Genomic DNA, 72,089 nt, shown 5'->3' with positions numbered 1-72,089 from the left:
CACTAAAGACAACAATCACTAAAGACCAACTTCAAGAACCACTTCCAAGTGTCTTTTGTCTCATGGTCTATCACTGCCCAAGCTATTGGATACATTTGTGAATTTCCATCGTTTGCTATTGCAGACAGGAGCTGCCCTTTACACACACCCTTTAAAAAACAACCATCCATTCCTATGAGCTTTCTGCAACCTGCTTTGAATCCCTCTTTCATTGCCTTGAAACAAATGTAAATTCCTCTAAAAATCTACTTAGGAGGTAAATCTTTGGTGTCATAGTGGATGACACAGGTTGAACCAGGATTGGACCTTAGGATTTCATCCTTGTAATCATGTAGCCTTCACAATTTCCTGTAATCTCCACAATCTTATGTTTGGTGTGTCCTGTATTATCCCTTTGAAATGTTGAGCAATGAACTTAGAATCACATAATCTGTTCCTGTTAGTCTTCTCGCAGTGATGTGTAGGTATGTAAGTCTTCACAATGAAATTGTTACTTTTACGATCCAAGCTAGCCAAAATCTGCCATTTACACCTTACTCCACGACATCTAGCCCTAACTCTATCCCAATCATTAGGTTTCTTCTTCAGTTTTGCACCCCGATTCACTGCATATTTCTGCAAAGCTTCTCTAAATTGGTATACACTTTTGAATACCATGCCAAGTTGAAACATTGGTACTTCAGTATCTGGGTCATAGTGAACTCTTTTGCATCTCCTCCTATGGGGTCCATCTTCATCTTCAGTGTCAGAGACAAAACTGTCTACATCTGAGGAGCCAATGTACTCCTCATCACCACCGAGTAGTCCATCCCTAGGTTGTTGTTCTACTTCAGATTCTAGCCCTTTATCTGTGCCTAAAGCTCCAAGTTGAACTTCAAAAGGTGGCGCTGGCCTTTTCCTATTGGATCTATCTCTCTGTTGACTTACACGACTCTGCCTCACTTCAACTAGTTCTTCTGCACACTGACTTCCTTCAGATTCATAGTTGATGGCCTCAACATCAACTTCGCCTACATATGAATCAGGCTCTGACTCAGTCTCTGATTCCACTTCCCCATCTGCATATTCTTCGTCTGAAGATTCACCACTGTCTTCAACTTCTTCCCCTTCAGGTTGCACATTAACTCCCGCAACTTCTTCTCCCTCATTCACTTCTTGTTCTTCATTCACTTTTTGCCCTTCTTCCCCTTCTTGTACTTCATTCACTTCTTCAACTTCTTCTCTTTCTAGATCTGGTTGACCATTAACTCCTACAACTTCATCTCCTTCATTCACTTCTTTTCCTTCATTCACTTCTTCCCCTTCTTGTACTTCATTCACTTCTTCGGCTTCTTCTCTTTCTAGATCTGGTTGCACATTAACTCCTTCTTTTTGTATATCTGTTTGCACATCCTCCCCATTTAAAGGCTCCATATGTGTAGGGACATTGTTACTACTCATCCCAGCTATTACTTCCACTTTCACATTAGGATCCAGGGTCCCACAAGGCTGTGCATCTTCAGTTTTGTCCACATAAACTTCAGTAATATTCGTATTGCCCTTGTAGGTAAACATTTCCATTAGGGCCCTATCATTACCAAGTATCTTTAACTCACCACTCCTACCATATTTGTAGTACAAAGACCCACATCTCTTGTATCCTAAATCCCACACAAACCAGAACAGATCAAGCACTGCTAACCTATCCATGTCAACCTAATTATATTCTTCAACAACACCACCCACATATTTGAAACCACTCTCACATAGCACTGTCCTACCACCATGATGTAAAAATACACTTACATCCCCCATTTTGATAGCTGACAAATACAAAAAAAAAAGCAAAACTATAAGATTCTTTGACATAAACAGACAAATCAATTGATAAAAAAGTACCCATCACAGCAAAAGCAACTAAAAGTAGCCATATCAGTTGACAACTGAACTCACATGCATATATTCTTTTCTCCCTTTATCATTTGCCCTCAGAGTTCAGAAAATATCACAAAAAAAACCTACTGATAAAAGCTAATATCATCCAAAATATCATCCAAGCAAAGTAATATGAATATGATAAGGTAAAGTTCAACACTAACCTGTATGAAGGATTTAAGCTTCGTATCTGAATCCAATAAACCCTAACTCACAAATGACATCAGTCCACGATCAATACCAGTTCACGATGAAAACCAGTCCGCGTTCAAAACCAGTATACGCTATAGCCCAGAAACCCTAACTCACGATCGGAAATAATGGAGCTTTAGAAGCATGGAGAAAGAAAGTGAAATGAAGAGAGGAATCGATGGACATTTGCTTCCATTGTGTCTGATCGATAATGAAAATGGCTCCAATGGAGAACTGAAGCGTCTACTCTTTCAGTGGAAGAAGGAAAAAAACGTCATTTCAGAAACATTGCTGACATGGCAATTGTATTTTAAGTCGAGAATGCCACGTGGATCAAAGTCAAGCGCGTGTAATTTACGGGACATAATATTTCACGGTCAAATGTGATGAGGGGATAAATTGGGTGGCTTTTGGGGAGTTTAGGTGGTCAATAGGTTGTCCCTTGAGTTTAGGGGGTAAAATGAAAAAAATTGTCAAGTACAGGGGGCTCCGTATGTATTAAGCCTTTTATTTTATTGAATTTGATAAGGGTGCAATTATTTTGAACAATTTTGTGATTAAGAAAGATAAGAAATAATTTGAGCATTCATAGATACTATAGGAATCAGAAATCAACAGAATATAATTACATAGGTAAAAAGCATATGAGGCCCCAATCTTTTCGAATTTGGTGGATTGAGTCTCTAATTTTTTATTTCTAAATTGAGGGCGAGCCTTGGCGCAACGGTAAAACGTTGTTGCCGTGTGACCTGAGGTCACGGGTTCGAGTCTTAGGAGCGGACTCTTGCTAATTAAATTGGCAAGGGAAGGCTTGCTCCCAATACACCCTTGTGGTGGGACCCCTCCCCGGACCCTCGCTCAGCGGGGACGCGTAATGCGACCGGGCCGCCCTTTTTTTTTTTTAATCTGTTATAAGTATCTTTTACAAACTTCTACAAATTATAAGTAATTGATCACGAAAATCCATGAAGATACTTTCTATGCAATTCAATTTTTATAATATGTGATTTGAATTGATTCTCATTCTGCTTCTTCGTGTTTGCCATCCTACAGCTTGCTGGAGAACTTTCAAAGGTGGAGGAGAAACTTGAATCTCTGTCATGGCTGCCTGAAGAGCATATCGGCAGAACAACTTTGCAATTAGTAAGCTTTCTCTCTCTATCTCGTTCTGCCAGTTCTGTTTATGTGCTTTTAGGGAGCGGGAATTGTAAACGTGTCTTCGTTCTTCATTCCTCTCTTTTATGAAATGTTATGAAATGTTATCTAATTGAAATACTTAGTATTTTATGAAATGTTATCTAATTGAAATAAACCTTGATGGAATATAAATTTGTACACTCCATTTGAACATAATATGAATGATGAGTGGTAGAAAACACATAAATAAAATTGAGAAAGATGAAAGTTGCATATGTAGCATCAGATCTAGTTTTCTTGCTTGCTTCATAGGTTTTGGTCTCTAGTCAATGATTTGACCATTTTCATGCAATTTTATGTTAGTTTGCTGTGGATTCTGTCAAATTTCTAAGGTCTATTAATGCATTTTTCTCCTTGTGGTTTATAGATTGAGAAGAGCTTGGAGATATATATGACTGTGGGCCCTTGTTTTCCCTCAAGGTTTGCCTATATGCCTAAATTTGCTTCTTTTTGTGATTGATTTAGCCAATCTTAATTTATTCTATATGCTTTTTTTTTTATCAGGCCAAGTACTTTTAATAGCCTTACATTTCAAATTTTGCATGGTGCTCTTCCATAGCCTTACTTCTTATTCTTATTTGGTTGATTTTGTTTTGTAGATCTAAAGGCATATTCAAGACTACTCAAGACACCGCCACACTAGTGAATCAATTCCAGATAATAGGAAAATAGTTATCAGTAGGATTTCACTGAGCCAAACATGATCTATCCTATTACCATTTGCACCTCAACATTAACTTTCATAACCCTTTTGTAATTACCTTTGCTTTTGTAGTTGCTTTGGGATGTAGAGAGGTTGTTGAGTTAGAGAATCCTTTAGGCCGTGGTATGTATTTAATCGAATTTTGATATTATTGTTGTACTATACACGTATTTGTATGAGTAGAATTTTTTGAATCTGATAAATAGGAAGCACAATTTATATTTGGACACTAAATTTAAATTTGTATCAGATGTATGGTATTACTGATCAGAAACCATTTTGTCAGTACAATTTAAATTTGGACACTAAAATGTTAGCGACGGATTACCAATCAAATTATTGTCGTAATTTTTTTTTATGAAAATCGATTCTAGGGGCGGTTTAAACCGCCATTAGAAGGTGTCGCTAATAGAAAACCTTACCCCAACGCTGTAGTAAAACCGTCGCTAAATGTAGCAACAGCCGCAATGACAACACTTTTTCGACGGGTTTTCAAACCGCTGCTAACATATATAGCGACGGTACTGTAGCAAAAAACCGTCGGTAAAAGTGTTTTTTTTGTAGTATTGGAGGAGGTTATCTATACTATATATAATAGCGGAAGCAGAGAGAAATAAGGAGAAGTGTTTTAGAAGTATTTTTTTATGAGTTGTCAACGTAGTATAAAATCAAAATAAAAAAGATTTAATTAATTAAAAATAACAAATTTATATTTATAATATATTGAACAATTATTACCTTATTAATTAAAATAATAAAAGACAGGAAGAGTTACATAAAGATAAAAAAAAAACACATAGCAAAAGAAATCTAAAAGTCACAAATAAACTTCTATATAAAGCATGATAGATAGTATTCCATCATTATATTCATTGGCCATGACAGACAGTATTATATTTCTGAAGGTAATTATTCGATTTTTTTCATATGTTGTAGTTATTTTGTTCTCAATTGTGTTGTTGTTTTATTTTTTATCAAACAATAATTGTTATAGTTTCATCTTTCAGATCCATTTATGTCGTTACCCAGGTTCTATACCTCTCGCTACCTTATCCATATTTTCTTTTTTATTTGTTTTTTTTTCCAAACCAATATCTATAATTGAAAAAATCCGATAGAAATAGAAGATGCATGGACAACTAAAATCGGAAAACACAAAGGTGTCAAAAATTACAAGAAATTATTATTTTTCTCAAGGTAATTATTCGATTTTTTTCATATGTTGTAATTATTTTTGTTCTCAATTGTGTTGTTTAATTTTTATTAAACAATAGATGTTATAGTTTCATCTTTTAGAGATGAAATTCCATTTCTGTCGCTATCCAGGTTCCATACCTCTCGCTACCTTATCCATGTTTTCTTTTTTATTTGTCTTTTTTTTTCAAAATGACTAAAATAAAGATTTTATATATTTGCATTCTTTTTTAGTATATGTTTCTAGGTGTTATCGTTTCGATTGTTAACTCTAACTAAAATTTAGATTTTCGGCTTTATATGAACTCAATTGTTAGTTTTAATTGAAGTTAGATTAATTTTTTTAATTCGGAACCTGTTGAAATCCACTCATTTTTTTTAGTTTGAGTTTATCTAACTGATATGGATTATATTTTTTTTATTTTTTTATGCATTTTGGTACAAATAGATATAAAGTTTCACACAACAGTTATTCATTGAAGTTAGAGACATATTGAAGAAAATATTAAAGAGGAATTGAAATGCTATACTTATAATGAAGTTTATTTCAATTATAATTTTTTTGGTAGAAACAGGAAAAGAAAATGACAAAACCAAACCAAAAAAAAACCTAACCTGGGATAAGCCAAGGGAAGCTAACCCTAATCTTATCTTCTAAAAGAAGAGAAGAGAGAAAAATAGGAGGATCAAAAAGGGTTGTCACGCCCAACATCCCCTCATGACCAGCCACTGTCAAGCGATCTGCAACCCGGTTCTTCTCTCTGAAGATATGGTTGAACTCTATAAACTCAAAGGAAGAATATAGTCTTTTAATAGCTTTGATAAGGTTTCGACTATTTAAACAAATAGCATGATTATCAGAAATCATTTTAATGGCCTCCAGGTTGTCAGATTCAACAGATAACATCTTCAAACCCAGACTCTTGGCAAGCTTTATGCCAGAGAGAATCCCCCAAAGCTCTGCTGAAAAGGAAGAACCCAACCCCAGGTTCTGGGTGAACCCAGACAGCTAGGCGTCCCCAGCATCTCTAAGAACACCACCAGCAACAATCTTCCCATCATTGAGGCAAGAGCCATCCGTATTTAACTTCACCACCTCTTCTCTCGGCTTGCTCCAACCAAGGAGGTGGACAACTTTCTTCTGGGTAGACATAGCAAGGGAGTCCCCTTTGAAACTCTCAGTAATATTTGAAAGTTTTTCCGAGAAGAACTCAACTAAGTTAGAAATATAAACAGTTTTATCTCCAAAAATCTCCTCGTTCCTCCACTTCCAAATCTGGTGACAAATGATAGCAAAGAAAATATCACAATGCTCCAGGTTAGCCAGTAACTTCCCACTAACTCCATCAAAAAACCAGTCAAGCTCAGAGTGGGCCAGGAAAGAAGAAAGAAGGTGGTGGGGAAGAGTTTTCCTCCACACCTCTCTACTCTTAGGGCAGTCCCTAAGAGCATGGCACAAAGTTTCAACATAGCCTCTGCATCTACTGCAAGCTCCAGACTCCATCAGATGCCGTCTATGCCTATCCGAATTAGTAAGCAGTCTATCCTTAACCCCCAGCCACAGGAAACTCCTAATGCGGTAAGGGGTTTTTAAGGCCCAAATTATTTTCCAAGTTTCAGAGAGAGGAGCGGACCTATTATGGTTAAAAGCTTCAAAGGCAGATTTACAGGAATATGCTCCATTATTAGTCAGGGCCCAGCGTTGACTATCTATATCTTCATCCTTATTGCTTATCTTCACTTCTCTAATTCTAAGGAGGGTATCCAGGCTAAAAAAAGTGTCAAACTTAGACCAAATCCAGTCCCCCTCAGAGTCAACCACATTGGCGATCCTCCAATTAAGGATATTACTAGGCGGAGGGGAACTACACACTTCTAATAACGGGTTGTCTCCAATCTAGATATCATTCCAGAAGTTGATGGATTTGCCATTACCCACCTCCAAGCCAACCCCCGAACAGAACTCTGCAAACGCAGTGCTAAGCCCTTTCCAAAGAAAAGAACAATTGACAACTCTCTCCCTGGGGCCCCCAAAAATTTTGTCTTTACGATACTTCCCACAAAGAAGACAAACCCAAAGAGAGGAAGGGCATTGCCACATTCTTCACAAAAGCTTCATTAATAAGACTTTGTTATTATCCTTAGCTTGTCTTAATTATACTATTATTAACAAGAAGGTATCTATACTATATATAATAGCTGAAGCAGAGAGAATTTACAAGACGTGTTTTAGAGCCTTTTTGGCTTAGTTGGCATCATTGGATCAAAAAGAATAAATGAGTTTTTTTTGAAAAATAAATAAACGAGTTAATGAACTTTTATTATCTCTATATCATAAATATTATATTAACACATTTTTTATTGTCAATTATTATTAGTACATTAATTAAAGGAATAAAACAAAGTATGAGTTACAAGAAGATGAAAAACACTAAGTAAAGAAATCCAAAAGTCACAAATAAACCTATATATAAAGCATGATCTATAGTATTTCATCATTTTTTTTGCATGAAAGATTGGGACACGATTAAGTGGCTAGACATCCCAACTAGGTTGGCACCCCTAACACACCAAATCAACCCGAGATATTATTAATAAAAAAAGAAAGAAAAATTACAAAGAGAGAGAAAGAAAAAGGAAAAGGTTCAAAACAACGAAATTAAGGAGACCGAACATGAGCAACATTACAAAGGTCGTCAAAAATAGTTGAAAAAAATGAGGAGCCGAATGCCACCACGTAATAGCCGAAGCTGATTTGCTAAAACGAGAAAGCTGATCCGCCACCTGATTACTCTCTCGATAGATATGAGAGATTCTGCAATTCATATTCAAGATCCTAGATAGACACTGAAGCCAGTCCTGTCTAATTTTTTAGGGAGCCATAGAAATCTTTCCGTTTAGCATATCCACCGCATATGCGGAGTCCGATTCAATCCAAAGATTGTGCCACCCCCATTCCCAGGCAGATTCTACTGCGAAAGTAATGGCAGATAACTCAGCAATATGTGCATAGGAACTAGAGAGGTTAATAGCATAGCAGCCAATAACAAACCCACGAGAGTTTCTGAAAATCCCACCAGCCCCGGCGATACCCAGTGCACCGTCCGCAGCACCATCGGTATTAACTTTTATCCAATTCGACGGTGGCGGGCACCAACGAACAATGATCGGGCCTAGCACGGCTCGACAAATTGACAATTCATTTAGGTTACTGAATGTAAAAATGAAGGCGATTTTGGAGGAATTGGATTGAAGGGAGATCCTTTTCAAAAATAGCCATATTTCTGATGTACCAAATGTACCAAACAACAGTTATAGCAGCCAAATTCCACCATTTTCTCATAGAGATATGTAAACGAACAGTTCTAATATCCCAGAAAAGACTCCCAAAGGTCAGAATACTACTACGGTGAATGCCGAAAACAGAGAAGACAACATTCCATAGGCTATTCGACACTGGGCATGTGACGAAAAGATGATCAATTGATTCAATATGACATTTACACAGCTCACATCTCGAAGCAAGTAAAAAACCACATACTTGTAAATTGGTTTGTACTACAATTTTCTTATGAATCACTAACCAGCAGGTGACAGACCGTCTAGGCGGCACAAAGGCATTCTAGAGGAATTTGCTCCACTCAATCGGAGTGCTGTTGCAGAATGAGCTATAAAACTCTTTGGCAGTATACATACCTGACATAGTCGGCTTCCACACACAAGTATCTTTTTCGTCCCGGTTGCCAAAAACTCTCTGGATGTTCAATTGGACAGGACCAGGAAGGCGATGTATATTAGTCCAGGAATCATCAGCGCGAAAGAAGTGAAGTGGATCATAAAGCTTGCGCTGTATATTTGCCGAGATGCCAAGCTGATTTGCAGCCGTCGGGGCAATCCAAGAGTCCGTCCAGAAATTCAAATCAGAATTGTCTCCAAACCACCAACTCACCTCCAAATTAATCTGCTCATAAATTGGTCGAACAGAAACCAAAACTGAAGAGTTTGAAATATAGCGCTTGGGCATACCGGAGTGATAAAGGAAACGATTTCACAACAAAGAAGGGATAAAACCATTTGTTTTAATCAAATCCCAGTTGAACTTGCCAAGAAGAGAGTTGTTGAATAAACCGATATCCTTGATACCAAGCCCCCCGAATTCATACGATTCACAGCACTTCTTCCATTTAACAGTGAAAAGCTTTCTCTGATCCTTGTCCCCAGTCCAAAGAAAGTTTCTGAGTGTTTTAGCAATCTTAGTGATGAGAGAGGAAGGCCACTTGTAAATCATAAGTGAGTGAATAAGAGCACTCGTTAATGCAGATTTTATCAGAGTTAGCCTTCCCGCTAACGAGAGCGACCGCCCCTTCCAGAGACTAAATTTAGCAAGGAAACGATCCATAAGCGGTTGTAGATAGCGAGCCCTTGGCGCCCCCTGAAAAATTGGCAGCCCAAGATAATTAAACGGCAGTTGAGCAACACGAAGACCCAGAATATTGGTTAGCCGATTCCTACACCGAATGGAAATGTTGTTACCAAAATAAATTGCAGATTTATCCCCGTTAACCGTCTGACCCGATGTGGCAGCATAAAAGTTGAAAAGTTCCTTGACACGCTTCATATTTTTAAGAGTAGCCATGCCGAAGATTAACATAGCATCTGTATATAAAAGGTTAGAAGGAAAAGGAGTAGTGTTGTGATAAACCATGGGTTGAAATTTGCCTTCACCCACCAACTTGGCCAGCCAACGACTAAAGAAGTCTTCTGCAATACCAAATAGTATTGGAGAAAGAGGATCCCCTTGCCGAACCCCACACGAGCAGCCAAAGTAGCCCTTGCTACCTCCTCTAAAAGAAATTGACATACGAGCAGACCGAAGCATTTCCAAAATCCAACTTCTAAATTGCAAAGAAAACCCAAAAGATTCAAGAACAGACAGAAGAAAATTCCAATCAATGGTGCCAAAAGCTTTCCTGATATCAATCTTCAATGTCAAAAGTATTCCATCATTATATTAATTGGCCACCGAAAATCAAAGACCTCCTTTAATTTTGATTACGTAGTAGTTTTGTTCTTAATCTTATAATTTTGTTCTTACTTCAAATAATATAGTTTTATAATTTTTTTTCTTACTTCATTAAGAGATTCAGATATATTTAAGAACGGTTTCCATTGATAAACCGTATTAATAGATTTTTTTTCAAGAATTGGAAGAATTTAGACTTTGATATCTCCAATTGAAGAAATCAGATGGAAATAGAAGAGGCGTAGACAACTGAAATCGGGAAAAGCAAATGTGTCAGAAAATACAGGAAAGCGTTATGTTTTCGAAGGTAATTATTTGATTTTTTTCATGTGTAATAGTTATTTTGTTCGCAATTGTGTTGTTCCACTCATCTCCCTGTCTTATCTATGTTTTCTTTTTTATTTGTTTTTTTTTTCAAAATAAATAAATAAATGTTTGTATGTTTTTATTCATTTTTAATATAATTTGCTATGTGTATCGTTTCGATTGTTAACTCTGACCAAAATATGAATTTTCGGCTTTATATGAACTCAATTATTATGTTTAATTGGATTTAGATTAATTTTTCAAATTCAGAACCTCATGAAGTCTACTGATTTTTTTAATTTGGATTTATCTAACTGATATGGATTGAATTTTTTATTTTTATACATTTTTTGGTACGAACAGATATAAAATTTCACACAATAGTTGTTTATTGAAGTTGGAGACATATTGAAGAAAATAATTAAACAGGTATTGAAATATTATACTTACAATGAATTTTATTTCAATTATAAATCATGTTTTGTCGCTATTACCATTTTAAGTTTCTTTGTCATTTTCAGTGATGAATTCTATATCTATATTATATATAATAACGGAAGCGTAGAGAAATTAAGTAGGAGAGTTATAGAGGCCTTTTTCATTAATTGTCAAAATAGTAATAAAAAATTATAAAAATTATATCTAATCTAATATATAACTGAAATTTTTTTTATAACACATTGACAAAAAAATATGTAAATCCATTCAAATTCCATTCATTTAACTTTAATAAATAACATTAAAACCAACGTAATTATTTATATTTAATAGATGTAATAAAATAACTTACAAAATATACCAGTGAAAAAAAAGTATATAACGATAAAAAATATGTAAGAATCTTTTCAAATTCCAGTCATTTAACTTTAATAAATAACATTAAAACCAATAGAACTAAAAAAATATAACACATTTAATTTTTCGTTGCAATAATTAACACAATATTTAAACCCTCAAACTACTATATAAACCAAATAAAATTTAAAAACAATAAGACATGCTTATTTCAAATTCATGGATTTATCAAAGATTTTTGAAAGAACGAAAAAAAGAATTTTGAGGAGAGCTAGAATTTAATTGAAAAACATCGTCATAAAGTGTAGTAAATATTTTAAAATTCCAAAATTATATAGAAAAAATATTATACAAGAACAGAAAGGAATGCCCTTGCAAACATCACAACATGCTCAATAGATTATAACTTCAACAACTTCCAAAACCTATTATCAAGCAATTATAAAGATATGTATGTTAATTTATTTACAACTAGTCTTTGGCCCGTGCGATGCACTGATTCATCTCAATCGTTACTGTTTTATATTATATATAGATAGATATGCAGAGAATTAGAGAGATTTTAGGGATTAATTTAAATTATGTAGAACTTTTAGATATAGTACGGATAAAATAATCTTTTTATAGATAAATATAATAATATAATTCAAATTAATATATTAAATTTTTTATCACTAAAAAAGGAGGAAGTGACACATCAGTTCCATCGTTACTGTTTTATATTATATAATATAGATATGTAGAGAATTAGAGAGATTTTAGAGATTAACTTAAATTCTGTAGAACTTTTAGATATAGTACGGATTAAATAATCTTTTTATAGATAAATATAATATTAGAATTAAAATTAATATATTATATATTATATTCTATTTTTTATCAGTAAAAAATGAGGAAGTGACACCTCAGTTCCATCGTTACTGTTTTATATTATATATATAAATATGTAGAGAATTAGAGAGATTTTAGGGATTAATTTAAATTTTGTACAACTCTTAGATATAGTACGGATAAAATAATCTTTTTATTGATAAATATATATTAAATTTTTTATCACTAAAAAAGGAGGAAGTGACACCTCAGTTCCATCGTTACTGTTTTATATAGATATATAGATTTGTAAATTTAAATTATTTTAAAACTAAATATTAATATCAGTATGTGTAAATGATATAAAATTTAAAAAATGTTAAAATGTTGTACAAAAAATTATCCTCCCGCGCAAAGTGCGGGCACAATACTAGTGTTATATAAAAGTAAGAGTATTTTTGTCTAGAATTGATGAAAATGTCTGATTTGATAAAATAGAAAGAAAATGTATCAAATATGTTAATGAATCCTTCAAATGGGTTAGATTAGTAATTAGTCCTAAAGTAAAACAATGAACTCATTTGGTTTAAATATTTTATTTTACACTCTCGTTAGATGTGGTGTTAATAAGGTAGGATGATGTCAAATAAATAATGTGAAGTATGGTAAAGTACTATGAAGTATCTTATAGTATTTAGAACCACCATAATATAGGTGTTCGCTATAGTTACTTTGTTTTTTACAAAGTACCATAGTTACTTTATTTTTTAAAAAGTACTGTTACTTGGTGTGGTTTTCACCATTGGATGATGGAGCATAAAATTAATCCAATGGTGAAAACCACACCAAGTAACGGTACTTTGTAAAAAACAAAGTAACCATAGCGGCACCCCCATAATATAATATAAAGGTTTATGATATTATTGTTAGAAGACTACACGTGCAAGATGAAATGCATGTGTAAAAACTAAATAATAATAGGTACTGTTGTATTGTATCTAGAATGTTCTATATTTTCCTTATATAAGGATGTAGGATGTACTTTAACACTTACCTTTTTCTAAATATACTTTCTCTTTTCTTCTTGATACATGAAGACTTATATGGTATCAGAGCATGGTTAAGAAGAAGAAGAGAAAGGGAAAAAAATCTAAATCTGAATCTCAATCAAGCTTCATTTCTGATTATGAAGTAGAAGACGAAGATCAGTTTATACAATTTGAAGATACAATACCTAGTTTTTCAGAAACTCAAAATTCCGATCGTGAAGTTTCAGATCCAGATCGTGAAGTTTCAGATTCAGATCAAGATCTCGATCTCAACCAAGAACACAACAAATCTCCTAATCCAGGTTCCAAAACATTCAATTCAAATCCAGAAATTCCTATTATCGATTTCAGTCATCAATCCACTATGAACCGAGGAAATTCTTGCGGCAACAACGACAATCCAGGTGCGATTTTAGTACGCACTTTTCTTACTAATTGCAATTATTTTACCTGGAGTCATGCAATGGAGCGAGCAGTAACTGTTAAGAAGAAGCTTAAATTCATTCACTCTGATGATCCTCCTCCACCGAAAACTAATATTACAGCATATGATGAATGGAAAGAAAATGATTGTTTAGTCACTGCTTGGATTATTAATTCTATTCATAAGGATTTCTCGGAGTCTTTCACTTTTGCTACATCGGCAAGATCACTTTGGAAGGAACTTGAGCAAAGATTTGGGGAAAACAACTCACCGATGTTATTCCGTCTTAAACGACAGATCACTTCTACGATGCAAGGTAATCAAACTGTTTGTGCTTATTTTACAGTCTTAAAGAAGTTATGGGATGAAATATGTCTGTTACGACCATTACCTGATTGTCAATGTGGAGCCGTGAAAGAATGTACTTGTAATGCGTTCAAGAAAATACGAGATATACAAGATGAGGACATGTTGATGCAATTTCTCAATGGCTTACATGAAGGATACGAGCATGTTATCAATCAGATATTGCTTATGGAGCCTTTGCCAAATGTGAACAAAGTCTTTTCCATGATATTGAAGATTGAGAAACAGAAGGAGCTTGCCATGGATCAACCTCCTCTTGAGATTGCAAATTATTCTGCTTCTAGGTTCAATAATGAGAAGTCTAAACATGTTGAATCAGAACGTAAAGAGGACAAATATTGCAATTATGGTAGCAAGGGAGGTCATATAAAAACAGAGTGCTTCAAGTTGATTGGCTATCCGGATTGGTTCAAGGATCCACGGAAAGGGAAAGGTCGAGGCAAAGATACACAGTCTCATCTCAAATCTGCACCAGTGTTAAGGGCAAATAATGTAATTGGCAGTGACTCTATGCAGACTCTATTAGACAGTGAGCCTGAAGATAATGGATAGGATACTATGGATGCAAAAACAATGACACACATGATCCAAGAAGTCTAGAAAATGTTGAAATCCAAGAATCAACAGACGCCCTCAAGCTCAAATGACTTTTCCGCTTTTGCAGGCTTCTTTGGTTTTGCTGGTAATGTATATACTAAACCTTTTTCTCCTATTAAGTCTTCAACTTGTTGGATAGTTGATAGTGGAGCTACCAGTCATATGTGCTCCAATCTATCATTGTTCAAAAATCACAAACAGGTAAAATGCAAAAGGCTTGTAGTTATGCCAGATGGAAATACTCAGATTGTTGAACATATAGGAGATGTTGATTTATCTTCTACAATACAACTGCAAGATGTGCTGCATTTACCTTCTTTCAAATAAAATTTATTGTCTGTAGGGCAATTGTTACGACAGTCAAAGATTGTTGTGATTTTCTATTCAGACTATTGTTGTTTGCAGTATCAGAGTACACATGAGGTCATAGCAGTGGGATGGCTTTCAGAAGGGTTGTACAAGCTAAACAATAGGTCCTTTATACGTTCAATTTTGAAAAATGTTACAACATATATGAACAGTTCATGTTTGTTTTCGTTTAGTGAGAATAATAGTGTGGATATTTGGCACTCAAAATTAGGACATGTCTCTAATGAAGTGCTGAGTCATATTCCAAATATTACAGTTGTAAATAAGAATGCTGTTTGTGAGGTTTGTCTAAGAGCCAAGCAACATAGACTTGCTTTTCCCTTAAGTTCAATAACAAGTAAGCACAAATTACAGTTGTTGCATTGTGATGTTTGGGGACCTTATGCTGTTACTTCTGTTACAGGGGCTCGTTATTTTTTAACCATTGTTGACGATTTTACTCGGGCTACATGGTTAATACTCTTACAGCACAAATCACAAGTTAGTAAGGCAATTGAGGTTTTCATTACGATGGCAGAAAAACAATTTGATCAATCAGTGAAACAAGTGCGAAGTGACGATGGCACCGAGTTTGTGAACTCCCAGTGTCGATCTTATTTTCAGTCAAAAGGAATTATACATCAAACGTCTTGTGCATATACTCCACAACAAAATGGAGTGGTTGAATGCAAGCATCGACAACTTCTCAATATAGCTCATGCTCTACTTTTTCAGTTAGGGATATGAACAAAATATTGGGGAGAAGCAGTACTTTTAGCAGCAACTATCATCAATGTTCTGCCATCAAAAGTCTTACATTGGAAAACACCTTTTGAAGGGTTATACAATAAACCACCTGATTATGCAATGTTTCATATTTTTGGGTGTTTATGCTTTTATGCAAATGTGATACCACAAAAAGGGAAGTTTGAAGCAAGGGGGAATCCAGCTGTTTTTATGGGATTCGAGGTTTGCAAGAAAGGATACAAGGTTTTGGATCTTAAGACAAAGTAACCATAGCGGGCATCCCATAATATAATATAAAGGTTTATGATATTATTATGTTTGGTTTGAGGGTAAATAAAAGTAAAGTTATATTAAAATTATGAAACATTTAATTTGGAGTGTTAAAAAAAGGAGGGATAGGGCTGTCAATTAGTTAGGGATTCCTCATCTCTGTTGAAGACCGGCCCCGTTGGGGATGGGGAATCCCCGTTTGTGATCCTCATAGGATGGGGATGGTTTTTATTTTGTCCTCGATAGTCGGGGACGGGACGGGTATGGTTACACGTGTTCCATTCCCGTCCCTGTCCCCGAATGTCCCTAATGGGGGATCCCCGGCTAAATACCCGAATATCAAAAAAATAAACTAAAAAAAATATATGTGATTTAGATAAACTAAACAAAATAAACTAAAAAGACTGAGTTGTAAATTGGTTGCTTTAAAATGGAATATATTCTAAAAATAAATTAAGATAGATTAAGTAAGAGCTCTTAGATTGATTTGAAATTAAAACGGAACCTATGCAATTAATAGTAGAAATTATAAAATAAAAAAATTGAAAGCTAATAAGTAATGCATGCATCGGGGATAGAGATTCCCCGCGAGGATGAAAATCTTAGATAATCAAAACCTTAGAAACCTTAAAAAAAATAAAGAAATTAAAAAGTTAAACGGGACGAGGATTTCCCGCGGGGATGAGGATTTCTCACGGGACGTGGATGGTAGCCAAAATTTTTCCCATATGTTATTCGAGGCGGGGATGGGGAATCCCCGATAGACTAGTGATCGGGGATAGTTAATGCAATCCCCCCCTAGATGATGATTTTATTAAATACTAATTGTTAAAAAGTCAAGGATCGAAACCTAGACTTTTGGTTAAGAAAGGATGGACCTTTACCACTCTACCACAGCCCCATGGTTTATTATCGTTATTATTGGTATCATCTTTATTTCTTTTTCTCCGTGGCTATTTGCATAAAAATCATAATGCATTATACTAATCTTTTTATATCATCCAAAGATTATTGACCAAACTATCCAATCATGGGTCATAAGTGGAAGAAGAAAGAAGAATTTAGTCTAATCAATGAATGAAGCCGCAATTAAATTAATTGGATAAACCCATTCAAACAAACTTAATGCCCACTTTACTTAATTTCCTAATGGTTGGGTTGGAATCAACCATTTTCGAACTGGAGTAATTACAGATCTAACCCAATTAAGAGGGGTCATTTACATATCTAACTCAATTTGCTTCTATCTTACTAAATTAGACCATTTCATCCATTTTGGATAAAATTACCCTTAGTTCTATTGATTGATGGATCTGTTCCCGCTTCTTCTTCTTCCGCTTCTTCTTCAGTTCATCTTCTTCGATTTCTAATATCATTCGTTAGCGATTTTTGAAGTATTATGTTCAATTTTCCGTAGAAATGGTATGTTTTTAGCTTATATGTCTGCTTTTCTCACTAGTCTTGCCTCTTTCTTCTTCTGTAATGGTATCATTTCAATTTTCTATATCTTCCACCATTTTCCTCCATTGTTGTCGCATTTGTGACGAAATTTGTCGCATTTCGTCACAAATGCGACAACAGTTGTCGCATTCCATCGCATTTGTGACGAATGCGCCAATTGTTGTCGCATTTGTGACGAAATGCGACAAATTTCGTCACAAATGCGACACCGTGGAGAAAAATGGTGGAAATTGAGAAAATTGAAACAATATCATTATAGATGAAGAAAGAGGCAAGATCAGTGAGAAAAGCAGACGTATAAGCTAAAAATATACCATTTCTACGGGAAATTGAACATAATACTTCAAAAATCTCAAAAATTACTAACGATTGATATCAGAAATCGATCCATCGATCAGTAGAACTAAGGGTAATTTTGTCCAAAGTAGATGAAATGGTCTAATTTAGTAAAATGGAAGCAAAGTAGGTTAGATATGTAAATGATCCCTCTTAGTTGAGCTAGATTTATAATTAGCTCTTTCGATCTTCTTTTATTATTTATGTTTGTGCTATAATTAACTACGTGACATTACACCAATCACTTTTTTTTGGGAAAAAAATACAATCTCAATGTCTTCTTATTCCAATTTTAATAGATTGTGTTTCTGAATTTTTTATTGCATTAGACGGTTAATTATTAGAAAATTCACCTTTAAACATAATACTTAATTAATAAAGCGTTGTATTACTTTTTTAACCGTTTAAAAACATCTATATATAGAGAGAGAAATTATAAAACTTTATTTTAAACTGTAAAAAAAATATAAATTTCGCATATAAATTAAATAACGCTATATTAACCATGTTTTATACTCATTTTTTATTGTTTCGAACTTATTACTGCATAAATATAACATTTGAAACCTTAAAACTCTAAATAAAAGTCTAATTTCAGTTACGATTTCATATACTTCCTCCGATTTATAATAATTATTAGAGAGAGAAGATTTGACTTGTTTCATATTATTTATCACTTTAGCTTTTATATGTAAACTTTTTCTATTTTACCCCCATTAATGAGTTTCGCAATAATTACTCTTTTTCTCATTTTATTTTTTCAAGGTATAACGAGTGATGTAATTTAATGAATATTATGGAAAATGGTGAACAATAATAAAGAGTGGTAAATGGTATTTTAGTCTATATCTACTATAAATTTAATATAAATCAATCATTTTTTGATATACGTGATTTGGTCAAATATGACATAATATGAACCGGAAGGAATGTCAATTTTTAACATGCGGAGCTAACTTAGGCGTGGGAGCTAGATCATCCTGACTGTTGACTCTACCTTTGAGCAGGGATGGTGTAGCTTCGTGATAGTTTTTTTTTAATATTAATTTATATTGATATATTTTTAATATTATTACAATCTTTTAAAATAGTTTTATTACAATCTTTTAAAATACGTGAATTAATTTAAAATGAATATTTTAATGGAAGAGATGATGATTCAAATTTTATAAAACTTGCTAATCATTATTTTTTATTTTCTTAACCTTTGTTTTTTTTATTCTGAATTAATTAGAGAATATTTTGTGTAAGAATGCATCTTTTTAATATAAGCTGATCTTTCTAATAAAACAAAAATAAATAAATTAAAGTCACTTTTGGGAGTAACTCCAATCTATCTATACTATATATAATTATGGAAGCTAAGATAAAATTAAAAAGTTGTTTTAAGAAGGTTTTTACTGACGAGGGAGCAGGTAAATAATTGCTTTTTCCCCCAAATTTATTAGCTCATCCCGTTCAGAATTGAATAAACCGACCCTCCATCTTTCTCTGTTGGTTCAATATGTTTTTTTTATTGAAATACGGACCTAGCCCAACGAGAATCCCAATCAGGTTGACACCTCCAAAAAGGCAAAGAACAAAATATATAAATGAAGAGATGAAAAAAATATGAAACCAATACAAAGAATGTTTTAAGAAAATCTAAACATAGGTCTAAGGTTTTTGGAAAAGTACCAATTTAGATCCAAAGTTTAAAATAGCATCAATATAGGCTTAATGTTTATAACATAATATCAATTTAAGCTTAACGTTTACAATATAGTATCAAAAACGTGAAAAATACTAACACACAAAAACGTGACAATAAGTGAAAAAATACGAAACACACAAAAACGCGAAAAATGAGAAAAACATTAAAAAATATAAAAATTCAAAAATATGAAACACGAAAAAACATGAATAACGTGAAAACATTAGAAAACACGAGAATATGGAAAAAAACCCGCAAAAAAAAGATAAACAAACATGAAAAACGCAAAACACACACAAAAAAAACAGCAAACACTTGAAAAGACACAAAACATGAACGCCGAAAAGTGAGAAAACATGAATTATACAAAAACTTGAAAAATACAAAAAAAAACACAAAAATGTGAAAAAATACGAAAAACACAAAAATGCGAAAAATAATAAAACACAAAAACGTGACAATAAGTGAAAAACCCGATAAACATGAAAAGACGAAAAATGCAAACAAGACACGAAAACGTAAAAAACACAAAAACGTGAAAAATACGAAAAACATGAATCGTGAATAACACGAAAAAGTAATAAAATGCGAAAAATAAAAAACGCGAAAAAAAAGAAAACGTGAAAAAGTGAAAAACCGAAAAAAACTAAACGTGAAAACACGAAAAAAGTGAAGAAAAAATGCAAAAAAAACACAATAACGTTAATAACACGAGAAAACGTACAAAAATGCCAAAAAAGTAAAAAAAAACGTTTTTCGTGTTTTTAACATTAATTTTTTTCTTTCATATTTTCGTGGTTTTTCACTTTTTTCCATGTTTTTAATATATTTTTTTACTTTTCGCGATTTTCGCATTTTTCTAGTTTTTGTGTTTTTAACAAAATTTCACATTTTTGTGTGTTTTTTCACGTTTTTAGTGGTTGGAAAATATTTTCCAGTGTTGTAACCAAACACCATAAAATATTTTCCAGTGTTGTTGTCAAACACAGAAAAATATTTTATTTTCCTGCATAAAATTTTCCAGAACATAATATTTTCCCCCAAACAAACGGGGCCTAAAAGTAATAGGAAAATAAAAAGATAGTATATAAAGTTAATAGGAAAATAACATAATATGGTTAATTTAATTGTAACATTTAGCTTAGTTGGATATATTTTGTAAACGTTAAGCTTGAATTTGTATTATTTTGTAAACGTTAAGCCTATATTGTTGCTATTTTGTACGTGAGGTCTAAATTAATGTTATATTATAAACGTTAAGCCTAAATTGATATTATATTGTAAACATTAAGTTTATATTGGTGTTATTTTAAACATTGAGCCTAAATTGGTACTTTTCTAAAAACCTTAAGCCTATTTTGGTACCTTATCCCTTTATTTAATTTAATTTCAGAAACCCTCCATCCACCCCATACCTTCATCGTTTCTCCTATTTATAAACTAGAAGAATCCAAATCATTCATCTTTCTCCCGTTTATAAACTGGGTAGAATCTAAATCATTCGGCCAACAATGTACCAGTGATTTCTGCAATCCAATCATTAGTTTTTCTATTCATTTCACAGTCACCTTCTGATCGAATTAACATAAAACCCTTATAAGGGTTTTGATGTGGTTATAAAACCTAATTTGGGTGTTCACAATTTTTCCCCCCTAATTAATTGCAGGAGCTTTATGAAGGAGATGAAGGATGAAGCTGCTATGCTGGCCAAAGTTTAACTGTTAATGAGTGATTTTGGGATTTGGTATTTTACTAAATTATAAGATGATCTTCCTATTAAAAGTTTATCTTTTCTGAGTTCATTTGATTTACAAGTAAAATGTCATTTTTAGTTTATTGAAATTGATTTCGTATTCCATTATTTAGCTACATTATGTTTATGATTCTGTACATGTAAAAAAATTATGTTAATAAAAATAATTGGCCAAAGATTAGAAATTTTCTAATTGGCCAAAAAAACTAGAATTTTAGATTTAGATAAAAAAAATAGAAAGCACTCCATCAAAAATTCTTGGAACCACCACAGTCTTAAATTTTATGGAAATATGGAGGCCGAAACAACTCTGGTCATTGTAGTTCGGAGGGGCCTGTATGTGCCCCTGAATGCCAGCCTAATAAACATTACCATCATGGGTTCCTAGTTGGATTGGGATTCGGATCATGGGTTCCTAGTGGGATTAGGTTAGATTGAGTATTATAAATACCCCATTATGTAACCTAATCATTGTAACCTGATTTTCGCCTCCTAATAATACTATTCTCCTTCTGCCCGTGGACTAGCCAACACAACGTTGGTGAACCATGTAAATCTTTGTTTTTCGATTGTTTATTATTTTATCGTTCATTAATTCCGCACAACAAACTGGTATCAGAGCTTTTGGTTTCCGATCGGGGTTTTGTTTTCTGGAGAGAAAGATGTCTGTGATGAACGTGAAAATCGAAAAGTTTACTGGGAGAAATAGTTTCAGTCTATGGCAGATCAAGATGCGGGCTTTGTTAAAACAACAAGGTCTGTGGACGCCGTTGAAGAAGGCAACAGGAGAAGTCGTTGCTGAGATGACGATTCTGGAAGAAAAGGCACATTCAACAATTATGTTGTGCCTCGCAGATGACGTCATCACTGAGGTCTCAGACGAAGAGACTGCTGCCGGTCTGTGGATGAAGTTAGAGAGCTTATACATGACGAAATCTCTAACGAACAAACTTCTTCTGAAACAACGTCTGTTTGGCCTGCGAATGCAGGAAGGTACGCAACTCAGGGATCATTTAGATCAATTGAACACATTATTACTAGAATTACGTAATATTGATGTGAAAATTGAAGATGAAAATGCTGCTTTGATTCTGTTGATGTCTTTACCGCTTTCATATGAGAATTTTGTTCAATCATTTACTGTTGGTAAAGATTCTGTGACTCTGGAAGAAGTTAGGTCATCTCTTCATAGCAGGGAGTTGCGCCATAAGGCGAGCAATACAGGTACAGATAATCAGGCCTCTGGACTGGTTGCCAGCGGCAGTAAGGGAAAGGGAAACGATGGAAAGAAGAAGTCTAAGAAGCCATTCTCAAAGGGTCCCAAGCCAGACGACACATGTAATTACTGTAAGGAGAAAGGACATTGGAAAACTGATTGTCCAAAGAAGAAGAAGAAATCAGAAAATCAACCAGGTTCTGCTGCTGTAGCAGATGGCGACAGCAGCTCTGAAAACGATATTGCTCTAGTTGCTGATGGACACACTCATCACTCTGATGTGTGGGTTCTTGATTCTGGAGCATCTTACCATATTTGTCCAAGGAGAGAGTGGTTTTCAACTTATAAGCAGGTAGATGGAGGTAGCATTTCAATGGCTAATAGTCATGTCTGCAAAGCAGTTGGAATAGGCTCGATCAAGTTGAGGACATATGATGGTAAGTTCTGCACGTTGATCGAAGTCAGGCATGTTCCATTGATGACGAAGAATCCGATATCTCTGAGTCTGTTAGACAGTAGGGGTCTCAGCTGGTTAGGAAAAGATGGAGTTCTACATGTCTATAAAGGTTCTCATGTGATTCTGAAAGGTGTGAAGCATGGTACTTTGTATTTCTTGCAAGGTTCCACTGTTACAGGTTCAGCTAATGCTGCATCGTCAGAGATTGACCAGGAGGATATGACAAAGATATGGCATATGAGACTTGGTCATATGGGCAAAAGAGGGATGCAAATTCTATCAAAGGATGATCTTCTTGATGGTCATAAGGTCAAGTGTTGTAACCAAACACTGTAAAATATTTTCCAGTGTTGTTGCCAAACACAGAAAAATATTTTATTTTCCTGCACAATATTTTGCCTGCATAAAATTTTCCAGAACATAATATTTTTCCCCAAACAAATGGGACCTAAAAATAATAGGAAAATAAAAGGATAGTATATAAAGTTAATAGGAAAATAACATAATATGGTTAATTTAATTGTGACATTTAGCTTAGTTGGATATATTTTGTAAACGTTAAGCTTGAATTTGTATTATTTTGTAAACGTTAAGCCTATATTGGTGCTATTTTGTACGTGAGGTCTAAATTAATGCTATATTATAAGCGTTAAGCCTAAATTGATATTATATTGTAAACATTAAGTTTATATTGGTGTTATTTCGAACGTTGAGCCTAAATTGGTACTTTTCTAAAAACCTGATGACCCGCGAAGCCAAAACGGGCCGAATTCATTATACGGGCCCAGCCCATACTTAGACCCATGGTCTGAGATCGGATGGGACCCGAATGGAGGAAGCGAGTGAAGTGAGTAACCGCCCTGCATTTCCTAAATGGAGCATCAAAACTCCCACTCAAAACAAACGATACCACGTTTGTTGCCACGAAAGCCACGAAAGGGACAGGGCTTAAAAAAGAGCAACCGCCCTCGGAACGTGGCCTGGAAGAAGTAACCGCCCTCGGCGGTTACTCATGAACACTTATAAAAAGCCCCAAGGCTAAAGAGGAGAGGTACGTTCACATTTTTTTCCCCACAAGACTATTGTCAAATTATCAACTTTCTCATAAAAACTGACTTGATCGTCGGAGAGTTTTCCCGGAGATCCTGTCTCCGGCTCTATTTTGCAGGTAACTCCAGCAGAGAATATCAAAGCGGATCCGGCAAGTTATCATTGGTGCGGTGAACGTGGACCTTTTTTACCAACATTTGGTTAAAGGTACGCGAAGAACATGTCAGAACCATCACGAACGACCGGCGTTACCACTAGATCAACCAGTATGAACTCCAGGGGACCACGGATTGCAAATTCGCAACCTGCAAGTACACAGCCTGTGGTGCCTAGCGCATCGGGTTCTTCGGGACAATTGGGTCCCTTATTGGAAGTCCAAGTGCAAACTGAGCTGGAGATGTCCAATAGTGATTTCGTGCAAATGGAAGGACAAGTCTTGGCTTCGAACATGAGCCAGGCGGCTGGAGATCGAATGATTAATTTACTAACCGCCCTCGCCGAACACAATACCTCCATGACGACTGCTCCCCAAGGACCTGTGGTTATCTCAACACAATCGCCGACTATCCATGTCACCACAATGCTCCCACAGCCATCTCAGGCACCGAATCAAGTGGGCCAGAGTAGTCGCACAAACCCACACAGCCACCCGGGCAGCTACTCTCACCCAGATCTCATTACGATGATACATCCGACCTGGCAGCCATCCCAACCGTTGCCAGGAGTGCAAGGCACACTTCCGCTGCAACAAGTGGAACCTTTTCCTCACAGGCATTCGGAGTTGATGACGCCTGGACGAGAGCCCACATGGAACTTTGATCCTATAACGGGACAGCGGTTAATCCCCCAACGGACACACGTCTCAACACCCATGGGCGGATGGATGCCACCCAGAATTCACCAACAGCGGATGGAAGAAGTTTGGCGAATACCCGATATTGACTTAGAAGATCAATTACGGGGCATGATGGAGCGAATGGGGTACTCGCCTAGGCCGAGAGCAGAGGTCCAGAGCGATTCACCTTTTGCCCCTTCGTTGCGAGAATTCATTCCTGATCACAGAATCAAAGCGCCCGCGATACCTAAATACTATGGGGATCCAAATTCTGATCCTGAGGCTCATGTCAGGAACTACAGAGAATTAATGGATGTTGCAGGGGCGAGCGAAAGCATAATTTGCAGGTTATTCTCGACAACTTTGGGCAGCGCAGCATCCGATTGGTTTCGGTCCTTACCTGCTGAATCTATTCACAACTGGAATCAATACAGTCGTGATTTCTGTGCAAAATTTATGGGCTGTAAAGCAGCGGATGTGACGGATAGGCAACTGAAGGAGATCAAACAGAGGAACTATAGTTCCCTAAGGGAATTTGTTGTCGCATTCAACGACATTCTGGTGCGATTACAGAACCTGGATATCGTGAGCATCCGCAACATCATGGCAGATAGAACCACAGATTGGAGCATGCGGGAAGAAATCATCCGCAACAAGCCGCGCAATGTAGCCGAACTTATGAAGATAGCAAAGGAATTCATGGAAGTGGATGATGTCAACAGGGAGCATAGGGCTCAAACCCGACGAGAAAGAGATGCTGTTAGATCCACTTCGGACAATCGGCGCCAGACCCAGTCCAAAAGTAATTTTGTTCGAAGAGGCGATCACCCCTTTCAAAGTGGAGGATATCAAACACCATTAAACACGACTCGCCAGGAGGTATTACTTTGGATCGAAAAGAGCCCCCTGAAGAAGGATGTACGGTTCCCTGAGGCGAAAGGCCGAACCAGTTTGGGGTGATATCCTAACAAATATTGTAGGTTCCATAGATTGAATGGCCATGACACAGATGATTGCTACGAACTGAAGATGGAAATAGAAGAGCTGATCGAGAGAGGCAAACTGAGTCAATTTGTAAGAAAAGAAACAATTGATGAGAAAACAACGCTCCCACATGAGGGAGAAACACGGCCGGAAAAGAAGCAGAAAAAAGGGGTGATAAACGTGATAGCAGGCAGAATCTACGAACCACCAACAAAGAGAACTCACCGTGAACGGCGAAAGAGCAACACGCATAGGGGGGATGCCCTCAATTACTCGTTTGCGAGAATCACGGAGCCGCATGCGGATGCCCTGGTGATTACGATGGCCGTTGAAGGATGGGACGTTAAGCGGGTCCTTATTGATACAGGTAGTTCTTGCAACGTCATTACCCGGACAGCATTCAACAAGTTGGGAATCAACGACGAGCGGGTGGAACACACCTTCATGGATTAACTGGTTTTGGGGGTTAATCCTCTCAAACAAGTGGACAGGTGGTGTTGGAGGCAGAAATGGGCGATAAAAATCTAAAATGGCGAGGTGATTTAGAATTTGCAATTGTTGATCTCCCATTGGCCTACAACATAATTCTGGGACGCCCATTCTTGTCGGAAACGGAGTCGCTCATCTTAATGAAACATTTAACCTTACATTTGCCAACACACCAAGGCCGAGTCATAGTTGAAGGTGATCAACTTATATCTCAACAGGCCTATACATTGTCACTTGAACCAAAACCAGATGAAGAGGATAAAGTCAAAGAGAAGCTGCCGGCGGAAGCATTGGGAGAAACAGAACTATTCGCCATCTCAAATGACAAGAACGTGCGAATAGCGGCTGGACTCTCAGAAGAAGCAAAGAAAGCCATTACCGACGTATTGATCCGATGCGAGTCGGCATTCGCCGCTCCGAATGAAGTACTGAAGGGAATAAGTCCAGATATAGCGACCCATCGTTTGAATGTGGACAAAGGTGCAACCCCAGTACGGCAGAAAAAGAGAGGGCACGCCCCAGAGCGGCAGAAGGCGATTGAAAAAGCTATGGCGGATTTACTAAAGTCAGATGCGATTCGAGAAGTCACCTATCCGGAATGGCTAGCCAATGTGGTGCTAGTCAAAAAGCCAAATGGAACGTACAGAATGTGCGTCGACTTCAAAGATTTGAACAACGCATGTCCGAAGGATATGTATCCGCTTCCTAACATTGATATATTGGTAGATGGGACTGCAGGATATGAAGCTTTATCATTCACCGACGTGAAATCCAGTTACCATCAGATACCCATGGAGAAGGCGGATGAAATCAAAACATCATTCATAACTCACCAGGCGACTTATTGCTTCAAGGTGATGCCCTTTGGATTGAAAAACGCGGGAGCAACATACCAGAGGATGATGAACAAGATATTTTCAGAAAAATCCGGTGAGAACTTCTCGATCTACGTTGATGACATGATCATCAAAAGCAAGAAAATGCAAGACCACCCGCAGGATATCAAAGAAATCCTGGAGGTGTTGATCAAATATGGCCTCAAATTGAACCCAGAGAAATGCACATTCGGAGCAAGAGCGGGAAAGTTTCTGGGGTTCATTGTTAGCGGCAAAAGGGTTGAGGCGAATCCTAAAAAGGTTAAAGCAGTAATGGAGATGAAGACGCCAAGGAACATAAGGGAAGTACAGAGACTGAACGGGCGGTTAGTGGCATTAGGGTGATTCATATCATGCTCAGCTAGGAGATGTCTACCTTTTTACAATGCCATAAAAAATCCAAGTCCTTTGAATGGACGTCGGACTGTCAAAAAGCATTTGAAGGGATAAAGCGATTGCTATGCTATCCGCCCTTAATGAGCAGGCCAGAGGACGGAGAAGATTTATTTCTTTACGTATCCGTCACCAGTATGTCAATATGCACTGTGATGGTGCGAGAAGAAGAAGGGCAACAATATCCAGTGTACTACGTGAGCAAAGTCTTGAAGGATGCAGAACTCTGGTATTCGAGGTTGGACAAAATGGCACTCGCGGTGATAACCACGGCGGCTAGATTGAAACCATACTTTCAGGCGCATACTATCATCGTGAGAACTGGCATCCCAATGCGAAAGGTACTACAGAAACCTGATGCATCCGGCCGATTGATGGAATGGTCAATTCGTCTGGGAGAATTCGATATTCGCTATGAAGGAAGACCAGCGTTAAAGGGCCAAGTACTCACCGACTTCGTGAACGAATTCACCTGGGATGACGATGAATGTCCGAAGGCACAAAAAGAAGAGTGGAGCATGTACACAGATGGGGCGTTATCTACAGATTGAGCTGGGCTGGGAGTCGTCATCAAGGGCCCGGAGGTTATTCACTTGTGCTATGAAGCAAAATTAACTTTCAAAACTACCAATAATGCCGCACAGTACGAGGCTATGATATGCGGATTGAAGTTGCTCAACGAACTCACCCCAGAAAGAGTGGTAATCTACAGTGATTCCAAACTCATGATAAACCAGATCACAAAAAATTATCTGGTGAAACAAGAGGAGCTAGTAAAATACCATCAGGTAGTCGGCAGATTGACACAAGAGTTAACGCACAAGGGAGTCATTTGGGAAATGGTGCATGTTCCGCAAGGCCAAAATGCAAAGGCGGACGAATTAGCAAAAGCAGCAGCAAGTAGAGAACCATGGAGTAAACAAACATGCAGTTTGTAAATAAAATCGACACCAGCATTCGAGGTTGATCAGATTATGGTCATCGAAGAACTGGAAGACGATGAAGATTGGCGGATGCCCATCCGCCAATATCTGGAACAGGGAGATTTGCCGGTTGATAAGAGCTTAGCTAGAAAGCTAGTTGGGCAGTCGGCTTGATACTCAATGCGGGATGGAATTCTGTATCAGAAATCGTACACATATCCATGGTTGAAATGCATTAGTCGCAATGAAGGAGACTACGTGCTGCGAGAACTACATGAAGGAATTTGTGGCTCACACGAAGCTTCGGCGGCGTTGGCAAGAAAAGTCAAGCTGATGGGATACTACTGGCCCAATGTGATGGAAGATTCCCAGAGGATGGTTGCGGAATGTCACAACTGCCAAATCCATGCGAATGAAAAGCATGTTCCCGGAGCAGAACAAATTGCTATAATGACGGCGTGGCCATTCGCAACATGGGGAATCGATATAGTGGGTCCATTCCCAGAAACGACAAAGAAGAGGAAGTACTTGATAGTCGCAGTGGACCACTTTAGCAAATGGGTAGAAGCAGAGGCAGTAACCGCACAAACACCTGAGCGAATGATCGAGTTCTTACGAGAGAACATTATCATGCGATTTGGAATCCCGCAAAAGCTTATAACTGACAATGGCACCCAGTTCAACTGTGCCAAATTCAAAACATACTGCGAAAGCATGGGGATCAAAAATCATTTTTCTTCCGTAAACCATCCCCAATCGAATGGTATAACGGAGGTTACCAACAGGGCCATGATTCAAGGCATCAAGAAGCGGCTAGGTGATAAAAAAACAGGTTGGGCGGATGAGATCCCCCATATGTTGTGGGCATACAGAACCTCTGTAAAGGCAGCAACAGGTGAAACACCTTTCTCGCTAGTTTATGGAGCCGAAGCAGTCCTACCTGTTGAAATCAAGTCGCCCACAGATCGGACAATTTATTATTGCGACACGCAAAATCCTATCAACATTAGAGATGCTTTGGATTCTGTGGAAGAACGAAGAGAAAAAGCTTACATGCGAATGGCAGTATACCGCAATAGAATCAAGAAATATCATGACAGAAGAGTGCGAAAAGTAATAATCAACGAGAACGACTTGGTCTTGAAAAAAGCGGATAAAATACAATCCAGAGATGGCAAAGGCAAGCTAGGCGTCAACTGGATCGGACCATACAAAGTATCCAAAAGGCTGGGACCGGCTACTTTTGAAATAAAAGAAATGAGCGGAAAGAAGCTCCCGCGCACCTGGAATCTAGAGAATCTACGCCTATACAAGAAGGCCGAGTAGTTCGAGGAAATGACGAGTACTCTTTTTCCTTTTATGAGTTTTTCCCACTGGGTTTTCTAATAAAAGGTTTTAATGAGGCTTTGATCCCACACAGTTGGTGTACCTATGTAATAAACCTTTTCTCTTTATCAATAAAGGTATTCAATTATTACATTTATTCAATATGTTACGTCCGAATGTGGATTATTCATAAAAACACATAAATGTGTTGCCTATTAATGAAAGGGCGGATGCATGATTACGCATCACTCACAAAACCCTTAGGGTTAAAGTCAAAAACACATAAATGTGTTGCCTATTAAAGAAAGGCGGATGCATGATTACGCATCACTCGCAAAACCTTATGATTAACCTTATGATTATATTTTCGAAAGAAAAATTATAAGTTAAGGCATGAAATTAAGCGAATAAACGAGTACTCAAATTGGGTCTGGCCACCCTAGCGAAAAAGGAAACTAAACTATGAAAAAACACAAAAATAAAGTGACAAATCGCACATATATGAAAAGTGGAAAGTAAAGAGGAAATTAATATATGCGGACAGCTTGTTACATACAAATGTTCAAATATAAATTAAGCTATGCTACAGCTTCCTCTCCTTCACCCCTAACGTCCTCCTGGACTACATCAACTCCCTCATCTCCTCTAGTGGGCGGATCTACTTCGAGCGAATCCTCAACCCTTGAATCAGTAACCGCTTCGGTAACCTCTTCAGTGAGAGGTACCTCTGGCTAAGGTAGAGAAACGGCAGGGGGTGCCTCTTCTTCCACGTTCTGAGTGGGGATCTCGCAGCTAATTAAAGGGTCCTAGGAACTCTTCCAATCTAAGAAGAGTACCTCGTCCATAGCAGCATCCTCGGCTTCCAGCCTGTCCCATTTCTCAGTTAAATCCTTCCCAGGAATGGGAACCTTGGGGCGGTTAAGTACTAGACCCTGATGCCCGTACTCATAAGCCGCATGAATTCGCTCCCCATACCAGTAGATGCGGGCACCATCCTCAGCTATAATTTCCGCAGCCCTCCTCTTTTGTATCTCCTAGGAATCAGCTAGATCATCGAGGGCCTTTCGTAGCTCATCGGACTTAGCCTGAAGGGATTTAAGAGCCTCCTCCTTCTCGCTCACAGCCTTCTGATGGTCGCCTTCTAGGACCTTCACCTTCCCTTGGACATCATCATAAAGCGACTTCTGAGTCGCCAATTCAGTACTAAGACCTTCCAACTCCTTGGCTCGCTCAGCATCCCTTCGAAGAATGCCTTCAGTAAAATTGATAATCTGCGTATAAGACAACTCACGAATAAAAAAGGGCGAATAGAAATATGTGGTTACGATGGACGCAAGATCCTTGAAAGAGAATGACAAAGCAACAATATACTTCTACAGAACGCTTCTCGACCCCCTCCACGGCGGTAGGGAGCGATACTTGTTCGCGCATACGGGAAGCAGATGGAAGTCGCCCGAGGACATTGCATATGGAAGAGACAATGTCCTTACAAGAAAAGTTCACAGCCATGCCAAAGGTCCTAGTCCACCATCCGCCGATGTCGGGAATTGGCTGCAAAGGCGTAAAGGAAAATATCAAGAGAACAGCAGATAGCTCATAAAAGTAGCAACATAGAAAGAGGGAATAGATCAAGATACCTCGTGAATTGGGGTACTGCTATTTCCTTTAGACGAGGCGGATACATGTGTGCCGCCAGTAGTAAGGGACACAGAGGTGTTCTTCTTCTTGGGGCGAGAAGACTCTGTATCCGCACTTATCTTTCGCTTCCTAGTCAAAGGAAGATCCTCGGAGGCAGAAGTGGGACCTTGTGAAATGGAGGCCCTTACAGGAGAAGCCGCCTCAATAGTAGGAATCGTTCCCCCAGAAGAATTTGCCCCTGCGGTTCCCACCGTCCGTTTCTTCCTTCTCGCTAGGGCTTTGGCCTCCCGATCTGCAGCGATTTGAGATAAAGGATCACCCCTGCAAAGGGTTAAAGGAAATCATCAACTTGGAAATAAAAAGTACCTTGTACAAAAACGCGATAAGGGATATAGACAACGCGATCTCCCTCACGGTAGGCAATCGCTACTTGGCTCCTTAGCATATGGAAGGCCTGATCATATGTCCATACAAAAGGAGGAGTACTCTTCAGGAACTTGATAACGGTGAATTCTTCCTTGCTGGGGTACCCGAAGTTCAAACTCTTTACGTTGGGTCGGTTCCAGCGACGAAGGAAGTTCGGATTTCCCTCATTAAACTTGATAAAAAAGTAGGAGCGATCCCACTCACGGATCTTGTTCAGCTTCTCGTTAAAACCATAGTATCCGCTCTGGCGGATGAAAGTAAAATACCCCGCCGAGCTTTTGAAATGGTGGAGCTTGGAGAAGATTTTGAGCGAGAAGGGGACCTCCAAACAATCCGCCAAGAATTTATCTAGAGTCAAGTCGGCCCATCCATTAGGATGCAGTTGCCCGGGCGCGATTCCATAACCGCCTAGGACGGAAGCAATCTCATCCGCCAGCGGATAAGTGAAGCCGCAGATAATCTGGGCGACGAAAATGGTGAAGTACCCCTTTGGGTAATCGCCCGGTCCTCTATCCTTCCCAGGAATGATGGTCTCGAGACCTTGGAGCCAAGGATAATGCTCCCGCAAATCATCAATTTTCTCTTGACAAACTAGGCTTCCCGACCTAACCTTCTTTGGCAATAAACGAGGGGTTGGGACAGGTGGCGGAATCAACTTTTTAGGGTCAAAACCTAAACCCTCGTCGGTTGTATCCGCCATATGGAGGAAGTCGGTGGGATGAGAATTGGACCCAGGAGAGCTGGTTGAAGCTTCATCAACCATCTCCTCGACCTCGTGAGAGACCTCGCGGACGTAATTTTCGTCGAATGGTGCAAAGTCGAGGTCAGGGTTCGACATATTTAGGAAGAAAATGAAGTTGAAGAAAAATGAACAGAAGTAAAAGAGTCGAGTGAAGTACAAGTTCTGGAAAGGAACACTTACATATGAACGACGACATAGAGAAAAACAGATGCAAAGAGGTTGATGCCGGAAAAGAAACGACGCAAAAGGTGGATGCCGGAAAAGCGATGGGAAAGGGAAAAGTCACAACTTTCGAATTTTGAAAATCCAGACAAAAAATGAAAGGTCTCCTATAAAAAGACCCTAAAGGGCTCTTGCCAAACTAAGGGGGAGGTATATGATGACCCGCGAAGCCAAAACGGGCCGAATTCATTATACGGTCCCATCCCATACTTAGACCCATGGTCTGAGATCGGATGGGACCCGAATGGAGGAAGCGGGTGAAGTGAGTAACCGCCCCGCATTTCCTAAATGGAGCATCAAAACTCCCACTCAAAACAAACGATACCACGTTTGTTGCCACGAAAGCCACGAAAGGGACAGGGCCTAAAAAAGAGCAACCGCCCTCGGAACGTGGCCTGGAAGAAGTAACCGCCCTCGGCGGTTACTCATGAACACTTATAAAAAGCCCCAAGGCTAAAGGGGAGAGGTACGTTCACATTTTTTCCCCACAAGACTATTGTCAAATTATCAACTTTCTTATAAAAACTGACTTGATCGTCGGAGAGTTTTCCCGGAGATCCTGTCTCCGGCTCTGTTTTGCAGGTAACTCCAGCAGAGAATATCAAAGCGGATCCGGCAAGTTATCAAAACCTTAAGCCTATTTTGATACCTTATCCCTTTATTTAATTTAATTTCAAAAACCCTCCATCCACCCCTTACCTTCATCGTTTCTCCTATTTATAAACTAGAAGAATCCAAATCATTCATCTTTCTCCCGTTTATAAACTGGGTAGAATCTAAATCATTCGGCCAACAATGTACCAGTGATTTCTGCAATCCAATCATTAGTTTTTCTATTCATTTCACAGTCACCTTCTGATTGAATTAACATAAAACCCTTATAAGGGTTTTGATGTGGTTATAAAACCTAATTTGGGTGTTCACAATTTTTCCCCCCTAATTAATTGCAGGAGCTTTATGAAGGAGATGAAGGATGAAGCTGCTATGCAGGCCAAAGTTTAACTGTTAATGAGTGATTTTGGGATTTGGTATTTTACTAAATTATAAGATGATCTTCCTATTAAAAGTTTATCTTTTCTGAGTTCATTTGATTTACAAGTAAAATGTCATTTTTAGTTTATTGAAATTGATTTCGTATTCCATTATTTAGCTACATTATGTTTATGATTATGTACATATAAAAAAATTATGTTAATAAAAATAATTGGGCCAAAGATTAGAAATTTTCTAATTGGCCAAAAAAACTAGAATTTTAGATTTAGATAAAAAATAGAAAGCACTCCATCAAAAATTCTTGGAACCACCACAGTCTCAAATTTTATGGAAATAGAGAGGCCGAAACAACTCTGGTCATTGTAGTTCGGAGGGGCCTATATCTACCCCTGAATGCCAGCCTAATAAACATTACCATATTGAATATGGAGAATAGCAAATATTGTTCATGATTTATTCAACATTTAACTTCTTATTTGTTGATGTCTTAGCAGATTTACAGTTATAAAGCTTTTCTGTCTTGCAATCAAGTATTGAAATGTTGCACTGGGTGAATTTTGCACTAGAATGGGTAGCTTCAAGTTATAAGCTCATATTGTTCAAGCATGGGTTTTAGTCGTAATTATTTTTAATTATGCCTTAAATAACCTATGGTGGAAAATCAACTTTATTATATGTTAAGTTATACAGCCAATTTCACTAGATAAAACGAATGTGCAATTTCATGACATTTTACTTTTTATTAACTTTAGAATTATAATTTCTAGGTATTTTTTTTTTTGTAGAAACAGGAAAAGAAGGAAAACACAAACAAAACTAGCCTGGGAAAGCTAACCCCAATCCTATCCTTTAAGAGGAGAGACGCGAGGTAGATAGGAGGATCAGATAGGGTGGTAACACCTAACAATCCTTCATGCCCAGTAGCCGCCAAGCGATCTGCAATCCGATTTTGTTCTCTGAATATGTGGCTAAACTCAAGGGACTCAAAGGAGGAACCAAGGCTTCTGATAGCTTTAATAAGGTTCTGGCTACTAAGACAAACAACATGGTTATTAGAGTTCATACTAATTGCCTCCTTGTTATCAGACTCCACAGCAAGCCGATTGATGCCCAGATTTCTGGCAAGCTTTATACCAGACAGAATACCCCAAAGCTCCGTGGAAAACGATGAACCCAAACCCAGGTTATGGGTGAATCCAGACAACCAGTCACCCCCTGTGTCTCTGAGAACACCCCCGACCGCGATTCTACCATTGATGAGGCAGGAGCCATCCGTGTTCAACTTCACCATCCCTTCCTTCGGCATGCACCACCCAATAATGTGAACCTCTTTATTCTGGGTGGACTTAACAAGGGAGTCCCCTTTGAAGCTCTCAGAAATAGAAAGGAGCTTATTCGAGAAAAACTCGGGTAAATTTTGAATGAACATAGTCGTCCCACCAAAGATCTCCTCGTTTCTCCATTTCCAGAGATGGTGGCAGACAATAGCAAAGAAAATGTCTCCCTGCTCCATGTTAGCCAATAACTTACCATTAACCCCATTGGAGAACCATTCATTCTCAGAGTAGGCGAAAAAGGAAAGGAGAATGTGGTGCAGGAGAATCTTCTGCCAAATTTCCTTACTTCTAGAACAGGCCCTAAGGGCATGGCAAAGGGTCTCAACTTGGCCTATGCATCTGCTGCAAGCTCTTGAATCCGCCAAATGCCGTCTATGTCTATCCGAATTAGTAAGAAACTTGTCCTTAACGCCTAGCCACAGGAAGCTCCTCATACGGAAAGGGATTTTCATCGCCCAAATGGACTTCCAAGTATCCGAGGGGGGTCGGATTTATCTAGAGTAAAGGCTTCAAAGGCAGATTTACAAGAGTAAGCACCATTATTAGTCAGGGCCCAACAATGCCTATCTTTGTCTTCCTCAAGATTACTAATCTTCACTCCCCTGATTCTGAGGAGATTATCCAGGCTCAATAAGGAATCAAACTTAGACCAAATCCAGTCCCCATCAGAGTCCACCACATCAGCAATCTTCCAGTTACAGATGTTACTCGGGGGGGAGCTACAAAGATCTATAAGAGGTTTATCACCGATCCAGGTGTCATACCAGAAGCTAATGGACTTACCATTACCCACCTCCAGGCCAACTCCCGAGCAAAACTCAGTAAACACAACACTGAGCCCTTTCCAAAGGAAAGAACAATTGACAACTCTCTTCTTTGGGCCCCCAAAGATTTTGTCCTTTCGATACTTGCCACAAAGCAGACGAACCCAAAGAGAAGAAGGGTTTTGCCACATTCTCCAGAGGAGCTTCATAAGTAAAACTTTATTATTGTCCTTAGCTTGTCTAATGCCAAGGCCCCCCTTACTTTTGGGCTGGCAAATCTCCTTCCAAGGGACGAGGTGAATTTTCCTTCCCTCTCCAGACTCTCCCCAAAGGAAGCGCCGATTAATTTTGTCGAGTTCATTGAGAACCGGCTCAGGCAACTTACAGGCTTGCATGATATGATTGGGAGCCGCACAATTGATAGACTGAATTAAGGTTAGACGACCAGCCAAAGAGAGGGAATTAGCCTTCCAACTGGCACACAACCCATTAGTTTTATCCAGAGTCTCTCTAAAGGAGGCTTTGGAAACTCTGTCAGTGTGGAGGGGAACCCCAAGATACTTGCCCAAAGAGTGAGTAAGAGGAATACCAGAACGATCGCTAAGACTTTTACACATACTTCTATCCATGTTCTTAGAGCACATCATCCGAGACTTGTGGATATTGATTTTCTGGCCAGAAGCGGCGCAAAAGCAATTAAGGATGTCCATGACCACACCAACTTGTTCCTCATTCCCTTCCACAAAGATCATCACATCATCAACGAAGAACGGATGGGAAATAGGAGGGCAAAACTTGTTAATGGTCACGGGATGGAGAATCCCCTTACTCACAGCCTCTTGATTTAGATGAGCCAGCCTCTCTATAGCTATCACAAAAAGAAATGGGCTCATATGATCTCCTTGGCGGATACCCCTAGAAGGAGAGAACTTATTAAACATATCTCCATTGATCAAAACCTGGAAAACAGGAGAAGAGACGCAACCCTCAATCACATTCCTCCAGTTCTCAGGAATACCAACTTTCCTTAAGCTATCCATAAGGAAACTCCAGTTTAAACGGTCATAGGCTTTCTCCGAATCAAGTTTGAGAGCCATAATCCCTTTCTTACCTTTCCTTATTTTCATGGAATGAACCATCTCTTGGGCAATAACCACATTGTCCATCATTTGCCTTCCAGGAATAAAACTACCTTGATTTTGGCTAATAATCTCAGCAAGGATACGCCAGAGCCTATTAGCCACAATCTTAGTGATAGCTTTGTATAACACATTACATAGGCTGATTGGCCTCATTTTTAAAAAGGAGGAACGTTTCTCCACTTTAGGAATGGGAACCATGAGGGTTTTATTCACCATGCTAATATCATTGGAGCCACGGAAAACCCCTACTATAAAGTTGTAGATGCCTTCCTTCACCGTGTCCCAGTGTTTATGGTAGAAACTAGCAGGAATACCATCAATCCCTGGAGCCTTTGTAGCTCCAATACTGGAGAAGGCAAGATCAATTTCTTTCAGGTCGATAGGACGGAAAGCTTCTTCAATAGCATCCTCCTCCAGCATAGGAAAGGTGATCCCGGAAAGAGCTTTGTCCAGATCCACGTCTTCCTCTTTAAAGAGGGCTTTATAGAAATCAAGAGTAAGACGACGAATATCTTCCTCTTCATAGATCCAAACACCATTGTAATTCATAATATTATTACTTATTAAATTAAATTAAATTAATTCCCATTTTATCCTATTTTTATTTTAAAGCTATAAACAAAGTTGGTTTTAGGTCCTTAAAATGATTATTATAGCTAAGAAAGCATTTTCAGCTCATGATCGACTCAAATCAAAACACCAGCAGAGACAGAACGAAGAGATAATAAAGGGTTGCTTAACTTGATTAGGCATCCAATGCATTTATCCATAGAGATTAAAAAAAACTTTCAGTTTTGACATAAATCATCTTTATAGTTACCCTAATTTGTAATTTGATTTTTAATTCTGATGGTGTGTAAAAATAAAAATTATATTTTTTTTTTTTTGTCAAATCATTGTTTATCTTTTACTTTTATCTTACTTTTACTACAATCAATCATTTCTTGATCGTTCTCTTTATTAAAAATATATGAACATTTTTTTAAAACATATACTAATATATTAATTTTATCTAATTTTAATGAAAGTTTATTTAATACCATACAACGATCCTAATTTATGATCTTCTACATGTATAATTGGTAAATTTTAGGGTTATTTTGATTTTTACAAATTAACAAAATAACTGTGTATTTTTACTATTAGATGGTTAGTATAGGATAGAGACAGACCGGATTATAATAAGAATATAAAAAAGATTTATCCACTATCATTAAATAATGTTATGTTTTGTTAAAAAAAAAAAAGCAACATCAATTTGTTAAATACTATTGTATTCCCGTGCAACGCGCGGGTCTTCGACTAGTTTTTTTAAAAAGGAAAACAAGAAATTAAAGGTGTGAACCAGTTGGACATTCTTTTACCTTACCCGTCAGTTTCAACCTCTGAATGATTGATGCCATAGCTCTTAGCCCCACTCTCATCAGTTTTATTTTATGAAATATTATTATAAAACTAATTTATTGTCAATTTTAAGTAGACTTGTTCATGGATTGGACCGGACCAGGGTTGGATCAGATCTAAGTGGGATTGACACATAACTATATTGTCCAAGCCCAACCCAGTTCATATTATATTTATATCGGGTTTGAACCGGGTTGAGCCAAACTACAAAAACTAATTTCCAAGACCAATCCGATCAGTCCAACTAATATATTTATATTAAAAATAAATTATATTAAAATTGAAAAATATGGTTATACTTAAAAAAAAATTAATAAAATAAAATTTAGTTAACTGATTCAATAAAATTCAGTGGATGTAAAAAAATTTAACAGCAAACAATGGACATGATTTTTGTAAGCAAAAAACAATTAACAAAATAATAAAATTTAATCTATAAACAAATAAGTCATTAAATAGGAAAGAAAATGAGATGTTACAGAGGTAAAAATAAGTTATAGAGGTAAAAATAAGTTAACAGGGACTAATTAAACCTTGATTTGTATAAAAGGAATAAATAAGACACTCTTGTTGCATTAAATTTTAATTATTTATTATGATCAAATAGCATAAAATATTAGAATAAACAATAAAAAGAAAAATTGTTTACACAATACTAAATTCTAACTCAGCAAATTGAGTTATCAATGTACTACTAACCTGAATAATTTGAAATAAATAATTAGAAAAAATATTGAAGTGCAAAGTAAAATGATAAATATAGCATTTTTTTTATAAGGATGGATCGGGCCAGGTTGGGTCTGGATTTTGAGACAAATCCCAAACCCAAATTATTATACATTCGGGCTTTTATGGGTTCGGACTGGATTGGGTTAAATGTTAAATATACATGTCCAAGCCCATTTTATGAATGGCGGGCTTGAACGGATCAATGGGCGCATGAACAGGTCTAATTTTAAGGACGGGTTTAGTTTATCGGCTTTTATTTGTTGGTTACTGTTTATTAAGCAAATATTTCTAATTCTTATCCAATATTTTCATCATTTTAAAATATACGGTTTTTAATGAAAAAGAGTGAATATTATTAAAGAATTAATCATTAAAAAAGAGATTATGTGGCAATATTATCTTTTAAAACTTTATTTAATAATTTTATTTAAAAAAATATAGGGTTTAAGATAAAATTTTGTAAATTAAGAAATTATTAATAAAGTTTAAAAAGACAATATACTATATAATCTCTTTTTTAATGATTAATTCTCCAACAATATGTACTTTATTTTTATTAATTATAATAAATTAAAATAAATAAATTTGTAGAGTGATGTAATTTTTTTTATATTCCCTCATAAATTTTCCATATTGAAAAGGTATGTATTAAATAGAGAATTTTTAACAACGGTAAAATTGAGAAAAAGAATGAAATTGAATAAAAACGAATTGTAATTTAGAATGGTTTCCCTTAAACAATATTAATTAATTCTAATCAGAAGGAGTACTTTTTTTTCTGTTTGGAATTCAAAAAATAGCTCCAAAAATGAATTCAAACAAAAATGTTCAAAGTATAAATAATAATTCAGAGGGATTATTTTTATTGATTGCTTTTGTCGACAGCCATATAATACAAGTTTCCACTCCATTTGTGAAAATGATAAATTTCTTTTGTGTGGAATTCCAAACTCTTTCCTTTTCTTATTTTGATCTTTGTGTTTTTTTTTATCAATGATGACGTAACCTCCAATTACCTCGTTGTTAGAGAGAAAATTAAAGGGTATTAATACGGTAATTATTATACTTTTCACCCTACCATTTTGACATTTATACCCTCCTCATTTGTTTTGGTACTAAAACTCAAATTTCTTTTTCTCTCTTTCTCTTCCAAACTGAAAAATCCGACTTTGACAAAAATGGACCCGAACATTTCCGAAGACCATGATTTGGAACACGAGGTATTATTACGAACTAAATTTAAATTAAATTTTTGTTTTTGAATTTTTTTTAAGGATTTGGCTTGAACGGGCGGCTCATGTCATTCGATCCGCATGCCGAATAGATGAACTACCCATTCGGCCTGCGAAACAACGCTCGTTCCATCTACGGAAGGAGCAGCGCGTGTGCTGCGCTCGTTCCGTCATAGGCCGAGCAGAGTGACCTGCCCGTTTAGACTAAAAATGGCCCTTTTTTAATTTTTAACGGGCAGCCTGTCCGTTTAGCCTATAAAAGGCCCGAACTGTCAAACCCGACCTAAAATAAGATCAGATAAGACGGTGAGACATAACTACTGACTTATTATATAAACCAGTAGCAGTATCTCTCAAATAAGGAGAAAAATCAAGCAAAAACCAAATTCTAGTTTTAAGTTAAAATGACCATCATATGTCATTTCCAGCATAACTTTTTCATACGGAGTCCGATTAAGACGATTCAAAAACCCCTGGAACCGTAAGATAATAATAAAGAACTTTCATTTAGGACTCCATGACAGATTAGACCTATATCTGATCGAAAAATGCATCACAAGATTCTGATATGAATCTGATTTTCCAACATCACCTATATAGACAAGTTATGATTTACTCATAACCAATATCACACTATTCCACAAATTCTCAACTTCAACTAATTATATATATATATGTAGACAATGCATATCAAACAAAAGGACACTACCAAAAACAAGTTATACAAGTGTCCTTATACTATCCACATACATGAACAAAATGGATGCAATACCCTAGAGACGACTTGCACCTCGTAGCTGTAACCGAACCTCGCCCTAGGATCGAGTATCCCTCTCGGTACCTTGCACTTCTTCGCCTAAAACAAAACATTAAAAACATTTGGAAAACATGAGATAAAAATCTCAATAAGAAACTATCAGCTATAAAAATCAACTTTACTTAATATAACTACATATATATACATTTATAAAGGATTTAATCAAAACCTTGTAAAATATACTCAAAACTAAAGTTCATAATAGGATCAAGGTATTAAACCAAAAACCAAAAATATATAATCTTGTATCCATTCTTGAGTTCATCCCCTTATAATTCAAATCACAATTCACAACATATACGAGATGTCTCTTAACATTGCCTATCCCATATGGTCTTATCCAACACTTTTTTGCCATACCCAATACGTCTTCAGACTGTGTACACAGGCCATATTTCTCACTAAATATGGTCTTTAAAATTAAATCCACCATACCGGACTACTCTCAATGGATACCAAACATTTAATTCCATATATATAATATAGATTGAAACCAAAAACATATATGTATATATGTATATACTTCACTTGATCATAATCAAGTTCACAAGTGTTCAATTCTCCAAAATATCAATCGTTAATCAAATAAAATTCCAAAATTAATCAACCAACGAAACCTCAAATCAATATAAAAAAAAGGGCGGCCCGGTCGCATTACGCGTCCCCGCTGAACGAGGGTCCGGGGAGGGGTCCCACCACAAGGGTGTATTGGGGGCAAGCCTTCCCTTGCCAATTTAATTGGCAAGAGGCCGCTCCTAAGACTCGAACCCGTGACCTCTGGTCACACGACAACAACGTTTTACCGTTGCGCCAAGGCTCGCCCTCACCTCAAATCAATATAACCTAGCAAAATCTGTAATTCATATTTAAACATAGTCAATAGTTCATTTGAACTATAATTTCACAATAAAAAGCAAGATTGTGAAAAACCTCAATTTTACAAAATTCCAACATAACCCTAAAATATCAATTTCTGGAAATTCCTTGATTATATATATATCTATATACATAAAACTCAAAATATAGTTGATAGTGACTTACCTTAGCTATGAATTGAAGAAAATACATCCGTTCAATTCTCCGCTAAATCAGTCTAAGACGTTTTCCCTCCAAACGCTTCCAAAACTCAAAAACTCTTCAGTTAGGATTTAGATCTATGCCTAAGGATGCTATAGGTTAAGTTTCAAGTGATTTGGACGGTCGAATCTCCGTAAATAAAAAAACGGTGGAGAAACGGTCGAAGAACGATTTGATAAAAAGAAAAAGAAACAGAGAAGAATAGAAAAGAAATAAAGAAGAAGACGATGTATATGTCCTGGAAGATTCAGCATATATATCCAAAATTTGATAAATATCTATTTTGGTCCTCCATCTTTATATAATCTTTTAATAATTACTCTAAACTTTTAATTTATACCTAAACCCCTCGAATTAACTCCAAATTTTTCCTATAACACCAAATAAAAATCACATACCCTATAATTATAATATATATTAATATCTAGATATAAATTCTAGAAATTTAGACACGGACGTGACAATCCTCCCCACCTTAAGAAATTTCGTCCACGAAATTGTAATTACCCGTCTAGGTGAATAAATGGGGATATTGTTGTCTCATATCCTCCTCTCTTTTCCAGGTTGCTTCCTCACGAGAGTGTCTGTGCCACATAACTTTAACAAGTGGTATGGTTTTGTTCCTGATGACTTTTTGTTCTCTAGCTAGGATATCTATTGGTTCCTCTTTATAGGACAAGTCTTCCGACAATTCAATTGGCTGCTCTCAATGGATAGCAAACATTTAATTCCATATATATAATATAGATTGAAACCAAAAACATATATGTATATACTTCACTTGATCATAATTAAGTTCACAAGTGTTCAATTCTCCAAAATATCAATCGTTAATCAAATAAAATTCCAAAATTAATCAACCAACGAAACCTCAAATCAATATAACCTAGCAAAATCTGTAATTCATATTTAAACATAGTCAATAGTTCATTTGAACTATAATTTCACAATAAAAAGCAAGATTGTGAAAAACCCCAATTTTACAAAATTCTAACATAACCCTAAAATATCAATTTCTGGCAATTCCTTGATTATATATATATATCTATATACATAAAACTCAAAATATAGTTGATAGTGACTTACCTTAGCTATGAATTGAAGAAAATACACCCGTTCAATTCTCCGCTAAATCAGTCTAAGACGTTTTCCCTCCAAACGCTTCCAAAACTCAAAAACTCTTCGGTTAGGATTTAGATCTATGCCTAAGGATGCTATAGGTTAAGTTTCAAGTGATTTGGACGGTCGAATCTCCGTAAATCAAAGAAACGGTGGAGAAACGGTCGAAGAACGATTTGATAAAAAGAAAAAGAAATAGAGAAGAAGAGAAAAGAAATAAAGAAGAAGACGATGCATATGTCCTGGAAGATTCAGGATATATATCCAAAATTTGATAAATATCCATTTTGGTCCTCCATCTTTATATAATCTTTTAATAATTACTCTAAACTTTTAATTTATACCTAAACCCCTCGAATTAACTGCAAATTTTTCCTATAACACCAAATAAAAATCACATACCCCATAATTATAATATATATTAATATCTAGATATAAATTCTAGAAATTTAGACACAGACGTGACACGAACAAGCTCGGAATTTTAATTTTTAACGGGCAGCCTGCCCGAATAAGCCCCGAATTTTTATTTTTTATTTTTTACTCGTATTGTTAATACCTATTATGCACCCGAATTTTACTTTTTAAATTTTTGTACGTATTGTTAATACTTATTATGTATTTTTTATATATTCAGGAACCGTTAGAAGATTGGCAACCCGACGACATTTATTACAGTTCCCGTTTTATAACGGACATCGTTTTCCCTTCGTGTGAAGATGCTGTTAATTGGTCAAAACAGATTACTATTCAAATTGGGTTTGAGATTATAATATCTTCGCACAAACATGGGGGAAAGAAAACCGTTAGAAGATTGGCAACCCGACAGCATTGATTACAGTTCCCGTTTTATAACGGACATCGTTTTCCCTTCGTGTGAAGATGCTGTTAATTGGTCAAAACAGGTAGCTATTCGAATTGGGTTTAAGATTATAATATCTTTGCAGAAACATGGGAGAAAGCAAAAGAAATTGAGATGTTCACGGGGTGAACGCTACAGAGGGAGAACAGATGATGTAGGGTTAATAAGAAAAAGTAAACTAAAGCGTGCAGGTGTAAATTTGAGATTAAAGCCTATCAACAGCCAGAACTTTCTGGTTGGGGGATAAAGGCTAAGGCTGGATTAACTGGTCAGCACAATCATACGTTACGTGTGTATCCAGAGGGAAGTCGGCAGATGAGCGGACTCAGTACCGCATCTAAATTAATTGTGCGTGATATGAGTTCGGCTCAAGCAAAGACATGTGCTATTTTAGCAGCCGTCAAAGAAAAGCATCCCTAGAAGCACCACTGTACCATACACACAGCTTCCCATAATAGACTGAGCGTGTCTGACACCGGAGGAGGCCCCTATCCTGCCCGCTCTAGATAGCATAGGGAATATGTCCTAAAAACCTCAGGATCACAAGACCATCAGATGGACCTCCGGGAACCGGCGTCTTCACGATCCAGTCATCCTCTCCAGTACTCCTAGAGCGCGCTTGCTGCTATCTGAAATTAAAGTAAACTCATTTCAGAATATTCGTATATTTTCTACTAATCGCGAATAAATCATATAATAATAACTAAATTTAAAATTCTCACCCGAAGGCGATCCTGCTGTAGCAGCAAAACGTTCGTCTCGACCTCTGGTCACTGTCTGAGGAGGTACTCATATAGAAGAAGCACTCTGAGGAGGCATAGACTCATCTCCGTCCATCTCCTGACGTCTAACATGCTCGTCGTGTGCAGTCTGTGCCCTCTAGGCATCCCCATCATTCTCTGCTCCGTCCGCAGCCTCTAGACAGAGGAAGTCACAACACGTGAGCTTGTATGCCTGTGGCCCGAACGACCCTCAGCAATATCAGCCTGTAAAACAAAAATAAAATATGTAAGCAAATAAAGCATTTTTTTTAATATACTCAATTTCTCGTTTTTTTTAATAATTTGGGACTACCAAGAGGCGGCCCGAATTAAATTTTTTTCAAAAAAAAAATTATTTAAAAAAAAAATTAATTCGGGCCCGTTTTGGCCTAAACAGAATGCGCTGTCAGTTTGGCCGTTGGGCCAAACGGTTGCGGCGCGGGGGTTGGCCCCAGGGCCGACCCGGGTGCCGCAATCGTTTGGCCCAACAGCCAAAATGACAGCGCATTTCGTTTGACCGTAGGGCCAAACGGACGGGCCGCTAGTTCCACCATTAGGTGGAACGGCAGCGGCACCAAGTTCCACCATAAGGTGGAACTGGTGCGCCACTCGTTCCATCTAATGGTGGAACGAGTACGCCATGCTTTCCACCGTAAATTGAAAAGCATGGTCGATGCTGTTGCCACCACGGACGAACGGACAGTTCGTCCGTTCCGCCCGTGGTGGCAACGACATCGGTGGTCCGTTTAGTGAAAAAAAAGGGTTCTGCCTCCGATTTTGGAAGCGGAACTCGTGATTTCAGTCAATTTTTTAAATTAAAACTTACCGGAACCTTCATAAAGTCTTTTCCCACGCCTTGCTTGGTGCCATGTCGTTTTAGGTCGGGTTTTTTGAAAATCTAAAAAAGCTAGAAAGGATTTGAGAGTTTTTGGTTTGAAATTGTGAGGAGGGCATAAATGTCAAAAGGGTGCGGTGAAAAGTATAATAGTTGCAGTATATAGCAGTTCACAAATTAAATGGTGGGATTAGCGAGTGTTCAATTATTAATTTATACTTAGTCCATTTTTTATAATCTCATGACTTTTAAGTTGATGACAACATGTTCTTCTTCAAGATATTTATATTTTCATCATTCATGACTTAGAGCTTGTTCGGTTAGACCATTTCTAATGGACCTAATTTGATTGTTACTTCTTGTACAGTTAGACCATCTTTAATGGGTCTAATTTGATTGTTACTTGTATAAGTGTAGTTATAATAAATACAGTGCATGTGAACATGACTGAAATAAACCAATAACCTATTGCAACAAATTTAAGTAAGTTATATAATAATTAAGTAACAAGTCATTCTTTCTCATTTTCATAAAATACTTTCTGTCTTATTGAAACTTTTTACATCCATGGTTGAAATAAATCAATAATCTATTGTGACAAATTTAAGTATCTCACATAATAATTAAGTAACAAGTCTTTCTCTCTCATCTTCATAAATTACTTTCAGCCTTATTAAAACTTTTTACATGTACGGAGGACCTCATTGGCTGCATCGCCATAATCAGCAAGTGAAGCTCCTCCCCTATGCGTAGAAAGCTGTAAAAAGTGGTACAAAATTATGGCTTAGCTCTGGAAAACTACAGTTTCAATATCTATTGTTAATTAATATATTTTTCTGAACCCCAAAAAAATTTAAAAAATTAATCCCTTCTAACGAGATGTTGCTACATTTTATTACTTATCCTACATAAGCCACAATGGTTGTTACCAACCATCGTGGATACTCTTACAGATGGCTTAAAGAATGACTATTCATATTTTTGGCTGATTTTTTTATATGAAATAACTATTTCATGGAATCTCTATTTTTTGTTTTTGTGGAATGGTCATTCTTAATTTTAACCTAAGAATAGTTATTGTTTATATTATATTTTTGTAATTTATAAAATTACCTTTCATTAAATACCTAATATTTTCTCTAGCCAATTTCTCAAAACCTATAAGTTTTGGCAAATTCATAATTTATATCCTAAAAAAATGGAAAACATTAAAAATATAAAAATACGAAAAATATGAATAACACGGACACATTATAACAAAACACAAAAACACGAAAAAATGAAGAAAAAAAACGTGAAAAACACGAAAACATGAAAAATGCAAAACCACGAAAACATGAAAAACACAAAAATATGAAAAAATACAAAAAACACGAAAATGCAAAAAAACACAAAAACACAAAAACGTGAGAACACAAAAATGTGAAAACCGCGAAAAAATGACGAAATGCAAAAAATACAACGTGAAAAACCACGAAAGTATGAAAACACAAAAAAATAATAAACATGAAAATGCGAAAAAACACAAAAACATAAACAAATGCGAAAATAAGAAAGCGTGAACTTTACACGTTTTCTTGTTTTTAACATTAAAAATATTTTTCACGTTTTCATGTTTTTAACGTTTTTTTTTTACATTTTCAAGTTTTTGTTTTTCTATATTTTTCACTTTTCGTGTTTTTTACATTTTTTTCTCATCTTTGTGTCTTCACGTTTTCGTTAGCATGAACTTTTTTTCTTTTTCCTTAACATCAAAAGTCTGAATCGTATACGACTGAAACTTCTCTTGAACCTTCTTGGCTCTCACATGTTATTAGACCTTCAGGTAGACACATCCAACTTTTATCACTTCCTTCCAAGTTCCAATCGTTCACACACGGTACTCGATATCAACAAGATAATAAAATCCTATATAATCCCAATTTTGGATTTTGTTACATATGTTTTCTACAAAATTAAATTTTATTCCCAGTGAGGCACTTTTAAATCATTTTGTCTATTTAAAACATCATCATTGCCAGCAAATCTCTCCCAATCGATCAATACATACATAAATTGTTTATGTCGTGAACAAACTCCAAACACATCGACAGCAATTACACCCTTTCAATTTCAGTAACTACGTCTATTTGTAGCCAATACCTTGAACTCTAATGTATGTTTTATCTAAAGCTCCAAGATGCTCTATCAATCAATCATCAATGTCACATTAAAACTAACCACCAAGCATGTGATCCAGGTGATCCAAGAGATGAGAATGCAGCTGTGATTAAAATATTTGGTGGGAGAACTTTACATCTTAAGAGGAACCTATTCGATTCAAATCTAGATTAGTCTAAGTTGTCGGCTTAGGATACCAGACGGTTGTGACATTCACATAAAAACATTAAGGTACATGTCGAGAAGACTATTTTAACCTATTTCCACCTTAAATTAGTCCTAACCAAAATTACGTTGCCAAATTAAAAAAAAAAAAAAAATTAGGAATCATGTAGTGACTTTAAAGCTCCTTTGCAATGTTTGGAAGTTCTTCTTTCAAAGAAGAAGCTCCTCCTCCTCCCCATCTTTCTAAAAATTTCATCTTCTCTTCTTTGATTTCAAATTCTCATCCATCCTTCCCCATTTTCTTTTAACTACTCCGGTCGACCACCACCACCACTAATAGGTTGTACTTTTCTTTCAATAAGTTAGATTTATTTTAATTTAGGGCTTTTAACTTAGGATTTTTTAATTTGTTGAATTAATTTAAGGATCTAAACTTATTTTTTAAGTAAAAACTAAAGGATCTAAACTTGTTAATTTTAAGGATTTTGATTTAGGATTTTGAATTTATAGAATTTATAGAATTTATTTAGGTTTTGATTCGGTTTTTTTAATTTAGGTTACTTTACTTTGATTTAGGGTTATGGAGAATATTGATGAATCTATTTTGCAACATTTTCAAAATTCGGAGTCTGGAATACTAAATTTGACGCCTCTCCGTTGTAAAAAAAAACAAATAAATTTATCGATAATATATAATATATGTAACAATATAGAAAAGCTTAAACATGTAGCAGTTGGTAACTGAAGTTATGATAAACCCTAGATAGTAGTTTGTAAACCATGAAAATCCTTTCAAGACTAGGGGTGGGAATTTGGGGCTGGGTTTAACAACACCCATAATAAAGAGTTAATGTGCAAAAATACCCCTAACGTTTTGCGCCATGAGCAATTTTACCCTTAACGTCTAAAATGGTGCAATTTTACCTCTAACGTTGGAAGCCAAGAGCAATTTTACCCCTAACGTTAATAAATTGGGTCAATTTGAGAAATAATTCATCAAACTGTCTTCTCGGTCATGGATCTTGTCATCTACACTTCATACGTGTGTTATTTTATCAGTAACAAATCATAAACATACGTTGGGATGTGAAAAAAATAATAAAAATATAAAATATACTGTCTTTTTGTACGAATTAGACAAAATAAATTCAAAAAATTCACTAAATTTATAAATATTAATCTCAAATTCTATTATTAAATTATAAAAACGTGAAATCCTTTTTTTCATAACGAATTGTTATGCAATTGATGTTGAATAATGAACAAAAATGTCTGTGTTTTATAATAGTGTCTGAAATTGATCAAATTTATTAAAGTTAGGGGTAAAATTGCTCTTGACTTCCAACGTTAGGGGCAAAATTGCACAATTTTAGACGTTAGGGGTAAAATTGCTCCTGACCCAAAACGTTAGGGGTATTTTTGCACCTTAACCCTATAATAAAACTTAAAAGGGTAATTGGTTTATTAGTCCTTATATTTTGACAAAACATACTGTTTAGTCCCTTTATTTTTAAAAACACACGGTAAAGTCCCTAACGTTTTTCTCGGTGAACTGTTTAGTCCCTAACGATTTTCTCAGTAAACTGTTTAGTCCCTGCTGTTAGACTCTCATTAAGATTCTGTTAGTCAATTTGGATATGCGTTCTTCTTTTCCTTTATTTTCCTTCCTTTAAACTCTAATACATCTGAAATCAATTTTAGGTGTTCTTTTTCTTGATTTTCTTCCTAATCGTTTAAATTCGTAAGCATTGAGTCTGTTCTTTTTCTTGTTCTCCATACAAATAGCTTCTTCTTCTAAATTGGATTTCCTCTTCTGAATTTTGAAGGTAAATAGTAAAGGGTAATTTAGTCATTTCTGAAGTCATAAACAGTAAAAAAAAAATCTAACAAACAGACTAAAGGACTAAACAGTTCACTAAGAAAAAGATTAGGGACCATACCATGTGTTTTTGATAATACAGGGACTAAACAGTGTATTTTGTCAAAATATAGGGACTAATAAATTAATTACCCAACTTAAAATCCTCGATAGTTTCTTATTTTCTATCAATCAAAACCGTCCGGCTATCCTATGCCTTATGGTATAGGATAAGTTATAATTAATACCCTTTAATATTTATTTTTTCTAGGTAATCATTAATAAAGGCAAAAGTATAATTAAGCTCCTGAACTTTACATGTTTTAAGAATTAAATCCCTGATCAATTAATTTTTCATATTGAGCTCTTGATCATTGATTTTGTTATGAATTTGGTCCTTATTTAAATTTTCCGTCGAGTTTAGGAGTTGAGAAGATCGATTTGGCGATTGATGAAAATCACAAGCCGGATTCTAATTTCGTTTTAGTTTTTAATTTTTATATCTCTTAGTCAAGGAACTCTTATTTTTATCTGTTCATTTCAACAAGCCGAATTGCTCTAACGATGTATGCAGTCCAAAGTTGACGAAAAAGTTAAATAAGGGTCAAATCCATAATAAAATCAATGATTAAGGGTTCAATGTGAAAAAATAAATGACCAAGAGCTTAATCATTAAAACTGCCAAAATTCAGGGACTTAATTATGATTTTTGCCATTAATAAAACATAATTAATATTTTCACATAAAAATAAGAAATGCTATACTCATTTGGTAATTTTTGCAGAAAATTGTATTGTCTTAAAGGTAATTTTGTTCCAAATTTTCAGTTTCATGCAATAGGATGGAGGAGAAAGAGGGTATAAGTGAAAGAATAGAAAATAAAATGACTATTATGAAAAAGAAAAAGTTCTGATTTTAATAGAAAAAAAATCCGCATATGCATTAATTGTTTTTTTTTTAAAGCAGATAAAGATTTGTCGAAAAATAAAAGGTACTACATTTATTTGGGTTCCTAAACTAATGTTTAGGAATCAATTAGGACCCTAAACTATCAAAATCATCAATTAAGTTTATAAACTGAGCAAAAATCATCAATTAAGTCCCTAAACTAAGCAAAATGAGTTTGAGAAAGAAGATATGAAATTGTTCAACCGAATGATTTTCGATAAAGCCTCAATATAACCTAAATAATTAAAATTCACTTTCTCTCTCCTAACCAAACAACACCTAAATAACCTCAAAACGAAAAATTCTCAAGAATTAAAGTTCCTTAAAATATCATTAAGGCTTTGGATTTTTTATTGTTAGCCTTCAATGGTCGTTTTGAGGCGTTAAGTGGCCACCGGTGTTAAAATATATAAAGTTCAATAGTCATACCAGAAAGAAATGAAGTAGAGTGGTCATAATGTGAAAATAGATAAAGATCAGTGGCCATAGGTGTAATTTACCCCATATTTACCAGAAAAACAACCGCCCAAAACAGTATGTATTAGTATTAAAGAAAAACACACAGGTTAGATTATCCACAATCAAAAAGCCAAAGAAGAAATCCATTGGGTTCTTTCTTGTTCCCTTCTTGAAAATATATCAAAATGACATTGCCGCCAGAATTAATTACTAGCATTCTTAGCCGGCTTCCGGTAGATAGTCTCTTGCGCTTCAGACGTCTCTCCAAGTCATACTGTGCTGAAATCGATGGCCCAAATTTCATCAAAACCCATTGGAGAATATCTATGGAGACCGATTCTCACCTAGGTGTGATTTTTTCAGAAGTTCATCACGATTCCCTCTACTCCGTGAGTTTTGATTCACTTGATAGAGTTGTCCAACTCCATTATCCTTTAAAAATCGATGTTTCAAGTTATAATCTCATTGATATGGTTTCAATTAATAATATCATGATAGTGGGTTCTTGTAATGGGTTATTATGCTTTAGCAATGCAGTTGGGAGGGTTGTCTTGATCAACCCAGCAACAAGAAAGCATCAGATTTTACCATTTTTGCGTCTTCCCCGCAGAACTAATAATATAAGATTTGATCGTATTTCTTGGACTTTAGGGTTTGGGTACGATCCAATTGCTGATGATTATAAGGTAGTGAGGCTATGTCAGTTTATTGTGCTTTCATCGTCAGAATGTATGACTGAAACTATGATTTACAGCCTGAAATCAAAATTATGGAGGCAAATTTCGGGAATGACTTACGTTCTTGGTACTGATGACAAGATGGGTTTGCTTCTTGGTGATGCTTTGCATTGGCTAGTGGATGTAGATCGGATTATGGCGAGCCCTAGTAAGATTGTTGCTTTTAACCTCGGGACTGAAAAGTTCACGGTGGTTCCGGAGCCTGAGCTGAGTGGGGGTGAACATTACTTCTGCATATTAAGTGTTGGAAGAATGCTGTCGTTATGTGCAAACTATCATATTCATAACAGGTTTGACATTTGGGTGATGACAGAACACGGAGTGAAGGACTCCTGGACTAAACTGGTTTCCGTTACACCAAACCTTCTGTCATTTAATTTTAAAGCTATGACAGTATCTCCTTTCTCAAAGAATGGAGATGAATTTTTAATGGGAGTACAAGAAAGAAACCTTGTGTGGTACAATCTCAAAGAGGATACTGTCAAGCTCATGGAGATGCATGATGATGTGGGAACTCCATTTGGAGCTCAAGTTTTCCACGGGAGTCTTGTTCCTCTCAATTTTCCCCTACAAGCTACTACCAACAAAGCAAGTTCCGGTAGTAGCAAGGGAAACAAAAGAGCTAGGGAAACAAAAAGTCTTTCAGCTTTATTAAATTGATATAGTTGCAGAATTAAATGAAAAATTGTGCTTTACTATTGTACTATTGGTTTAGAAGTTGATTTTCTCTGTATTTGTAATTTTGATTAGTAATAACTAAGCCATACATATTGATAGAAAAGAAACAGATCTGAAAGAAATGCAATTGATTGTACGGTACCTACCTGCAAGTGAGATTGAACAAGTAAATATAGCAGAATACATTTCAAAAATTAGACACATGAACCAGACTAATATCTAAAGCATCAAAGTATGTAACACACAATCTAAAAGCCAAAATCTTTACTGATTTGTGAAAGTAACTACAATTAACCTATATACTTTTGACTGTAATTGAAGACATTCTAGTTATGATAAACCCTAGACAGTAGTTTGTAAACCATCAAAATCCTAATATACCACTTGATTATTAAAAATTGTGGCAATCATACTAATCTCTGGAAACTCGATCTGTGGGCAACGCGTATCGACAGAGAGGACAAGTATTTTTTCTCTCGAGCCAAGGGACAATGCAGGGTCTATGATAATAGTGTGAACATGGCAACTTATTTACAATCTCCCCTTGCTCAATCTCCTCCCAGCAAATTGCACAATCAATCATATCCTCCTCCTTCCTGAATTCCACCAAAGCTAGATTTTCTACCACCATTCTCGCAGCAGGGGATCTCCCTCCCATTCCGATACTTGGATTATGCAATTCGTTCGATCGCCAAACTTGGAATTGACTATTAGGATAAATACCAATTGGAGAACCAATATCCAAACCATAGCGCACAAAGTTGCTAGCTATAAAATCGGCATCATAGCTCGGAATCACATCCGCATTCCAATTCGCAAAGTACGGTGACACCGGTGGTTCCGGATTCAAATCATAGTGCGAAACCGGATTGCGCAATGGAACGCGGGTGAGGCCGGCAAAATAATCGCCTGAATCGGAATCCGAGCTGGAGCTGGAGCTGGAAAGAGACATTATAGGTAATAGGGTAAATTAAATTTGGAGTGTTTAGGTTTTATGTTGGTTTGCAGGAAGAAGAAAATAATATTTCTGCTCTCAATCAAAATCAAGTATTTATAGATGCTTAGAGCAGTGGAGAGTCCTACATTCTCTATATTACGACTCTAGCTGGGTTATGGATTGAGCAAAGCCCATATTATCAAGGATTTTGAAATATATGTTTTATACATATTGAAACACATCATTATTTTTTTTTTCTCTTTTCTTTCCATTTTATTTCTTAGTAAGGAGTGCTTGGAGAAAGAGTTATATTGATTGTAAGGTGATCCCTGGTGAGAGTACGACAACCCAACATAGAGTAGTGGTGCTAGATTTTCGAAGTAGGAAATGTATAAGAAAACAAACACCTCAAGTAGAGACTAAGATTAAGTGGTGGAAATTGCAAGGGGAGAATCAACAAAAATTTGTGGATGAGATGACCAAAAAAGATATTTGGACTTGCAATATGGATTCAGATATAGATTCAATATGGAATAAGATGGAGCATAGTATAAGGGAAGTAGCGAAGGAAGTTCTAGGGGAATCTAAAGGTAGCATGCCACCGGGTAAGGACACATCTTGGTGGACAGAAGAAGTACGACAAGCAGTAAAGAGTAAGAGAGAATCCTATAAACTATTGGGGAAATGTAGGAGTGACGAGAACTACGAAAAATACAAAGAGGCTAAAAGGGAAGTAAAGAAGGTCATACGAGATGCTAGAGCAAAGGTGAATCGGGATCTGTATACAAGATTGGATACGAAAGAAGGGGAAAGAGACATATATAGAATTGCTCGGATGAGAGATAGGAAGACGCGAGATCTCGGAAAAGTTAAATGTGTGAAGGATGTGGACCAGAAAGTCCTAGTTGGAGATAAGGATATCAAGGAACGATGGAGGTCCTATTTTGATGACTTATTTAATGGAGATCGCCAACAAGATGTTGGAGATATAAGTATCCATCACGATATGATAAATCATGAATGCCTGCGGAGAATTCAAAAGGGTGAAGTCAAAATGGCATTAAGTAAGATGAAGTTGAAGAAAGCAGTAGGACCTGATAGCATCCCTATTGAGATTTGGAGATGTTTGGGAGAAAGAGGAATCGAATGGTTGACGACGTTCTTCAACAAAATTTGGAGAAACAATAAGATGCCATCAAAATGGAGGAAAAGTACCTTAATCCCTTTGTATAAGAACAAAGGCGATGTCCAAGATTGTGCCAACTATCGGGGAATCAAATTAATGAGTCACACTATGAAACTTTGGGAGCGAGTGATTGAACAAAGGCTAAGGAGGACGGTGAAGATCTCGGAAAACCAGTTTGGCTTTATGCCGGGAAGATCAACTATGGAAGCCATCCATCTAATGAGACAATTAATGGAGCACTATCGAAATAAGAAGAAAGACTTGCATATGGTTTTCATTGACTTGGAGAAAGCATATGATAAGGTACCAAGGGAAGTACTTTGGTGGGCCTTGATAAGGAAAGGCATTTCGCGGAAATATATTGACATCATAAAGGACATGTATGAGGGAGTATGCACGAGTGTACGTACTAGTGTTGGGAAAACTGAAGAGTTTCCTATTACGATTGGAGTGCATCAAGGTTCCGCACTAAGCCCATTTCTTTTTGCCATCGTTATGGATGAACTAACAAGTTCACTTCAAGATGGTATACCATGGTGCATGCTGTTTGCAGATGATATTGTGTTGGTTGATGAGACGAAAGAAGGAGTGGAGATGAAGTTGGAACTATGGAGGCAAACTCTAGAATCTAGAGGCTTTAAGTTGAGTCGAAGTAAGACAGAATATTTGGAGTGTAAGTTTAGCGGCCGTAGGAGTAGGGAGGCAGGGACAATCACCCTAGATGGGAGAGTTGTTCAGGCCTCGGATTGCTTCCGGTATTTAGGATCTATTATCCAAACGGATGGAGAAGTAGATGGAGATGTTGCCCATAGGATTAAAGCTGGTTGGTCGAAGTGGAAGAGTGCTACGGGTTTCCTTTGTGATCCCGGCATGCCTAATAGATTGAAGGGAAAATTCTACCGGACGGCAATTAGACCAGCATTGTTATATGGTACGGAGTGTTGGGCAGTGAAACAATGCCACATCCATAAGATGTCGGTGGCGGAGATGCGTATGTTGAGATGGATGTGTGGTCACACGAGAAAGGACCGGGTGCGTAATGAAATAATTAGGACAAAAGTAGGGGTTACATCTATTGAGAATAAAATGAGAGAAAACCGACTAAGGTGGTTTGGCCATGTGAGACGTAGAGCGCTTGATGCGCCGGTTAGGAGAACCGAAGAGTGGCAAAGGGATGTAGTGGTGAGGGGTAGGGGAAGACCTAAGCAAACTTGGAGGAGGGTGATCGAGAGTGATATGAGTTTATTGGGAATTGAGGAAAATATGGTAGTGGATAGGACGGAGTGGAGGGAGCGAATCTGTGTCGCTGACACGACTTGATTTTCACGGTTTTATATGATGGTTCATGTTAGCCGACCCCGAATCATTTCGGGACTAAGGCTTTGTTGTTGTTGTTTGTTGTTGTTGTTGTAGTCAATTGGTGAATTTTATAATATAAAAACATTAAAAATTTAGATCGGATATTTTACCTTTTGGTGATATATATTTATAAACATTTATATTTTTAACCTAACCAAAAGTATTATTTATTTTTTAAGTCTTATGGTATAAATTTAACATTTAAAAAAAAAAACAAAAAAAAAAAGTGAATTTAGCTTATATATAGAAAACATTATATTTTTAAATATAATGTTTACGACTTGGTATAATTTCCAGCCTAGTTGATAAAAAAATTATTTTTTTCATTGATATAAAATGTTGAGTGACCATAAAGGTAGAGGTTGGAGCGAGGATATAACATGAAATTATATGTAAAAAATATCATTTTCATTAATTATGCTTGAAACTACACCAACTGATAAACGTTTGACTTAAAATTGTACTATTTTTGTGATGCTCGCTCTCTTCTAATAACCATAAACTAAATTTATACTTTATCCTTTGTTATTAAAAAAAATGTATATATAAATGGCACAAGTTTATCATCTCGTCCCAGATCTTTAAAAGGGTAAGGAATGCCTTTTTAAATTTTATAATTTGATATTACTTCATATTTAGTTTAATTTTAATTAATAATTTTTTTTAGAGAATTAATTCATTTGAAAACATTCCCTCAAGGATGTTGCCCCAAGAGCCAACATAACATGCTTTTCTCATCTTGGATTATCGCTCCACCACCATAGACTTCTCCATCTTGACGAATGAAGCATCAACAATCATTTTAAATTTCTTAGTCAGAGGGGGTTGTCATTTCACCAGCGAGACATCAACTTACTTAACGCCATCAACAATGCTTGCCATTAAAGTCCATTCCTTCACTAAAGACTCGGCCCGAGCAAAGCGAATAATACTTAATTAATAAAGCGCTATGTATTACTTTTTTAACCGTTTAAAAACATCTATATGTATATAGAAAAATTATAAAACCTTATTTTAAACTGTAAAAAAAAATATAAATTTCAAACGCATATAAATTAAATAACGCTATATTAACCATGTTTTATACTTATTTTTTTTTATTGTTTCGTACTTATTACTGCATAAATATAAAATTTCATTACCAAAAAAAGAGGTTTTAATGACTAAAATTTAATGAGTGTTAAAAAACTGCTCATTAAAAACATATAGGCCATGTTTGGGAATTAGCTGTTAGCTGATTACATTAGCTGTTAGCTGATTACATTAGCGTTTTCAAAATTTAATATCCCAAAACGCTAATTGAAAAAGCTCCTAAAATGAGCTTTTTCAAAATTAGCGTTTTCATCCCAAAACGCTCTTCCAAACCTCTCTCCACCAAACACTCTAATCAGCGGTTTCAGTGGTCAAACCGCTAAAGTTGGTCAAAAACGCTATTTTTATCTCAAAACGCTCTTTACCAAACAGGGCCATAGTTAATACATTTAATGAGTGTTCATTATGCAATTCTATTATTACAGTTAAACCTCGATTATATAATAAATTGTTCCGGTCCCGACTTGGGCCAATGGACTAAAGTAATAACCTCGCTAAATGCATTAAGTAATAAAAAATATTTAAATCCTTAAGGGCCCAATGAAAGTATAAAGTAATAATTATTAAATTATATACAAAAATATATATATTGATCAATAAAAATACCCAAGAATTTACAAAAAAACAAGACCTATAATTGTGCCTATAATTATGCCTATAATTATTTGATTGATTTGTAATTATGCTAATATGATTATTACAAATCAATCAAATAATATATTTCCTAAACAAGATAATTACATATCTAATGAATATTTATCGATAAATGAATAATTTATTAATTTATCGATAAATGAATAATTTATTCATTTATCGATAAATAAATAATCTCGCTTAATGAATATATTTTTTTCCGATCCCAACGATATGCATTTATAGAGGTTTTACTGTACCTACGAAAATAATTTTTTTCTCAAATTTTATTAAAAGTCCACTCATTAATTTTAACCCCTAAAAAATTCGATCATCTGTTATTTTGGCTTTGGCTCATATACCCTCCCCCCAAAAATTTGGGATTGCCCCCAAAAATTCAAACCAAAATTTTAACAGTACAAACACTCCCCATCACATCGATTAACTAAAATGAACAACAACCCTTAATCCCATGGTTTCCTTTCCGTACTCTAGCTCAGAAACCCATTATCTTTCTCTCTTGTGAACCCTAACTCATTATGCCGAGTTCAATCAAGCTTAGAACTGGTCGACCTCTCATTCCCCGGGATTGTAGTTCAATCGGTAAGGGCAGGGCTTTGTCAAGGCGTAAGCTGCGGGTTCAAGTAATTTCCATCCCTTCGTCCAACGTCGGTCACCAGCCATCGTGCGTCTGTTAGTCTCCCTCTCCACTAATTTATTTATAGCTCTATAACTTCTGTTGTGATTTGTGAGTTTAAGATTTTTAAAACTTCGGTTGTGATTTCTGAGATCACGATTTCTGTTCATCCATATTTGTGTTATTGTTTTTCCAATCTTGGTCTACTTGGTTAGGGTTCCTTTGGAAGAGGCATCTGATGTATTGTGTTGCTGATGATTGTGATTTCTGTTGAATTGAATTTCAGTTGAATTTTTTGTTGATGATTGTAATTTTGGTTTGATTATTGTGGACAACTCAATGTTTGCAATTACCAATGATTAAATTTTAAAATGATGGAAATGCTCTTTCTTACCCTGGACCTGCTAATTAAATTTATAATGATGAAACCCCTCTTTCTTGGCCTCTATCTCTATATCGAAACCGGGATTTACCCTGTTTGGTGGGGAATACCCTCATTCAATTGAGATGAGTAAGCTGTGTAAGCCAAAAAATCTAAGAATAATTATTAATTCTGTTGGTTAGACTTTTCTTAAGAAAATTCAAGGTATATTTGACTTATAATTGGTAAATAGCAAAAGTGAGTACATGCGTTGAGATTTTTCTTAGCTTAAATGTTAACTCTTTATCACATACTCTAGAAGGAATAAGAGTTGAGGGACTGATTTGAATAATTGGCAATCAGTTAGTTATCTGTTAGTTTGTTATTTATTTGCTGAAATGTTATTCCTTTATAGCTGTTAGGTCATTTGCATTGTTTTCCCTAAAATAGTCCTTTTGGACTGTAGCTAAGTTTGTTATGCCAGTTGTAGATTCCTGGCTGTAATGGTACTACCTAATGACCTCAGCAGCATTAAAGCTGCTATTTAAGGTCAGGTACAAGATTATGCTTATCATGAATGAACAAATATATGAATTGCCTTCTTCCTACAAATTCTCTTCCCTCTAATCTCTATTTCTATCTTTCCCACTCTAAATCTGTTCTAAGGTTAGTAAACCTAACATTGGTATCAGAGACATTCTATCCTCCGGCCACCGTTTATGGTCAGTAACTCCGTCAAAAGACGAACTCGAGCAGCAGCCAGAAAAGCTCAGGCAGCCATGGAAGCTCTTGAACAACAACTTCAAAAGCTCACAGAGCATTTTAACAACAGATTTGAGGCAGCTGCTGAAAAGGCAGAGAAAACGCAAGCCCAGCTTACAGACATCCAGACGGCTCAACAAAATCAACTCATTAACTTACGTTTAGAGCAAAACCAACTTCGTAAGATTCAAATGGACTCTCAAGAGTCTTTGGAGGATAAAATGCGCCAGATCTTGGCCAAGTTATCTAACTCCCAACCAACAAACCCTGGTTCACTCCATACACCCAGCCAAGGAATATCATCTTCACAAGTCATCACCCCTCAAACCTACCAGGTCAACAGAAACCCTGCTACCTATGGGGATCACCAGGAGAGGGGAATCCTAGGCAGTGGGCCACCAGGATCAGTTAATGGTGACCCTGCAACTACCAGCAAGGCACCCTATTTCAACAAGTTGCTGCCAAAATGTGACTTGCCTTCTTTTGATGGCACAGATGTAGATCTGTGGATCAGCAAGTGTCACAAATATTTTCAGCTATTTAAAGTAGCTCAGGAGAAGAAGGTGGAGCTTGCAGGCTTGTATTTACAAGGCAAGGCTGAACGTTGGTACAAAAATTGGATTCCCACCAATCCATTAGTTTCATGGGATGGTTTTATTGAAGAAGTAGAAAAGAGGTTCAGGGAGACTGAGGTTGATGACATAGTGCAGCAGATTGAGCAACTCAGGCAAGAAACTAATGTAGCTGCCTACCAAGATCAATTTGAAATGATCAAACTTAAGATGGAGAAGGTACATCCTACCATCACTGAATCCTACTATGTTTCTAGTTTCATAACAGGATTGAAACCTGAAATTCGGTCATCTGTAAGAAAGTCAGAACCTACTTGCCTCTATACAGCCATTAAACTTGCTAAATACCAAGAAACCCATCTCAAGGATCTTATGGATGCTTTTAAACCAAAACCAAAATTTCGATCACCCCTCACCCCTAAACCCTGGTTACCTAATAACCCTTCAAACACTAAATATACACCTCAACCATCAAGCCTGAACCCTTCCTCATCTAAGCCACCAGATCCCAAACTTCCACCAAGCACCACCACTCTAAAACGAACTCCAGAAGCCTGTTACAAGTGTGGGGAAAAGTACTTCCCTGGCCACCAGTGCACCTTGAAGAAATTGAATGCCATAAATGCAGAGGATATACCTGAGGAAGAGATGGAGGGTGACTCTCTGGAGAAATCAGAAGCAGGGAAAGAGATAGAGGACCAAGAGCAAATAACCTTGTCTATAAATGCTTTAGATGGGGGCATTTCGAATGGCACCTTGAAGTTGAAGGGCACCTTGCAGCAGAAACCAATCATGGTGTTGATTGATAGTGGCAGCACTCACAGCTTTTTGGACCAGAAGTTAGCAAAAGAGGCTAAGCTGCCATTGATGAAGGTTGCACCTGCAGCTGTGCCAGTAGCAGATGGGAGGCAATTGATGGTGCACCAAAAATGCAATAGCTGCCAATGGACCATGAATCACAACAGGTTCTCTTTTAACCTCAGAATATTAGATTTGGGTGATTATGACATGATTTTGGGTGTTGATTGGATGAGAAAATACTCTCCTATAACATTTGATTTTGATGAATACAAGCTGCTTCTTATGAAAGATAACAAGCAGATTGAGCTTAAGGGAATTTCAGAAAAGAGCACCCTAAAGCTAATGTCTCTTAAATCTGTTAATAAACTAGTTGCTAAGGGGTGGAAGGGAATATCCTCTAGTTTGTTTATCATGTTTGTTAGGGAGATTGACTCTCAGCACACTACCCAAGTAAACACTATTGAATCCTTACCAACAGAACTGCCTAGCTCTCCTCCACAATTCATACCCCTGATTTCCAAATATCAACACCTCTTCCAAACACCATCAGCCTTGCCACCTAAAAGAACCCATGACCATGCCATCACATTAAAAAACTCTACTGACCCTATCAATGTCAGGCCTTATCGATATTCTCGTCATCAAAAGAATGAGATTGAGAAACTTGTTGGGGAGATGTTGGCCACAGGTGTCATTCAACCAAGCCAAAGCCCATATGCCTCCCCAGTGCTGTTAGTTAAAAAGAAGGAGTGCACCTGGCGATTTTGTGTTGATTATAGGGAATTAAATAAGGTCACTATCAAGAACAAGTTCCCTATACCTGTTATACAAGAACCGATTGATGAATTAAAAGGAGCAGGGGTGTTTACTAAGATTGATCTTCGGTCAGGGTATCATCAAATTAGAATGAAGGCCTGTGATGTGCAAAAAACTGCATTTTGTACCCATTCAGGGCATTATGAATTTTTAGTCATGCCTTTTGGCTTGACTAATGCCCCAGCTACTTTTCAGTCTCTCATGAATACGATTTTCCAGCCTTCCCTACGAAAATTCGTTCTAGTGTTTTTTGATGACATTCTTGTTTATAGCCCCACTAATGAAGAACACATGGAGCATCTGCATTTAGTTTTTCAGTTGTTGGAACAACATCAACTATTTGCAAAGGCCTCCAAATGTGACATTGCTGTTACCTCAGTCACTTATTTGGGACATATCATATCTGGGGAAGGAGTGGCAACAGACCCTGCTAAGGTCTCTGCAATGCTAGAGTGGCCTATTCCGACTAGTCTCAAAGGATTGAGGGGCTTCCTAGGTCTCACTGGTTACTACAGACGATTCATCAAAGGATATGGCAGCCTCAGTAAACCTCTCACTGACCTCCTTAAGAAAGACCAGTTCAATTGGACTCATGCTCAGGCATTTCTTGATCTCAAAGCAATAATGTCTCAAGCACTTGTGTTGGCACTACCAGACTTCTCATTTCCTTTTGTGTTGGAATGTGATGCTAGTAGAACTGGAATTGGAGCAGTTTTGATGCAGCAAGGGAGACCAATTTGCTATCTCTCTAAATCACTGAGTCCTAGAAACCAAAATTTATCTGCCTATGAAAGGGAATTCTTAGCCATCTTACATGCCTGTTCTACTTGGCGACACTACCTCGAGCACTCTCATTTCATCATCAAAACTGATCATGAGAGCATTAAACGTCTCTTAGATCAGAAACTTCACACTTACTTACAACACAAAGGGGTCTCTAAGCTCCTAGGCTTAAAGTATTCAATTCAGTATAAGAAAGGCATTGAGAACAAAGTTGTTGATGCTTTATCAAGGCAACATGAGGAACAAGGTACCCAACTTATGGCAATCTCCAAGGTTTTACCTACATGGTTAGAAGAAGTGCAGAATTCTTATCAGAATGATTTTGCAGCCACTCTGATTTACCTCAGCAACTTCCAAACTACACACTACTCAATGGGTTGATTAAATACAAGCAGAGGATCTATGTGGGGGCTAATACAGACCTAAGGCAAAAGGTAATTGCTGCTTGCCATAATTCTTCATTTGGGGGGCACTCAGGCATCAAGGGCACACTTGCTAGGGTACAACAAGGATTTTATTGGCCCAAATTGCATAATGATGTTATCAAATGGGTAGCTGCTTGTGATGCTTGTCAACGTTGCAAGATTGAGCACATAGCTTACCTTGGACTTCTGCAGCCTCTTCCCATTCCAAAGGGGGCATGGCAAGACATTGCCATGGATTTAATAGAAAAGCTCCCTTGTTCAAAAGGGTTTGACACCATCTTAGTAGTGGTTGACAGGTTCTCAAAAGGTGGCCACTTTATACCCTTGTCCCATCCCTTCACTGCCTCTACTGTGGCCAAGGTGTTTCTTGACAACATCTTTAAGCTTCATGGGCTTCCTCATTCTATTGTCTCTGATCGGGACAGAATTTTTACAGGACACTTTTGGAGGGAGCTAATGAAGTTATTGGGTACCAACTTGCATTTTTCAAGTGCCTATCACCCACAGACTGATGGCCAGTCTGAAAGGCTGAACCAATGCCTCGAAAGCTACTTAAGGTGCATGTGCTTCCTCACTCCGAAGAAATGGGCCTCCTGGCTCAGCCTGGCTGAATTTTGGTATAATACAACCTACCACAGCTCTATTAAAATGAGCCCCTTCCAGGCCCTCTATGGTGTCAGTCCCCAACTTCCCATCTTACCTATCGCTACATCCTCAGTTGCAGCTGTAGAAGACCTTTTAACTCAGAGGGAGACTATGAGTAAGCTCTTAAGAGATTGCTTGGCAAAATCTCAGAACCGAATGAAGCAGTATGCGGATAAGAAAAGGTCAGACATGGAATTTAAGGTGGGAGATACAGTTTTCTTGAAGTTACAACCATATCGGCAAACAACAGTTGCCTCCAGGCCATTTCTCAAGTTTTCTGCTCGTTACTATGGCCCTTTTGTTATATTAGAACGCATTGGCAAGGTTGCCTATAAACTGCAGTTGCCCTCTACTTGCAGAATTCACCCTGTCTTTCATGTGTCCCTTCTCAAGAAGCAACTTAAGCCTTCTGCTACAGCCTTGTCTACTCTTCCTCCTCTCTTGGATGGTGAATGGGTTATTACTCCTCACAAGGTTCTTAATACTAGGACAGTTTTAGTGGATGATCAACCAACTCAGCAGCTACTTATCCGATGGACTGGCATGTCTGCCATTGATGCAACTTGGGAACTTGACTCCACAATTCGCCATCAATTTCCGGAGTTTTATCATTCTTGGGGACAAGAATGCGCTAAAGGGGGTGGTATTATCACATACGCTAGAAGGAATAAGAGTTGAGGGACTGATTTGAATAATTGGCAATCAGTTAGTTATCTGTTAGTTTGTTATTTATTTGCTGAAATGTCATTCCTTTATAGCTGTTAGGTCATTTGCATTATTTTCCCTAAAATGTAGTCCTTTTGGACTGTAGCTAAGTTTGTTATGCCAGCTGTAGATTCCTGGCTGTAATGGTACTACCTAATGACCCCAGCAGCATTAAAGCTGCTATTTAAGGTCAGGTACAAGGTTATGCTTATCATGAATGAACAAATATATGAATTGTCTTCTTCCTACAAATTCTCTTCCCTCTAATCTCTATTTCTATCTTTCCCACTCTAAATCTGTTCTAAGGTTAGTAAACCTAACACTCTTACTACTGTGTTATTGTGTTTCATCATTAAGTTCATGATTTTTGTGTTTTCTATTTAAAGCACAACACGTTCGTTGTTAAATTCATGGTTGATTTGATTCATGTTTTTTGTGTTTCACTTGCTCTGCTCTCAACTAATTCTCTAGATAGACACTTGACATGTTATTCTATTGTTAAAAGGCATGCCACAAGTTTTATCTTCTTTGGGTTATTGTGGAAGTTAGATTCCTTCTGTTTCATGATTTGCCTTTTTGGTTTGGGTCTCTCGTCCTTCGTTGTCTAAGTTTCGTTGGGAAGTGTTGATTTTTTGGAGTTCATTCTCTGTGATTTTGCTTCTTTTCTTTTCTGTGTTGTAACTCTTTCACTTTCTTCCTTTTTCTTTTACTCCCACCTCTGCATACTCTTCAGAATCCTCCTTTCAGAATGTCAGGAATTCATGGGCCATCTGATTATGCCCGGGAACCACCGCGACATCCTTCCCTCAAAATAAATGCCAAGGCCTGCTTCTTTTCCTAATTACCTATATTTCTATTAATGATTCCTTATGATTATTCACTTATATGCCAGCGCCTCTTTCTTGTTCTTTTCTTTATGATGATTCCTTATGATACTTGGATAATGTTTGAAGGTGTTTGTTAATTCACTGATTCTTTTCCCCCGAGTTTCCTTGATTATTCTTTCACTTGGATGGTGAAGAAAACTTTTTGTTGGCAATTGAAGTGACTATCTATTTTATTTTACTTTCTCTGCAGTTTCCATGCATTGCTTTGATTATCAGTGAAAACTGCAACTTTTCAGTTATAGAGCTTCCTGTATTACCGATTGATATACTTTTTTGCTTGAGTCTCGTGCAGGAACCTTTTAATGTTGAACCACTACGTTTAGACTTGGTTACCTCATATGTGACGCCAATTGATTTTTTCTACAAGAGAAACCATGGGCCTATCCCTATATACAATTGAGGACATACAGAAGTTTTATCTTCACTCTACATCTACTTTTCTATTTCATATAGGCAATTTTCATTCTAATTGATTTTACTTTTCTATTTCATATTGACAATTTTCATTCTAATTGATTCTGCTGCCTGCCTGTCTAAGCTGATATTCGGTCACTGTTGGTGGCCTGATAGAGCACTCTAGAGAGCTGTTTTTGAGAGATATCTTGTGAGTTGTGGGTACATTATGTAGGAAGCTTTATTGTTTTTGCACAAAGAATTTATATTATGATCTTTCATTATATTATGATCTTTCATTAACAGGAAGCTTCCAAAATATAATGTTACTGCCACCTTGCAGGTATATTTTTGCATACAAATTAAGTTCCTATATTTTTTCTTTTGATCAGATAGAATTTCTGGCTCCTATTCCTGTCGTACAATGATGTTGCTTCTAACATTAGTGTAGTATTAACTCATTTCATTTCGCCTATAAGCTTTACAGTGTGCTGGTAACAGAAGGACTGCCATGAGCAATGTTAAAAAAGTTAGAGGAGTTGGCTGGGATGCTTGTGCCATAGGAAATGGTTTGTCCTTCTTCATCTTGGATTTCTGATCAATTTTTTGAATTATTATGGTAGTCTAAGTGAATAATGATGGAGTGCATTAATTGGTTAGCTTCTTAATATTGGTGCATGTGTATTTTCACCCCTTGTACTTCTCGAAAATTTGACATTTTTGGTTCAAAATTGGACCATTGACAGATAGTTCCTTTATTATTTATGCGCTTAAAGAAAGCCATGCCTCCTAATTGTGTTATAGTGCATATAGTGTACTGCTAACCGAATCGTTTCAATCGGCCAAATTTCACAAAAAGTTATAGTAGAATTGATTAAATGTGCCAAAAGTGCATGGACCAAATGGCTTAGAATTGAAGTAACTGTCTTTGCTACCTTTATAACTGGTTGTTATCCGGAGTTAATTTGGTAAAATACCATTACTTTTGGGTGCTGTAAATACCATTAAAGTAACTGTGTTTGTGCTGTGGGATATGAATACAGGGCAGATTACTCAGGAGTATGATCAGCATTTGGGTGCTGTAAATGCCAATACTTTTCATGAAGATGTAGTTTTTGTATAATTGGAAATTGTTTGAAATGCTTTTGGTGCCTCCTTAGATACATTCCTACTGATTCTTAAATTATGATATAAAAGATAATTTACTTGCATCAATTAGGCTCTGTATTTAGCTATTCACTTGCTATAACCTCTTATGCAACTTTTCAGTTGTATTATATTGTTTCCCCTGCTACCACACGTTTTATGTATAAAAAGACATAGTTACCTTAAAATTTCTGTAAAGTAGAATAGATGCGAACAGAGGGATCACGATATGGCAGCCCATCAATTTGGCGCTCAAATCTTTACCTAGAGCAGAGACTTACTCTCTTGCATATTCAAGTTGGCAGAGTGCTTGAGTCACTAGATATGTATTAAACTTATTATTCAAAATTATATGAATATATCTCTTAACGTTGTTGTTTTGTAGCATCTTTCTTATGTTGATTAGAAGTTGCAAATAGGTTCTCTTTGTATCAAGTGTTAGTATCCCTTTACTTCAACATATTCGGTTAGTAGGTTAGATCATATCCTAATCCTAGTGAATATTAATTTGTTGTATCATATCAAATTTGCATCCTAATAGGTCCTGAAAGTTGACACGTTTTTTAATTGCCATCAATTCATCATTGATGTTGCTGTGTGTTTTCTTTGCAGCATTCACTTATGTCCATCCACTATTGAATTTGATTCACTCTTTCATGGAGACTTTACAATATAATTTCCTAATACGGGCATTAGTTAATCAATAAAAAGTTAGGGACTAGTAAATTGTTTACCATTGAAATTGAGTTAATTTATTCTAATTGTTTGATTAGTTTTTCTTAATTATGTTTAATTAATGTATATCAGATCCCATCTATAAACAGAGGCATCCTCTTTATCAAGCACTACCACAACACCGACAGGCAAACGAAGCCACTCTGTGACCAAAGGAATGCAAATCAACTGATCACAGCACCGAGAGAAGGTTCCGACATAGATCACGCTCAGCTTACGCAACACATCAAGTGGAAACTATTTTAAAATTGATGTCTCATAACAGTTCAACTAAAGTGAGAATTCATTGTTTGCTCGGTGACATTCCAGGCACGAGCAAAGCTTTGAGAATGTGAGTGTTTTTGCCATGCTTGACACGTACCAAATATGCCTGCCATTAATGTTTCCTTTTTACAAGCTCTTGGATGAACTTAGTAGTGTTGTTCTTTGGCAATATGTAAATAACTCTAGTTGTTGATGACTCGAAATTTCATGAACTTAATTTTAGTTTTGTTTTTCCCTCTGGTTGTTATGGTTTATATTTTACAAGCCACATTAGCTTATTTTGCGCGAAAGTTTTTAATACTAATTACTATTTGATGCCTATCATATCTTGCTTCAATCCAAATTTTTAATTATTTTATTATTGAAAATTAAATCCATATAAGCAATATCATCACTGAGAGGATTTTTAATCATTATAAATATTTATAATGAGTGTATATTATATTATTATAAAAAAAATTAATGAGTGTATTTCTTACTCATTATATATATTTTTAGTAAGGGTAAATGTCCACTCATTGAAAGTTATTAATGAGTGGAATTATTCCGCTCACTAATACTTTTAGTAAGAAGGGCTTCCTCAAGGGGAATATTCCGCTCATTAAAAACCTTTAATGAGTGGAATTAGACTTTTAGTGATGGTATTTCCTATCATTAAAACCTCTTTTTCTTGTAGTGTTGAAACCTTAAAACTCTAAATAAAAGTCTAATTTCAGTTACGATTTCATATACTTCCTCTGATTTATAATAATTGTTAGAGAGAGAAGATTTGTCTTATTTCATATTATTTATCACTTTAGCTTTTCTATGTAAATTTTTTCTATTTTACCCCATTAATGAGTTTCGCAATAATTACTCTTTTTGTCATTTTATTTTTTCAAGGCATAATGAGTGGTGTAATTTAATGAATATTATGGAAAATTGTGAACATTAATAAAGAGTGGTAAATGGTATTTTAATCTATCTACTATAAATTTAATGTAAATCAATCATTTTCTTAATATGCGTGATTTGTGATTTGATCAAATATGACAAATAATATACCGGAAGGAGTGTAACATGCGGAGCTAGCTTAGGCGTGGGAGCTAGATCTTCCTGGCTGTTGACTCTACCTTTAAGTATGGATGGTGTGGCTTCATGATAGTTTTTTTTTTTTAATATTAGTTTATATTGATATATTTTTAGTATTATTACAATCTTTTAAAATAGTTTTATTACAATCTTTTAAAATAGTTGAATTAGTTTAAGATGAATGTTTTAATGGAAGAGGTGATGATTCAAATTTTATAAAATTTGCTAATCATTATTTTTTATTTTCTTAACCTTTGTTTTTTTTATTATTCTAAATTAATTAGAGAATATTTTGTGTAAGAATGCATATTCTTAATATAAGCTGGTCTTTCTAATAAAACAAAAATAAATAAATTAAAGGCACTCTTGAAATAACTCCAATCTATACTATATATAATTATGGAAGCTGAGAGAAAAATAAAAAGTTGTTTTAAGAAGGTTTTTGCTGACGTGGGAGCACGTAAATAATTGCTTTTTTTTCCCCAAATCTATTAGCTCATCCCGAATAAAACGACCCTCCATCTTCCTCTGTTGGTTCAATATGTTTTATTTAAGGGATAAGGTACTAAAATAGGTCTAAGGTTTTTGAAGAAGTACCAATTTAGATCCAACGTTTAAAATAGCATCAATATAGGCTTAACGTTTACAACATAGTATCAATTTAGGCTTAACGTTTACAATATAGTATCAATTTAGGTCTCACGTACAAAATAGCACCAATACAGGCTTAACGTTTACAAAATAATACAAATTTAAGCTTAACGTTTACAAAATATATCCAATTTAAGCTAAACGTCACAATTAAATTAACCATATTATATTTATTTCCTATTAACTTTTATATGTTATCTTTTTATTTTTAGTTCTATTTTCTTATTTATTATAATACAATTAATTATTATTCTTGTCCATTAAACCTTATATTTGTTTTTCATCAATGATTCCAGGACTCCTAAATTTCACGACTCATGTAATATATGCAAACTAAAAGTAATTGAATATTTCGACACTAGTTAAAACAATATTGATATATGTCATTGACTATTCATAATATTTCGAACACTAGTGTTCGAAATATTATGAATATTCAATTACTTTTAGTTTGCATATATTACATGAGCAATGAAAGGTAGGAGTCATGGAATCATTGATAAAAAATAAATATAAGATTTTAATGGACAAGAATACTAATTAATTGTATTGTAATAAATAAAAATATAGAACTAAATAAAAAGATAGCATATAAAGTTAAGGCAAAAAGCATCCTGGGGCCCCTGATCTTTCATTGTTTGGTGCATTAAGCCCTCGATCTTTTATTTAGACACATTGAGCCCCCGATCTTTCACCATTTGGTGCATTAAGCCCTCGATCTTTCATTTAGACACATTGAACCCTTGATCTTTCATATATGGGTGTATTAGGTCCTTCCATAAATCAATTAATATATAGGTTTATTAAGGGCATGTTTGGTGTGACAATAAATGATGTTCTAAAAATAACAAATTCTACTTATAAAAAAAACAAATTCTAAAATAAAAAATATATTATACAAATTAATAAAAATAATTTAAATAAAAAATAAAAAAATTATTAAACACAATAAAACCTTTTTTTCGATAATTATGTTGTAAAAATAAAAATAATGTTAAAATTGAAGCACATTTTGTGGAAATAAGAAGAGTAATTTTATCAATAACAAGTAACTACAAACAACTGTTCATGAAAAAAACTTTTCGTGAAAAGCTCCAAAATGTTGCAGTGTCCAAAGAAAATGCGAAACGCTGCAGTTATATAAACCTAACCAAACATGCCCTTAATAAACCTATATATTAATTGATTTACGGAAGGGCCTAATACACCCATATATGAAAGATCAAGGGCTCAATGTGTCTAAATGAAAGATCGAGGGCTTAATGCACCAAATGATGAAAGATCAGGGGCTTAATGTGTCTAAATAAAAGATCGAGGGCTTAATGCACCAAACAATGAAAGATCAGGGACCTCATGATGCTTTTTGCCTAAAGTTAATAGGAAAATAACATAATATGGTTAATTTAATTGTGACATTTAGCTTAGTTGGATATATTTTGTAAACGTTAAGCTTGAATTTGTATTATTTTGTAAACGTTAAGCCTATACTAGTGCTATTTTGTACGTGAGGTCTAAATTAATGCTATATTATAAACGTTAAGCCTAAATTGATATTATATTGTAAAAATTAAGTTTATATTGGTGTTATTTTGAACGTTGAGCCTAAATTGGTACTTTTCTAAAAACCTTAAGCCTATTTTGGTACCTTATCCCTTTATTTAATTTAATTTCAGAAACCCTCCATCTACCCTATACCTTCATCGTTTCTCCTATTTATAAACTAGAAGAATCCAAATCATTCATCTTTCTCCCGTTTATAAACTGGGTAGAATCTAAATCATTCGGCCAACAATGTACCAGTGATTTCTGCAATCCAATCATTAGTTTTTCTATTCATTTCACATCACCTTCTGATCGAATTAACATAAAACCCTTATAAGGGTTTTGATGTGGTTATAAAACCTAATTTGGGTGTTCACAATTTTTCCCCCCTAATTAATTGCAGGAGCTTTATGAAGGAGATGAAGGATGAAGCTGCTATGCAGGCCAAAGTTTAACTGTTAATGAGTGATTTTGGGATTTGGTATTTTACTAAATTATAAGATGATCTTCCTATTAAAAGTTTATCTTTTCTGAGTTCATTTGATTTACAAGTAAAATGTCATTTTTAGTTTATTGAAATTGATTTCGTATTCCATTATTTAGCTACATTATGTTTATGATTCTGTACATGTAAAAAAATTATGTTAATAAAAATAATTGGGCCAAAGATTAGAAATTTTCTAATTGGCCAAAAAAAACTAGAATTTTAGATTTAGATAAAAAAAAATAGAAATTTGGATTAGAAATTTTTAGCACTCCATCAAAAATTCTTGGAACCACCACAGTCTCAAATTTTATGGAAATAGAGAGGCCGAAACAACTCTGGTCATTGTAGTTCGGAGGGGCCTGTATCTG

The 72,089-nt window shown here is 36.1% G+C and overlaps 1 protein-coding gene across 3 annotated transcripts; it reads left to right on the top strand.

The window, feature by feature from the left end:
* Positions 1-58,397: 58,397 nt before the first annotated feature.
* On the top strand, positions 58,398-68,205 carry LOC136207766 (uncharacterized). 3 transcript variants are annotated; one of them, XM_065998769.1, is made up of 5 exons: positions 58,400-58,731; positions 59,729-61,335; positions 66,132-66,168; positions 66,313-66,394; positions 67,779-68,205. In XM_065998769.1, exons 2-5 carry the CDS (start codon positions 59,756-59,758, stop codon positions 67,853-67,855), a joined length of 1,776 nt encoding a protein of 591 aa, XP_065854841.1. In that variant the 5' UTR covers positions 58,400-58,731; positions 59,729-59,755; the 3' UTR covers positions 67,856-68,205. The 3 variants fall into 3 exon arrangements, 2 of the variants coding, with proteins under 2 accessions (XP_065854841.1, XP_065854839.1); XR_010676917.1 differs by having other exon boundaries at positions 58,398-61,335; positions 66,305-66,394; XM_065998767.1 differs by having other exon boundaries at positions 58,400-61,335.
* The last annotated feature ends 3,884 nt before the right edge of the window (positions 68,206-72,089 follow it).

This window comes from Euphorbia lathyris, chromosome 1 (assembly GCF_963576675.1).
Source record: "Euphorbia lathyris chromosome 1, ddEupLath1.1, whole genome shotgun sequence".
NCBI classification, from domain to species: Eukaryota; Viridiplantae; Streptophyta; class Magnoliopsida; order Malpighiales; family Euphorbiaceae; genus Euphorbia; species Euphorbia lathyris.
Note: the sequence above shows the minus strand (reverse complement) of the source record. Positions and strands in the feature narration are given on the sequence as shown.

Excerpts from the sequence above, each read along its gene's own strand:
- LOC136207766 (XM_065998769.1), top strand. The coding sequence starts at position 59,756 with ATGGTCAGTAACTCCGTCAAAAGACGAACTCGAGCAGCAGCCAGAAAA. Across the intron at positions 61,336-66,131 it reads TGGACCATGAATCACAACAG|GAAGCTTCCAAAATATAATG; the intron begins GTTCTCTTTTAA and ends TTTCATTAACAG. Across the intron at positions 66,169-66,312 it reads ATGTTACTGCCACCTTGCAG|TGTGCTGGTAACAGAAGGAC; the intron begins GTATATTTTTGC and ends TAAGCTTTACAG.